Source organism: Stylophora pistillata, chromosome 12 (genome assembly GCF_964205215.1).
Source record: "Stylophora pistillata chromosome 12, jaStyPist1.2, whole genome shotgun sequence".
NCBI lineage: Eukaryota > Metazoa > Cnidaria > Anthozoa > Scleractinia > Pocilloporidae > Stylophora > Stylophora pistillata.
The window spans coordinates 2,045,012-2,115,182 of NC_142530.1; the positions used below are offsets into that span (position 1 = coordinate 2,045,012).

At 40.1% G+C, this 70,171-nt stretch overlaps 7 protein-coding genes, 3 long non-coding RNA genes and 1 other non-coding gene across 15 annotated transcripts in view; 3 read left to right on the top strand and 8 right to left on the bottom strand.

Moving 5' to 3' along the window:
* LOC111320841 (aspartyl aminopeptidase) overlaps window positions 1-1,048 on the top strand; it is a 12,151-nt gene extending 11,103 nt beyond the window's left edge. For both annotated transcript variants that reach the window (XM_022923546.2, XM_088740900.1), the window contains one exon: window positions 1-1,048. This exon is cut by the window's left edge and continues 806 nt beyond it. The gene's annotated coding sequence lies outside the window, so the exon portion shown is untranslated.
* LOC148718364 (uncharacterized) lies at window positions 812-7,513 on the top strand. The gene is made up of 4 exons (XR_015993949.1): window positions 812-931; window positions 3,787-3,856; window positions 4,516-4,757; window positions 5,771-7,513. It is a non-coding gene; the product is annotated as an uncharacterized LOC148718364 (long non-coding RNA).
* Window positions 7,514-16,228: 8,715 nt separating this feature from the next.
* On the bottom strand, window positions 16,229-17,836 carry LOC148718365 (uncharacterized). Its single transcript, XM_088741476.1, has 2 exons — window positions 17,609-17,836; window positions 16,229-17,509 (listed from the first exon to the last, which is right to left on the bottom strand). The coding sequence occupies exons 1-2, from the start codon at window positions 17,717-17,719 to the stop codon at window positions 16,445-16,447; spliced, it is 1,176 nt and encodes a 391-aa protein (XP_088597602.1). The 5' UTR covers window positions 17,720-17,836; the 3' UTR covers window positions 16,229-16,444.
* A 12,627-nt stretch (window positions 17,837-30,463) lies between these two features.
* LOC148718366 (uncharacterized) lies at window positions 30,464-33,961 on the bottom strand. The gene is made up of 2 exons (XM_088741532.1): window positions 33,414-33,961; window positions 30,464-32,602 (listed from the first exon to the last, which is right to left on the bottom strand). Exons 1-2 carry the CDS (start codon window positions 33,959-33,961, stop codon window positions 32,548-32,550), a joined length of 603 nt encoding a protein of 200 aa, XP_088597658.1. The 3' UTR covers window positions 30,464-32,547.
* A 3,734-nt stretch (window positions 33,962-37,695) lies between these two features.
* LOC148718367 (uncharacterized) lies at window positions 37,696-41,773 on the top strand. Of its 2 annotated transcripts, XR_015993967.1 has the most exons (3): window positions 37,697-39,471; window positions 40,379-40,483; window positions 41,083-41,773. It is a non-coding gene; the product is annotated as an uncharacterized LOC148718367 (long non-coding RNA). The 2 variants fall into 2 exon arrangements; XR_015993966.1 differs by having other exon boundaries at window positions 37,696-39,471; window positions 40,379-41,773.
* A 2,793-nt stretch (window positions 41,774-44,566) lies between these two features.
* LOC148718368 (glutamate-gated chloride channel-like) lies at window positions 44,567-48,098 on the bottom strand. Of its 3 annotated transcripts, none has more exons than XM_088739906.1 (4): window positions 47,876-48,098; window positions 46,390-46,521; window positions 45,499-45,818; window positions 44,567-45,157 (listed from the first exon to the last, which is right to left on the bottom strand). In XM_088739906.1, the coding sequence occupies exons 1-3, from the start codon at window positions 48,085-48,087 to the stop codon at window positions 45,815-45,817; spliced, it is 348 nt and encodes a 115-aa protein (XP_088596032.1). In that variant the 5' UTR covers window positions 48,088-48,098; the 3' UTR covers window positions 44,567-45,157; window positions 45,499-45,814. The 3 variants fall into 3 exon arrangements, with proteins under 3 accessions (XP_088596032.1, XP_088596031.1, XP_088596030.1); XM_088739905.1 differs by having other exon boundaries at window positions 47,876-48,089; XM_088739904.1 differs by lacking the exon at window positions 47,876-48,098 and adding an exon at window positions 46,932-47,120.
* A 1,124-nt stretch (window positions 48,099-49,222) lies between these two features.
* Window positions 49,223-53,638, bottom strand: LOC148718369 (uncharacterized). The gene has a single exon (XM_088741533.1). The coding sequence runs from the start codon at window positions 53,636-53,638 to the stop codon at window positions 49,223-49,225; it is 4,416 nt and encodes a 1,471-aa protein (XP_088597659.1).
* A 5,771-nt stretch (window positions 53,639-59,409) lies between these two features.
* On the bottom strand, window positions 59,410-59,480 carry Trnag-gcc (transfer RNA glycine (anticodon GCC)). The gene has a single exon. It is a non-coding gene; the product is annotated as a tRNA-Gly (tRNA).
* Window positions 59,481-59,681: 201 nt separating this feature from the next.
* Window positions 59,682-62,587, bottom strand: LOC148718370 (uncharacterized). The gene is made up of 4 exons (XR_015993604.1): window positions 62,168-62,587; window positions 61,673-61,797; window positions 60,686-60,780; window positions 59,682-60,110 (listed from the first exon to the last, which is right to left on the bottom strand). It is a non-coding gene; the product is annotated as an uncharacterized LOC148718370 (long non-coding RNA).
* A 4,901-nt stretch (window positions 62,588-67,488) lies between these two features.
* On the bottom strand, window positions 67,489-68,067 carry LOC148718371 (uncharacterized). The gene has a single exon (XM_088741534.1). It carries the CDS (start codon window positions 68,065-68,067, stop codon window positions 67,489-67,491), a length of 579 nt encoding a protein of 192 aa, XP_088597660.1.
* Window positions 68,068-68,108: 41 nt separating this feature from the next.
* LOC148718372 (uncharacterized) overlaps window positions 68,109-70,171 on the bottom strand; it is a 2,185-nt gene continuing 122 nt past the window's right edge. Inside the window, exons 1-2 of the mRNA XM_088741535.1 lie at window positions 68,177-70,171; window positions 68,109-68,130 (exon numbers count right to left, since the gene is read on the bottom strand). The exon at window positions 68,177-70,171 is cut by the window's right edge and continues 122 nt beyond it. Of these exons, the coding sequence (XP_088597661.1) occupies window positions 68,109-68,130; window positions 68,177-70,171 (2,017 nt within the window). The remainder of the gene's footprint in view (window positions 68,131-68,176) is intronic.

Below are 70,171 nucleotides of genomic sequence, written 5' to 3' on the forward strand. Positions count from 1 at the left end.
AGCGTTTCAACTCAGCAAAATATCGTCATGATGATCGACTGCTTTGCGTTTGATGGTTAGCAGTCTAACAGAAACATCATAACAACGAAACAATCCAATTAAGCCGGGCATGCCGAGCATTTTTTTAATTCGAACGGACACACTGCAGAGCACTAAAGGGAGCGAAGTAAGAAGTGTGGGTAAAGAAAGTAACTTATTTAGGTTGATTGTTTAATCTTTTTATAATACCGCGCTATTCTGCATTAAAAAAAAAAAAGTAAGAATCTCAAGGGACTTGATATTCCATGGACCATGGACCCAGTCCAAAGACTCAGCCTACCCCGAGTCTCCTACGGCTAAGTGGTAAAGCACTTGAAGTACTGTTTGGGGCTGCATCGGTGGGAGTAACGAAATAATTTGGATATATCAACAACGTTGAAATGGCATTAACACCAGCTTGAAATACTGGTCGGAAGTTGGAAGGTTCGACTCCTTCAGGAAGCACTCAGAGTTCCATTTCTCCGAGTTTCTCAACCTTGTCACTGAAATATTTTAGCGTCGCTCAAAATAATTTGGTAATACTTAAACACCTCTTTCTTGCTGGGACAAGAACAGTAACACTAGCTTTCAACATTGAAAAGGAATCAAAAACATGGTATGGGAACGTAACTGCAGTTGAAAAAGAGATGTGGATCAAAATAGCTTCTGGAGTGCTTACAGTACAGATGAAACGCAAAATTAAAGCGATATTTTAGATGGCTGAGTTGTTCAACACAATATTTGTTATTCTTACTTTTCTTTCATGAGAGGAGGCTTCCACAACGCAAGAACCACCACATATTTACAAGGACCCGAGTGACTGGGTCTCATCATCACCCGAAAGCGAAAGCTTTGAGAGGGAAAATTCCCTTCTGTTGTTCCGATGGCAACTGATCAATATCCAGCTACTTGGGTATGGATGAACGAGTTTTTGACCAAAATATAGTGGGCCCAAGAGCGGTTGTGAAAATATCTTTTGTTTTTGTGCATTTTTAATTTACATGGGTCAAATAAAAATGCTAAACATTAACTTGTTTATAAAAATACAAAAATAGAGCTAAAACCTAACACTTATTTCTGTATATGTGCACGATCCTTCGCAGTAAAGCACTATTTAAGCAATAGTGAAAATCAGACCTGAAAAAAATTCAGGCCTGTACGGGATTCGAACCACTGACCTCTGCGATACTAGTGCAGCGCTCTACCAATTGAGCTAACAAGCCAACTGGGAGCAGGCCATCAAATTAATTCGACATAAACCCGTAGATGATAAATCAAACAACAAACATATGTATGAAATACATATATATGAACTGCAGTTATGAAACGTATATGTGCACGATCCTTCGCAGTAAAGCACTATTTAAGCAATAGTGAAAATCAGACCTGAAAAAAAAAAAAAAAAAAAAATTCAGGCCTGTACGGGATTCGAACCACTGACCTCTGCGATACTAGTGCAGCGCTCTAGGTCAGTGGTTCGAATCCCGTAAAGGCCTGAATTTTTTTCAGGTCTGATTTTCACTATTGCTTAAATAGTGCTTTACTGCGAAGGATCGTGCACATATACGTTTCATAACCGCAGTTTATATATATGTATTTCATACATATGTTTGTTGTTTGATTTATCATCTACGGGTTTATGTCGAATTAATTTGATGGCCTGCTCCCAGTTGGCTTGTTAGCTCAATTGGTAGAGCGCTGCACTAGTATCGCAGAGGTCAATAGTTCGAATCCCGTAAAGGCCTGAATTTTTTTCAGGTCTGATTTTCACTATTGCTTAAATAGTACTTTACTGCGAAGGATCGTGCACATATACGTTTCATAACCGCAGTTCATATATATGTATTTCATACATATGTTTGTTGTTTGATTTATCATCTACGGGTTTATGTCGAATTAATTTGATGGCCTGCTCCCAGTTGGCTTGTTAGCTCAATTGGTAGAGCGCTGCACTAGTATCGCAGAGGTCAGTGGTTCGAATCCCGTACAGGCCTGAATTTTTTTCAGGTCTGATTTTCACTATTGCTTAAATAGTGCTTTACTGCGAAGGATCGTGCACATATACGTTTCATAACCGCAGTTCATATGTATTTCATACATATGTTTGTTGTTTGACTTATTTCTGTGTTGTGCGGAAATGCGGAAATATTCTTCACTTTGTTCTCTAAACATTTCCTAAGGTGCTGACAAGGAGAATTTTTCAACACTCAAGAGTTCCTTTAGTTTGTGATCATTTCTGTTATTCTCAGAATCTTAATGGTTTATTCACCATTGATACTGTGAGGAGATACTAGATGTCAATCGCTCTTAGAGGTTAAAAAGTTGAGGCATTTTTAAAAGGTACACAGCTAGTCTTAGTGTTTCATTTATTTTGTAACAACACCTCAGCGATATAGTATCCTGTGAGGCGGCTACAAAAAAAAAAAAAACAGGCCAAAATACAGCCCGATATGAAACCAAGACTCTTGGAGTTTTCAAAACCACTCAACGTTGTTCATAAATAAATATTATAAAGTCTTACGTCTTAGACTGTACTCTTACCTATGGTAGCTCCGATATCAGAATCAAATGTGTCATCAGTGAGCTTTAGAAGCAGGTTGTGATTAGAAGTAGATAGCATTCAAATAAAGAAGTTCACGACAACGACACTGATTGTGCGGTTGAGATCGACAGCGAATTGTCACACGAAAGACTACGGCAAAACAACTCGAGGATAAATCGGTTTACCTACACTAAGTGTAGCCGCACCCTGTAGCCATAATGTCCTGTTGAGTGAGCGTAACGATAGAATACGAACGACCTCTAAGCCTACAACAAAATCTGCCGGGTTTTACCCGATATTCCTCACTCTTGGCTTTTGTTTGTTTTAGAACATATTCGTTCGTTCAACGGTCAGTGAAGCTTTCTTCGGATTGCTCCCATCGTTACTCGGAATTAGCACGTGATCACACTGTTTCCCGGTGCTACTTATTGTCTGTTTCGAAGTACTACAGAAGAGGATAAACATCTCACCATCATTTCAAGGTGGCACGTGAAAAAACAAAGCTCTGCTTTGCACAGAAATGTCTTAAGAAGTGCGATCGGCGCATCATGAAAGCTTAAAGGAAAAATGATTTCTGTGAAGAGCGGAACATTTTACGGTTTGAATCAACAAATTTTTCCCGGTGGATCCGAAGATATCATTTTTTCAGTTCTCATAGTAATTTCACAGTGGTGTCTCCGGTACGTAATTGAAAAAAAGGACTTTTGCTCGCAGAAATATCTCAATAGGTTTGATTTGCACATCGTGGAAACTTTGAAGGAAAATTTTATTCATTCGAAGAGATAGCATGTTACCATTTCAATCGGCGACCGATACTCAGAGGAGCCGCTAAATTTGCAAGGCGAGCAAGGTTCGAATGCGATTGGGTGACCCTATTCGATGGAATAGTGGAACGGTGGAATGGCGAAATATCCTACAACGCGGAATGTCTTGCTATATGAAAAAAAGGTCTCACAAACATGGAATTGCGATGAAATAAAAGAGTGCTTTATAATCAAGAGGAAGAATAAAAATTGAAATTAAAAGAAGCCTAGTTTAATCATTATGGAAGCCCAGAGTATAGACCCATCGAGGAACGACGAGGCTCTTGAGCTGGCCCCAAGAAGATATCCTTTCTATTACTATTACTCAAGTATACTTTGAATTGGATCAACCAATAATCCCCTAGTTCATATTTTTCTTTATTCTCATGGCTTGTCTGCTTGATATTGTATTGATATTGAAAGGAGAATTTCTGTCTTGGTCACTCATGGGAGTTAAAGAGTTTAAAAGAAGGAAACAGCCTGAGTGGAGTGGGTAAGTTTTCTGGATCAATCACAGAGTTAAGTCAAGCAAAACCATTGCAATCTTAAATTGCTTCGGACATTTAATTGAAATCGTTCTTAAACACAAATTCGACAAACTGAGAGGTCCCCTGAAGTCTGTCGTGGTGACGTTTCTCCACCTTCGACCTTTATATCAAACTGGAAATCAAACTGGCCGAATATTACTTTAGATAGACATGCATCCCTCAAAGAATATGCCTTCAATCAGCCCCGTTTTCTGGGGTCCTCCAGGAAAGAAGAAAGAGGATTGTGGGAAAGAGATTTGCCAATGAAAAAGTTCTTTGATGAGAAGGGGAGGGAAAAGGAATTGAGTAGTCACGGCGTCAGAATTATGTGTGGGGCGTAGGGATCTATAGGAGGTTTACAACGGGCATCTTTCATGAGCGAGAAAATGAAAAAGGAGAGACTTGGCATGGCATAAGCACCTCATGGGAGGGGGTACTCCATATACAGCCCATATAAAGGGCTCTGCTTATAAGAAGTGGGGGTACCTTCTCTACAGCACGAAATGCTCTTCCGTTTTCTACACAAAATTCCGGAGGAATTGAAACCAAGGACTCGGCTTAGTGTCCCAGAGGAGAGTAAGCACTGACAATGGTATCCATTATTTCTTATTTTCTTTCTTTCCAGGCTCGTCTCAAATCTTCGAACCGGAGGCAACTGACACGCGTAGTTTGGGAGCGCGAAGTGTGACGTGTAGAGAGAAAGCGAAATGAAGTCTCCTCCCTCCTCCTTACCTTTGCCCCTCTCTCCCCACTTAAGTACCGCGCACATTTTGGAACAACTGGTGACGAGTCAGCCCTTGTTTGGTTCTAGCGTGCAAAGTCCATTTTCAGTGTAATCTTTACTTCGGCTAAATCCGTCTTCATCAAGTACAATAAGAAATTGCATTAGTTGAAATTTTTACAAAGTTAAATTTGTATGACCGGAAATACGTTGGAGCTAACTTGGTAAACAATATAGAAACAAAGAAAAAGTGGGATACTATTACATGAAATAAAGTGGCAATTAGCTCTTGTGTTTCTTCTTCTGCGTTGACCCCCAGCTTGGATTATCGGACCTATTGCAAATGGAAAAATAAAGTAGACTCTCTTACACCAGCAGTATAACCTTAAACGGTTTTTTATTAGGACTTAACTTTCTACAGCTATCTTCCTTTTTTAACGAGGGATGGGTGGTAAGAACTCTTATATTGTCTTTTGACGTCGCTATGACGATGAGTTGTCACGCCAATGAAAGAAAATACCTAAAAATTGAATTAACGTTAACTTTCAAAGACGTTTTTTGTGGTAAGATAGGAACTCCAGGTCACTAAACCGTTTATAACGTAGGTTATTGTCACTAGTCGCAATCCGAACATAGTTACATCCAAATTCTGTTTTTGATCAATAGCAAGAAGCTCTTGCGTTACTAATAACTCAGATTACGGTGCACAGGCCCCGAGTGATTGTTAGCAGCTGCGACCTTAGTGTGTCCAGGTCCAAGCTTTTTCAGACGAATGGCCAGTGCACGATCATGGTAATCTTTTGCCTGACTCACGTTACCCGGCTTTTTGTGTACACAACCCAGGTTACCGTAAGAAGCTGCGACGTTAACATATTCAGATCCACGCTTTTTCAGACAAATGGCTAGTGCACGACCATGATAATCTTTGTCTGACTCCCGTCACCCAGCTTTTTTAGTACAGAACCCAGGTTACCGTAAGAAGCTGCGACGTCAATATGCTCAGATTAAAGCATTTTCAAACGAATGGCCAGTGCACGATCACAATATTCTTTTACCTGACTCGGGTCACCCACCTTTTTTGTATAGAACCCAGCAGTGAGCACCTCTGTATCTTGAAATGACTCATCTCTTTGTCTTGAATTTCTTTATCCACACTTAGGATGAAGTCTTTAATGATATTAAGACTTACTGATTGAGGTGCACACAGACACAGGAAATAAAAGACGAGATGTACAATTTTGTAGATGCCATGGCTGTTTCTACTACCAATGTTGTTGCTTTGTTCGTGGATTTTGGATAGCTTGGGTTGACTTCAGCAAGAAAGGTCTCCATGGCCGCTGATTTCTTTGGCTTGCTGCAAGTTTTTAAAGAGATTCTTTCCAGCTAAATTTCGATGTCTGTCCAGCTTCTCTTACATAAGTGGCAGCACTTGCTAATTAAGGGGGGAGGCTGGTAGTCCAACGCCTGAGCAACTTTCATGTTCATCCCTTTGTCCTGAGAGATTCTCCAATAAACAACTGACATCATCAAGATACATTCCTGGGCTAAGGCTGTGAATACAATCCGAGAAAAGAATGGCTTAGAACAGTATTTTACAATCCTAATCAGCTCCGTTTCCACCGATCATGGTTTCAAGGAGATGCGCATTTCTTTTTGGATTTCGGGCTGATTCCTCGTTTTTTAAAATCCACTCCATTTCTAGCTTTATCTTTCCATTCTCCCGACGGTGTCGCAAAGTAGCGATTATCCCATTCTTGTTTAAAGATAATTCGCAGACCCTCGGTTAAGAAATCAGTGACAACGTAACAAATCCTGTAGTAGTTGAGCTGTTCTTTGTTGTATTCCACTTCGGTTGTGGTATTTAGCGAAAGCTACCATTAAAAGGATCATAACAAGAAAGAAAGCTTTCTTATTACCCAGTCAAAACCTATCTACCTCAGTCTTTATATGGCTTGTGGTTGACACTCGTAGGCGTTGCGTAAGGTTTTGCTAGCGCCGTGTTGCCAATGACAATCTGTACGATATCATCACATGGTGGGGACTGGTGAAAAGTAGATAGTAAATTACATACCTGCTGGCTGCAAGTTGCATAGGTTTCATATTTCTCCTTTGCACTACAGAAGACTCAGAATGTGTTCAGACCGTTTGAAGAACAGAACAAATCTCTAAAGCCCGAAAACACGTATCTCTCTTTATTCACTACGCCGTATTAGTTTTCACTTTCCTCTTCTAGAGAGCTTTATCTGCTGCGAAGTTTTATTGTCTTATACTATTTATCTAATTTCTCAGGTTAACACTTGTAGAGTTAGTAAATAATTCACTTTTCGGCTTATGGAAATGGAGGGGGGCATTAGAGCCCATTGGAAACCGCAAAACCGTAGAAAAAATCATCCAAAACCGAAAAACCGAAATAAAAATCGATCAAAACCGAAAACCGCATCCAAAACTGTCAAAACCGATACATTTTCACATCCCAGTTATGAAAACCCTGATCGATCCGATACATTGGTGACAAGTCGAGCATACAGAGTAAACTACACTAATCTCATTACAGTATTTATGAATGCCACGGACTTGGCATTCGTACCTTCTAGTATCTGCTTAAATTATAGGCTTTATTTCAGCTGCTCCCTCGAGGTCCAATAAGAGTGAAGCGCCTTGAAACGCTCTTTTTTCCTTTTTCGTAACTTCCCCGCCATGGAACAGACGCTCATGGTAATTAATCATGACCTTCCTCACCGATCGCGAATTTCCAATTTATCATAAGTGTAGATATCGCGTATTCTAAGTGTATAAGGACTGTAAGTCTTCTTTAAGTCTGTATCGTCCTAAACGAGCCATATATTATATAAATATAACAGGGGCGTAGGGTGAGATTTCGAAGGTGTATGCACAGCGCGGAAATTGGGAGCGTCGAAGGCGCCCCAAACTAGGAGGTCTGGAGGCACGCCCCCCCAGAAAATTTTGAAATTTAGGGACTCGAAAATGCCATTTCGGACTATTTCCGCGAACTTTTTTTTTATAAATAAATGCCACGGAAAATGCAGTAGTTAGTTGTTTATTTTACCCATCTCTAGAGTTTTAAAGCTAAAAGGGTTGTTGGCTTCCTAAAATATCTAGAGAGTTAACAAGTCTAGGAAGCCAAAGACAGTTTCTTGTCGTTTATGGATTAATGAAAAAGGCACTGGAAAAACAAACACGCGCTGGTATGATTCGAAATTTAAAATCGGCCCTATTTTATGGTAACCGTGACAAATGCTATAAGGGAATAAAAAAAAATTCTTTCCAGATCTCAGGTGTACGCACGGGCGTACGTGCGTATATGGACGCTACGCCCCTGTTTAGGATATAGCGACTAAGCTATTGTAATGTAAATAATTACATTGGTACGATTGACTTACCAAACACTGTTTTTATGTTTGTGCAAGCTTCTCTCTTCCTATTTTACTTTGCATCTAAACTAGTTTTTCTTTGTACAATTCTCGCCGCCTTTCCCCTCTTAGTAAAAAAAACGCGACACAATCCACAATTAATTTGAGTATATCAACAAAATTGAAATGGTAAATTGGTCACTGTTACGATTATAAAAGCTGACGTTTCGAGCGTTAGCCCTTTGTCGGGGCGAATAGAGGAATTGTGGGTTGTGTATGCTTTTAAAGGCAGAAAAAGGTGCTACGTGATTGGCGGGAACATGGCAACGAGAAAAACACAAATAAATTAGTGGAATGAAAAGCGTTCGTCGATGCCTATGGAGTGAGGATGAGCGAGAGAAAGCAACCGAGCAACCGAGAAAGATGGTCCTCATTTTTCTCAGTTGATATCCTGAGCAAACTAAATTCCCGGAATTGATGATATCGCAATGTCACTTTCGATGTGTACATGTCGATCAAAAGTGTACTGGTTGAAACGCTCAAGAGAGAAGACAATCGCCAGCATCTCTTTCTCTATTTGAGCATACTGGGTTTCTGTATCGGTAAGGGAACGACTTGCGTACTCTATAGGCTTGCCGTTCTGAAATATTGCTGCGTCGAGGCCACTTTGGCTCCCATCACACTGTATGGTGACGTCTAGGGAAGGTTCGTAGTAACGTAGAACAGGCGCTTCTGTTACTAGCCGCTGCACGTTTGCGAACTCCTGGTCTTGTTCCGAGGACCGGTTCCATGGACGTCCATCTGAGTCAGGCGATGAATCGGTTCCATGACTTCAGACAGTTTCGGAAGGAACTTGGCTAGATAATTGACAAATCTGTTGAGGCGCTGAACGCCCTCCACATCTTGTGGCTTCGGCAATTTTTTGATCGCCTCTACTTTGGCAGGATCAGGCTTCAGGCCCTTGTTCGTCAGGAGATGCCCCCATCAAATTTACCTCGCTCATCCTCAGCTTCATCTTGTCTGGGCTAAGGACAATGCCGCAATCCTTGCACCTGTAAAGGAGATCTCGTAGACTCCTGTCGTGGTTTGCAGTGGCTTCTTCGTCGGTCTCTCCAGTGCCATAAATGAGGATGTCGTCTGCGATGCACAGATTACCAGGTAGGTTTTCCAGTGCGCGAGTTAAATGCTTCTGGAAAATCTCGGACGAGGCGGAGAGACCGAGGGGCAAAGGAATCCATCTGTACCTTCCGTAGGGTGTTGCGAAGGTCGTGAGTACACTGGACTCAGGGGCAAGGACACAGTGCCAGTATCCCGACTTGAGGTCAACTGTCGAGAATACTTATACTTTTGAGAGCTCCGGGGGTATGTTCTCAAGTACAGGAAGCTGATACCTTTCTAGTCATTGGAGTTATAAGCAAGAGTAAGAGCTGAGTTGTTCGTGTAACGCAGTTTACCTCTGTGGCGGGGCAAACAAGGAGGTGAAGGTTTGGTTGTGTGGTGAAAGTAAACTCGAAACAGTTCAGTCGTTTATAAACATAGCAGTACTGTCATGTTTCTGATTTAAAAGCGGCAAGTTTTCAGTAGCACGTTGCAAACTAGTCCACAGGTAGAGCTTCTCAATTCATCCAGCTTTTTATCATCGGGAAACTATAAAGCTAAACAACACCACTATTTTTATCAATAAGGTGGTGCCTCCAATGCAGAAACGGTTATCGTGGCCATAGACTTGAATATGATTGATTTTTTTACTCTAGGTGTGTACAGTAATTGTTCTCAATTAAGGCCTGGCATTTGGGAAAGAGGTCTATTGTTATCATCGTTACTACTTTTATTATTTCTATGACTACTGAGTGCAGAACAGGAAATCATCTTGGACTCAAACAAAGCTTTGCGTTGCTTTTCCTATCATATTAGTATTTATATCATACAATACAATACAAATGCCTTTACTTAATGTGGTCAAATGTTCTTAGCTAATTAGCTACTTTTAGCTACTTTTTTTTGGCATGTCTACTTTACAGACATGCCACAAAAAATAAATAGATAAACTGGAAATAATAAAAAGAGAAGATTTCTTATAAAAACCTGTTTAAAAATATATTCATAGAATTGAAAAATGATTTAAAGTAAACTCGAAACAGTTCAGTCGTTTATAAACGGAGCAGTACTGTCATGTTTCTGATTTAAAAGCGGCAAGTTTTCTAGCATGCTGCAAACTGGTCCAGAGGTAGAGCTTCTCAATTCATCCAGCTTTTTACCATCGGGAAACTATAAAGCTAAACAACACCACTATTTTTATCACTAAGGTGCTGCCTCCAATGCAGAACCGGTTAACATAGACGAGGAAATGGAGAAATTTGAGTTAGGTTTGTACGGTAATTGTTTTCAATAAGGACTGGCATTTAGGAAAGAGGTCTATTGTTATCATCGCTACTACTTTTATTATTTCTATCAATTCTGAGTGCAGAACAGGAAATTATCTTTGACTCGAACAAAGCGAGTTGCTATTTCTATTATATTAGTATTTATATCATACAATACAATACGAATCCCCTTAACTAAACGTGGTCAAACGTTCTTAGCTAATTGAATACTTTACAGACATGCCACGAAAAATAGATAGGTAAACTGGAAATAATAATAGAAAGAGAAGATTTCTCATAAAAACCTGTTTAAAAATATATTCATACAATTGAAAAATTATTAAAACTAAGAGTAGATCGCGATTGAAATGTAAAATTTGAGAAATCCAACATAGACATTATGTAACATAGCTTTGTTCCTAATTATACAGATCAAATGGATACATCTGTTGATGACCAACAAGCTTCCTTGTTAGGTTAGTATTTAGAGAAGGCACACGATACTCTGACGTACCACAGGATTCTAGGCAAGTATCAAATAACGACTTCCAGGACTTGTATCACATTTTAAAATCAATTTTCAAAAGAAAATTAAAGAACGGTTATACAGTAAAAACCCGTTTGTAAGAACTTAGTTTTTTTCATGTCTGGCAAAATAGGTTCTTATGTTTTGGAGTAGTTACTGACAACTTAGGAAAAACAGGTTCTTAATAGGTTCTTAAAAAATCTTTAATGAAAATGCTGTTAAATAATTATTAAAGTAAATAATTATACTACTTGACTGGGAGCTATAAATATAGTGGGGAAACTGTATTGTGACATGTTTTATGGAAGTATCAAATGTAGAGAAAACATCTATTTTATAGTTACAGACGTATTTTACAACAACATTGTTTCATTATCCAGAATGATTCTTCATATAAGAACCATGCAGGTTGTGCTGGGTAAACAGGTTCTTATATTTTTGGGTATTAAAATCCAAAATTTCTGCCAAAATGGTTCTTAATTACTACGTTCTTACACGCGGGTTTTTACTGTATTACTCTTTTAAAACTCAAAACGTGGTCAACGTAATGGTTTTACACCTATCTGTAAAACCGAATTGAAGAGTCATGGCTCTAATGGGATTTACCTTAAGCCGTCACGACACCATGCGCATATTTTACATAAATTTCAGTCGGTTCTTCCAATCGCTGCCTCTCGCCCTTGGCTTTGAAACAAAAATTTGGGCTGCAATGCCTCAAGCGTGTTGAGAGGCATGCCTGTTTTTTTGGTCAAGACACCCAACGAAGTTTAATTTTATTTCTGTTGAAAGAATTAAGGTAATGCTCTCTTTGACCTAAGAATGCCAAATATGTATATGAGAACGATCCTTCGCAGTAAAGCACTATTTGAGCAATAGTGAAAATCAGACCTGAAAAAAATTTCAGGCCTGTACGGGATTCGAACCACTGACCTCTGCGATACTAGTGCAGCGCTCTACCAATTGAGCTAACAAGCCAACTGGGAGCAGGCCATCAAATTAATTCGATATAAACCCGTAGATGATAAATCAAACAACAATAAACATATGAAACATATGTGTGAACTGCGGTTATGAGACGTATATGAGAACGATCCTTCGCAGTAAAGCACTATTTGAGCAATGCAGTAAATGGTTTGAACCCGGGGGTAACATGTGAAGGTGTAGTCTGATCGTCCGGGTGAGTGTAGTCCTGAGAAGGACTGTTGTCGGTGGCAGTGACTGACGTTTCGACAACCTGTGCGGAAGTCATCATCAGAGTCAAGTGAGTGATTGTTGTCAGTAGAATGTTCTTATTCCAGTTCGTGTGAAATGATCGGTTGGTTTTGCCGTGATGTTATTGGCTGTAAGACTCAAGCGACGTAAGTCGTTCGTGATTGGTCTGTTTCGGTCTGTCGGTAAAGCTAGGTTGTTCTTTTTCGGTCGTTTGTGATGTTTATGTCGTGAATGAGTCGTTTGTATGGGGCGGGTAGTTGTTGACATCTGTTTAGGGGAGTCTGTTCTAAGTTAGTAAACCAGCTTTCCAGAGTCAGTCGTTGAAAATAATCAGTGCTGTAGGTTAGGCATTGCGCAGAGTCCCAGTCAATGTTGTGGTTGGTAAGTCGATGGTGTTCAGCAATGTGATTGCTGACATCACCTTTCCTCGTCGCCCGTCTGTGTTCAGTCAGTCTTGTTGTGAGGTTTCTGCCAGTCTCACCGATGTAGGAGGCTTGGCAGTCGGAACAATTGATCTTATAAATCGTTCCCTGTCTGTTCCTCGGTTCGTCTTTGTCTTTAACGTTGGTTAGTAACTGACGTAGTGTGGTGATGGGTTTGTGGGCGACGCGGATATTGAAGGGTAGTAAGATGCGCGAGATGTTTTCAGACATACCTTTTATGTACGGTATGGTTGCTGTAGTCGTAGGGGTTGCGGTGTCGTTTGTTTCGGTAGTGGTAGTGGGTCGGTGAGTGTTTCGTCGGATGAAGTCGTTGTTGTAGTTGTTCTTCGTAAAAACACGGTGAAGGTATTTGTTCTCGTCGGATAAGCTGTCTGTCGAGTCACATACTAGTTGTGCGCGTCGTGTTAGAGTTCTGATAGTTGTGGCTTTGTGTGATGTAGGGTTGTAGGATGACTCGTCTAGTAATCTGTCGGTGTGTGTCGGTTTCCTGTAAACTGTCGTTCGTAATGAGTTGTCGTTGTGGCTTACCAGGCAGTCTAGAAAAGGAAGTTTGCCATTTTCTTCGACTTCTCTGGTAAACTGTATGTCAGTGCAACGGTAAACACTACAAACAGTTACACGGCACTGCCATGGGGTCTCCAGTTTCTGTTGTTATAGCAGAAATTGTGATGCAGAACATCGAGGAACGCGCCCTTTCGACTTGCCGACAAACGATACCGCTTTGGTTACGTTACGTTGACGACACATTCACCGCCGTTCGACACGACGAAATTGACGCATTCCACAACCACCTTAACGAACAAAACACTGACATACAGTTTACCAGAGAAGTCGAAGAAAATGGCAAACTTCCTTTTCTAGACTGCCTGGTAAGCCACAACGACAACTCATTACGAACGACAGTTTACAGGAAACCGACACACACCGACAGATTACTAGACGAGTCATCCTACAACCCTACATCACACAAAGCCACAACTATCAGAACTCTAACACGACGCGCACAACTAGTATGTGACTCGACAGACAGCTTATCCGACGAGAACAAATACCTTCACCGTGTTTTTACGAAGAACAACTACAACAACGACTTCATCCGACGAAACACTCACCGACCCACTACCACTACCGAAACAAACGACACCGCAACCCCTACGACTACAGCAACCATACCGTACATAAAAGGTATGTCTGAAAACATCTCGCGCATCTTACTACCCTTCAATATCCGCGTCGCCCACAAACCCATCACCACACTACGTCAGTTACTAACCAACGTTAAAGACAAAGACGAACCGAGGAACAGACAGGGAACGATTTATAAGATCAATTGTTCCGACTGCCAAGCCTCCTACATCGGTGAGACTGGCAGAAACCTCACAACAAGACTGACTGAACACAGACGGGCGACGAGGAAAGGTGATGTCAGCAATCACATTGCTGAACACCATCGACTTACCAACCACAACATTGACTGGGACTCTGCGCAATGCCTAACCTACAGCACTGATTATTTTCAACGACTGACTCTGGAAAGCTGGTTTACTAACTTAGAACAGACTCCCCTAAACAGATGTCAACAACTACCCGCCCCATACAAACGACTCATTCACGACATAAACATCACAAACGACCGAAAAAGAACAACCTAGCTTTACCGACAGACCGAAACAGACCAATCACGAACGACTTACGTCGCTTGAGTCTTACAGCCAATAACATCACGGCAAAACCAACCGATCATTTCACACGAACTGGAATAAGAACATTCTACCATAGTTAATTGAGGGGACTGGTTATGAAGCTCGGCGAAGAACAAAGGACTATGTCTTTGTTTACGTTTTTAAAGGTCACGTGACAATGACCGTGCACACATTTTCAAGATGGCGTCGCTTGCCTGTGCGCGTGTTCTCGAACGGTGAAAGCTTAAAGTTAATTTAGAGCGTATTGGAAAAGATTTATTGGTCACACAGGTGTTGAACAGTTAGAGAAGTAGTTTGTGTTTGTGTATTGCGAAATGCCTGGCGATAACTGTGCGGTTTTCGGCTGTGGCTCGTGTAGAAGGACGAAAGGAATCGGGATTTGGAAGCTGCCTTTCCCGAGAAACGACGAGTACAAGAAGTGGAGACTGGAGTGGCTAAATGAGATAAAGAAGACTCGTGAAGTTGATAGCGATTTCCAGAAACAGATTGATGGTGACAGAGTTTATACATGCGAGAAGCACTTCGCTCCTGAGGACATAGAGATATGTAAGTAATGCCAAATGATAAACAAGCTGATCGTAACATGACAACATAGTGGGGTAGCTTGTTGTTCTTTTGGGCTTCATTCTAATAATCTTTCTTACTTTTCCAGTTCAAACGGCGAAAATGACAAAGAAGAAACCAATGTTTGGGGCTCTACCTGTTCGGAACATGCCAAAGAGAAGCCACGAAACGGACAAGACGACTCGAAGGCCGCCAAAAGTTGTAGTGACTGTCGAGGAGAATGGGTTGAAGCTTTTACCCAAGATCACCTACGAGCACATCAAACTCAGCTCCTACTCTTGCATGCGAGTCAATTTGGCTGCTCAGGTTCTAAGCGCAACAGTGATGACGGCCTACAGCACCCCTGATACAGCGGCGACTGCAAGATTGTGTAAGATGATGGATCAATTCTTCGATTGCCTTAATGTTCGCAGTACTACCGAGCATCTGAGAAAGAGAAAGCCACTCCTTGCACCATACACATCCATTGATGACCCAAGATTTCTGTGGCTTGAGGGAGATTTCCTTGATTATCTAAGTGCCTGGAAGGAGAGCACAAAAGACAGACCGGGGAACTTCACACAGAATGCAAGAAGCAGGATGTTCTTATCATGGCAGACGCACGAAGGCCTTAAGATAACCACCCATTCAGTTGTTGAAGCAACAAGGTTTCTGTTGAACGAAGGCATGGACTTTGTGCTAACTGAAAGGTTCTGCCAGGATCCTGCAGAGGAGTATTTTGGCAACCAAAGAAAGCTGGGCAGAAGGAGTGACAATCCTGATATCAGAATGTTTGGCTACAATGATAACACAATCAGGATGCAGCGAGAAATTTCATGCCAGTCTGGGAATACACGCGGTCGAAAAGATAAGAACAGAGCATGGGATAACATTTCTAATGACCCTCTACCCAAAAGGGGTAAACAGTAATTATGTAGTTTTTCTAAAACCATGCAAGATATCATTACTATTGACACAAAATGCTTTACAAATATATAAATATGTATAGGTAATCGCATGATTTTGAGTGCAATTTTGAATAACTACGCGCAAGTAAATTTTTAACTAACAAAATTGCACGAGCGAGTGCAATTTGTAGACTTTGAAAAATTTACGAGTGCTTATTTATTCCAAATTGCACGAAAAAAACATGCGATTACTTGTTAATAATATACATACAAAAATTTAATTTCAACTTTCTGCACTCAATTTCAACTTTCTGCACTGTTTGGGATTATTTGACATGCTCTAAGCCAATTAGCATGCAGACATTTTTGCAGGTATATTATTAAGCCTGAAACAATAATTTTGCCTCAAAAATATTGCATTTTCATACTTGCATTAGCATTCAGTCTTAATTTGCAGTATTCAGTGGTTTGTTTAACTTGAATGGTCAATGCCTCTTTGTAATTGTTAAAGAAACAAGCATGCCAGTTGCATTATATGGTAGCAGTAATAACTGTTAAATATATATATATATTATTGAAGATTCAGAATAAAATATCCAAAGCTTGAAACCTGTGTTTGTCATATTAAATTATTTTGGTGCTTGATCAGTCCATAGTTATTGACTATGTTATACATCATGATAGGGTATTTACATTCAACACATGCCGTGTAAGATAACAGCAACTTTAACAATTCAATATTATTCAAAAATTTTAAAACTGATCTAAGGTTGTCTTTCTTTTCCACAATCGTTACTGGCTCTCGTGATTTCCTTGCGAAGTGCTTTAGCCTTAACTTGCTTTGCTTTCATTTTATGTTTCTGTATCACATCTTTGGCAAAAGAAAAGGAACGTACTCTCACAAATAAGCTAACAATATTTTGTAATACGTCCTTGCCAACATTCTTACAGATGACCAGTTCAGAATCAGACACCAATGTGTTGTATGCTGAAACTGTTGCAACATCATTAATAGACTTCATTATGATACTGTTGATGTCAATACTCTGTAAGCCAGACTTTGCTGTGGCAGCCCTAAAATAGTTTTCTGTTCTTAAAAATATTGTTTGAGCACTTTTTGTGATACTCCACAAACCCCCACGATTCAAACAGTTAATGAGTTTCTGAGTGTCTTTAACATTTTCAGCCTCATCTTTACATTTCCCAGCCTTCAGTAAAGAAATCGCTTGTTCACTTTCTGCTGATTTAGAGATCTTTGAATTGACATGCTTGTTATGTAACTTATGAAGCACATAACCTCCAAGGTATTGCAGCCCAGCCATTTCTTGCTCTAATAATGGAACATTTGTAGCTTCTAAATTAGGAGTACTCGTAGCAGCCTTCTCTTTACTGTATGATAACATACGATCAGCAACTTTGGTAGATAGCAGTGTAGCTGCATTTCGTGACAATCCCTCGAAATACTTCATGGCATTCAGTGGCACAGCTGAGTAGAACTTTGTGTAGAACTTTTCAGCATCTCCATTTTTAACTAAACCTTCATAAGTCTTTCGGAGTTCACAGAATTCCAATGTTTGTTCCCCAAGTTTTACAAAAACATACGATCTAAGCTCGTCCCTTAAGCCTTTTGGGAAAACCTTGTTATCAGCGAGTTTGAGCTTCACTTCGTCGACCATATTTGCCAAGATTTCAGCCGTAAAAGTCTCGCTTTTTTCTTCATCCTGTCTCGCAGAGTCTTCTTGGTGCTTTAGGGATGTGTGCCTTTTCAGACCTCCCTTGCTCTTGTACGTTTTCTTGCAAAGGTCGCAGATTAGTCGGCTGTTTTGGACCTATTCACGAAAGCACATATATTTCGAGATTAGAACTGACCCGCTTTATAAGTCCAAAGTTGCCCTTATAAAGAATTATCAAACACTGTTATATCTTACCTCATTTACTGCTTCACTAAATTGCTCTTGCACAACTTCTTCAGCCTCTAGTATATCAATAATGGCATCGAAATCGTCTCCGAATAAAAAGAGATCGTTCACGTCCGCCATGTTGTTTTGGAATGTGCACGGTCAATGTCACGTGACGGGCTAAAGCAACATAAACTCAGGCGCCTTTGTTCTCTCCTTTGTTCTTCGCCGAGCTTCATAACCAGTCCCCTCAATTAACTATGATTCTACTGACAACAATCACTCACTTGACTCTGATGATGACTTCCGCACAGGTTGTCGAAACGTCAGTCACTGCCACCGACAACAGTCCTTCTCAGGACTACACTCACCCGGACGATCAGACTACACCTTCACATGTTACCCCCGGGTTCAAACCATTTACTGCATTGCTCAAATAGTCAAGGACGCATCCAAACCGGTCGCAAGACACTTGATCTCCCTAATCGTTCTTAGCGGCATATTGCAGTCTTTCAACTTTCCCCTTCTGCCCTTCTAGGAAGTTTGGAGAGCTTATTTTCTTATGAATCGTAATTTTTTCCCTTTCCTGTAGATGTGCTTTGCATGATGTGCTGCGAGCGGAAGAGAGACGTTGTCTTTCTTCACGAAGACCTGTCCATTCGACACAGCTGTTGCTGTTCTGAATGTGCCGCAAGATTGAACAGCTGTCCCATCTGTCGAGGTGAAATAATTCACTGGATTCCACATTCTGAACATAACAGCAACAGTGATCTTTTTAGTTCCTCAGTACCGTTCAAGTTTATTTTAGTTAAGAATTTTTAGATTTTTAAATTAAATTTTTTAATTAGGAGTCAAATGATCTTTTTAGTTCTTCTCAGTGAACTTTATCTTAGTTAAGAATTTTTAAAGTTTTAAATATTTTAATTTTTTAATAATTTTTTTAACATAGGCCAGTGTTATGGAGAGCGTTGCGTTACATAATCACTAAAAATAGACCTCAACGCTGAGTCAGCTGACTCATTGAGAACTTTTAATGGAACTCTCTAGAACCCCTAGTCAGTGTTGAGATTATGTCAAGTTTAAGCCGTATTGATTTGTTTGTTTATGCTTAATCGTAAGATTAGTCAGGCATCCCTAGCTAGCATAGCCGCGGAGGCTGCGAACGAAAGAAAAAACTTTATGGGATGAGGGGAAAAAAAGCACATGGCGAGAGACTTGGAAAACTTGGAGGAGTCGGAATAAAATTGTTCAGTTTATTCAATTGAAAGTGAGTCGTGAGTATATTGTCAGAAGAAGCATTTCCGACATCATATTTTCGTTATGATGTAATAGTAGTGTAATGATACTAAAGTAGTCGTACTACAGATCTCTAGAATATTCTAGAACAGTTTGTGAGAGGTATATACGGAGTTGCGATAAGTTAAAGTGAGGCGCCTTTTTTTTCAGGGAGTTAGTGTTGTCGTAAAAATGTACAATGATTTTTAAGAGCCTTAAAGGCAATGTTCCGATTTACATCAGAGACTTGCTCAAGACGAACAGTTCTGTACACAATAGATCTACTAGACATGGCAATTTAAATTTAATGTGTCCCAAATACCTAAGAAATAACGATGGTGGCAAGGCATTCAGTGTTGACGCAGTTAAGTTATGGAACAGCCTTCCCCATGATATAAAAAATAAGCCTAGTGTAAAACTATTCAAAACAGCTGTGAAAAAGCATCTTATAAGCTCATATAAAAACCTGGACAACTTTGAAACAATATTAAGCAATAATACATTATCTAATTTTATTTTTTTACAAATTAGTTTTATCTTTCTCAATATTTTTAATCTATCTTGCTATTTCTATTATAGAATTTTGTAATTATTTATATAATTATTTATTTATCAGTTTTTTGTAATGTTGTATAATCTAGTTAGAGGGCCACAGGTTTGTCAGCTATACAGCTGTTACGTGTCCCCCTCTATAAATAAAGTCCTTACTTACTTACTTACTTGCTAAAAAGCCCAGAGGAGCTAGTGTTATTACAGAGCCGAACTACAGAGAGTTTTTGAAGTTATTTACCGTCATTAGAATCGTCAGTCGCGTGGAAGGCTACGTTGAGAAAGGTATTGTGGACGTCGACAAGTTACAAGGATCATTATAGAGAACTGTGAGTTGTGCAGTAGTGCACTGAGATTATAGTTTTTATAGAGGACTCTAAGTTGAGAGGATAGTTATCGTATTGGTTGTTGGAATCGCTCCGTAGTCATTACGTCAGTTAATAAAGTAGTTGAGTTCGTACGAGTTGTATCTATCTTTCGGTTTAGAAAATGCCGTAACACTAGTGAGCAGCACTTCTGCGAACAGCAGTTGTAAAGCTGTTTTTTTTTATTTTCCGACGCGTTTCGTCTAACTGTCGTAGACTTCTTCAGGGAGGTTTACAAGTATAACTAAACGCCTGTATTTATAACCCAAAGTTACGGGGGCCGTTGACCATAGAGCCTTGGCCGGACTTACGAACAGGAACAGGCGAGGTTGCGAAATTAGTGTAGTTCGAGTAATGGCGGACGAAATTTAGTGGGTTTTAATCAAAATGTTTTTGGACTTTTCTTATCGCGATAGATCTGAATTTTATTTTTTCTTTTCGTTTAGGATCTAAAGTTAAATTGTCAGCATGAAAGATTTGTTTTGAATAACATAAATTTTCGTCTCAGTAGCACTTTAACGATAGGATTAGGAAGTAACAGAATTTAATCAATAGAATCAAGAGCCATAGAATGTAATCATTACAATGAAATAATTATGTGAAATGAGACCTATGACAGATTTTATTTTAATTAAGTTTATACCATATTGTAGGTAAAGAATTTTAGTGAATTGGATAATGATAATAAACTGTTGTTTTATTGTACTAGAAAAAAAATTATTATTATTATTATTATAATGCAGTAAAAACGTCTGTATGCCATATACTGACGATAAAAGCAACATGGGGCGCCGCAACGTAGCCCATGAGCTAATCAGTGAATAAAATAGAAACAAAATCTAACATTATAACTAAAAACTAACATCATCGTTATAATTAACAACTATTCCACTCGCGCTTGTTGGATATTAGATGATAGATAGCTAACGAGGCGCGTAGCGCCGAGTTGGCTATAATAATCTCAAATCCAACAAGTGCGAGTGGAATAATTGTTTTATTAAGAACGCCCCCAAGAAATTATTATTTTGTAGGAAGGAACCGAATTTTTAGCTCCTTTTTGATTTTAAGCTGACGCATACGCTTGCCATATTTGTAGATTTTGGTAAATTGGTTCATATACCATAATGGCAAAGCCAATAAAAAGTCTTGAAGTGCATTATCCGATGTTTAATAAAACCTATTATTATTATGGCAGTTATACACATCTGGATGCCAGATTAGAAAGAAAAAAAAAAAAAAACCACTAAAGCTCGGAAGCGAACTGTAGCTAGCTCTGAGTATAAATTTACTGTAGCGTTTACGGCGACCAAAATCTAAATTCTCAAGTTCAAGGGCGTGTCGCTCCAAAACGCGGTTAACGAGGTGTTTGGGACTATTTTACTGATCGAAATGACAACCCAAAGTTGACTGTTTGCACGAATCTTTATTCTTGAAAGGCAATCGACCACGAACCACAATCAATGACGAAAATAACGATTATTCTGACAGTCAATCAATCTATCGAACGATCGATCGTAAACTGAAACAACAATACAACGAAGTTCTATCAATCTAACGAAAAGCCGCGGAATACATGATCAAAGAATCGCATGTTAAATACTGGGCTCTAAGGTCTATAACTAGATTAACAATACAAGTGAAACAGAACAAAAGTTTGGAAACAAATTAAAAGAGTTTTGATGACTGATAACCAGCCCATTGTTCTATCTAAATGATGGGCGTTCACTGACTCGCAAATTGGCACGAATTTGGCCTTTAAATCTTAGATCTATACAGATCATTGCAATATTTGTTTGTATATTGTCGCCCAACACTGAAAAGACTGGAGAGGGAAAAACAAAGTTACAAAGGTACTCACATATCGGTCCCGCTTGTGCCAGAGGTCGAGAAAACGAAAGGGCGAAAGTTTACCAAGGCTATTCAAAACTTACGAAGAACTGATTAAAGGGACGCTAAAATTGCCTTTTATATGCGCGTGGTGACGCTGAAAGGTCCGATTACAAAACCAATAGAAATACAGAAAAACAGATCAGCATTGTACTATGTGGCTATCTAAGATCATTCTGAAATTAGTGAACTAATCAATAATCAATCAAAAAATGAGCCTTCTGGCTAATGTCCTTAACATTTACAGAGAATTTACTATTTAAAATATCATACATAAGTCAACTTCAAATTCTATAAATAGTTAGAAGAAAGTCGTTAAATATATAAATAAACAAATCCCTAAAAGTTCCTAATGTTGCGGGTACATTGTTCAGCTCAAGACTTTGAAAGATGTCGCAGCGTTTGAGCTGCTACTCTGCACGGACTTCTGCATCCTTCTCAAGCATTCTCTACTTCGTTCTGCTCCTAGCAAATCCCTAACAGTTCTCTACAGCTCATTGGAGTAGCCCCCCCCAAAACATCGATTATAACGTTCACTTGGTTGATCTTGTATCCCGGGTATTGTTGCTTCAACTCAAAACGTAGTGGGGCGTACTTGAGAGTTTTCTCCTCTTTCCCAGGGGGAACTCTCATCTCTTAGAGGGTAACGATCTGATTTTCCTTGTCCACAATCTTCGCATCTATTCGGTTCGCGTGTTCTTCTGTGTGATCCGCATAAACCGGGACATCCCAGTAAACTGTCGCTTGTTCGTTCTCATAAAAGGGCTTTGGCTGTATTAGAGAGTACCAAAGGGGTATCACTTCAATTAGTTGGTAGTTTTTCAAAAACTCATGAAAGAGTATTTTGAGTGCTGCGTTGTGTCTCGCCAAATACTTTGTTTGTGCAAGAACACTACACCCTGACAACACATGGGCAACAGACTCCTGGGCCTTTCCACATATCCTGCTTCTCAGATCGGGGTCATCGGTTGTCTTGGTTTTCCTTGAGTTTACAGCTTAGTTGGAAGTAACTGCTCGTATAGCTCCATTATCCATGCTATCGTGTACGTCGGTGCCGGCAGAAGAATTTGGGAAAATTGATTGCTTGTTTCCAGTTTCACACAAGCTAAGGGAAATGAAGGACAAATTGCAAGAATTGGGTGCAGAGGATGACACTGACCCAATCTGGGAGGAGTACTTTCAGTATGTGATGGAAAGAAATAGCTTGTCACACCCCACGTCTGTTCTGGAGGCAGGAAATCTATTTCAGAAACTTGTCCAGTTTGCAAACGGTTGAGAAGTGTTTCGGGAAGCATGTGCATTAATGATATAAGGATTTTAAGTTTCATAACAAACATAAATATTACAGTCGTTACAACCTTTAGCTCTTATGAGGACAACAAGAAACGTTTGCGCAAAATGTTACTAAGATAAGTACTTTGAAGACTTTTAATTTTATAGGGTTCGAAATTAACACTCGCAAACTTGCAAAATGCCAGTGATTTTGATAAGCTGCGAGTGAGAAAAATGTCCACTAGCCACAGGCAGCCCAAGCTCACTACAAGAAAAGCGGACGTGACTCTTACCGTGTTACGCAACGTTTTATATTTATAAAGGTTTGTATGGGGTGTTATCGGTTTGCCTTAAAAGAGAGAAAAAAATGTCTTGTTTTGAAATGAAATGGGCTTACCTTATTGCTTTGTTGTTTTCTTTGTCGATTCCGAGCGTCTCAGGCCATTTTGAAGCGTTTTCGGCGAGTTAGCGCTATGTTGGTGTTCAACTGCTAAAAGAAAGACTTTCTTTTAGCAGACTTTCTTTAGTCTTTCTTTTAGCAGTTGAACACCAACATAGCGCTAACTCGCCGAAGACGCTTCAAAATGGCCTGAGACGCTCGGAATCAACAAATAAAACAACAAAGCAATAAGGTAAGCCCATTTTATTTCAAAACAAGACATTTTTTTCTCTCCTTTAAGGCAAACCGATAACATCCCATACAAACCTTTATCACTATAAAACGTTGCGCAACACGTTAAGAGTCACGTCCACTTTTCTAGTAGTGAGCTTGGGCTGCCTGTGCACTAGCAAACGTTTGCGAGTTAGAATCATCCATGTCTCCCAAACATTTGTAAAGAATCATCAGTTTGCTAGTGGAAGAAATCTTACCAGCCAAACTATGTGAGTGAACTGAAAAGTTAACCTTGAGCCCTGAATTACCACTTGTAATCCAAACTAAAGCCCTCACCGTTTGTATTTTTTCATTTTCCAACAGCCTTTAACACATAATTCCCATGACAATGTAGGGATAGACTCACAGACAAGGCATGCCAGATATAGTGTATGTTGAACTTTCTAGGTGTTTCTTCCAAGTGCCTCAGAGTAATTGGCAGTCATATAAATCTTCTCCATAACATGTCAATACAAAGTTAAGTACGTGGCCCCTGAGATCAAGTGTTGATCTGTTACAAAGTATGGTTCTTGGTAAGTGTGCAAAGATTGGAAAGGAAAGTTGATATTTTAATGTTAGCAATGAAAGAGGTAATCGTTCCTGTTACAGTCAATCTAGTGTTAGTAATCAAATAACTGGAATTAAGAACATAAGGTATCAAATAAATGGTAAAAATGCCAATTAAAATTGGTAGGGACATTGATTGTTGTGAGATGAAATCATGTTATATCTCTCAAGATTAAAAGTTTTTCAGTAAGTTCTCTGAGTTATAAACAACTTTATTTGTACATCCTGCGGTGCCAATACATCTTACTGCGTGTAATTACAAGAACATAAACATTGACACTAAGTCTGAGATGAGGGTGTTAGCACAAGACGTTCCATGATTTTTCCACATTAACATTTCAAACTTACTGGAGAGGAAATTTGAATGATAGTACAACTGTTAACCTAACATTTTATGATGAACATACACAGTAACTTTAGGAGATGAATCAAACTTATACAGTGTATAATAAATGACATTAATTTTAAATCTTGTAAAGCAAGGTAGTCAAAACTAGGCCTACAGCTTGGAGCCCATCAAATCAGTAAAATGTCAACATTAAACAACAGTATTGTCATATGACTCCTAAATTACATGAAGACACATGTAACTGAAAATTATGAAATACTGTACAAGGATTTGCTCCACTTCAGCAAAAAGCAGCCTGCTTTTCATTATACTTATGGTAAGCCAAACCCATAAGCCTCAAAAAGGTCTTCCATGAGCTTCTGGGCAAACTCATTACTATTACAGGTATACCTCTTGTTCACTGGAATGGTGATTGAAACAGCACATGTATTTCCACTAATTCTTTTTTCAGTGGATACACTGTCATGATCGAACTCTAATTTCCCTGAAAAATTGGGGAAGCGAGACCCACTTCCACTGCAACACATCACTCAAGGTGTTACTGCCAAAAGGAGTGTCTTTTTGTGGCTGCTTATAGCAACGATCTCAAATGCTCGATCAGAGGAAGAGGTTTGAACTAATGAAGAACCAACAAATATAAAAGCTTACAAAATGCAGAAATATAAAAACTGAAAGGCTGCTAAAGCGTACGCAATGAACATAATAACTAGGCACTTACATTGTATCGGCGCTGTAGGCCGCAAAAAAGGCAACTCTAAACCAGATGTTCTCTAGGGGGAAATCCACGATGAAACTAAAAAGCTAGAATATTAACAATATGTAAATTATACCGAACGCGGGAAAAAAAAGACAAAACGTATTCCCAAAGGAATGCTAATGAACTGAAATGAAATGCAAAGAATGCTAAATTCTACACAAGGTGAGAAACCTGAGTTCTAATTTGCCATGTTTAAAACCATCAGTCTCATCAGTACTGGGAATAGATGGCTGGGGAAAAGGGATAACATTGCATTTCAGTTTTCCCCTCCTGACACTCCTCAGGAAACTGTGCCAGTTGTAGACAATTTCTTTTTCTCTCTCATGAAGTTCAAACCCTGGAGAGGAAAAACAAGGAACAAAGCAACTTTTCACATCCTCGACCAAAACTTCTACATGCATTAAATGTTTAATGCCATCACTTGGATATTTAGACAAAAACTCCAAAACCCCAAATGAAGCTAGACCCTTTTTAAAGCTATAAATTTCCTCAGCTACACAACTTAATACAACATGTTCGACGGAGGCATTCAAAAGCTCATTCTTGTCCTCAAACGTTAGAGTTGCTTTTGTGTAACTCATATCAAAGCGTTCAGTGGTCAAAACTTGAGTGTATTTCGACAGCTTTTCGAGTAATCTCTTCCTTATCAGCAGAAGATTTAACTTTGACGAAGTCAAAAGGTTCGACGCGGAATTTCCGTTGTCTCCTTCGCAGCCGCTCGGGCCGGAGTCACGCAATGCTCCCCGTCGCCACGCGTGGGGAAGGGGAGCGTTGCGTGACTCCGGCCCGAGCGGCTGCGGAGACTACGGAAATTCCGCGTCGAACCTTACAAACACCATCGGCCACAGAAGCAATACCGACTTTAACTTCCACTTCTACGATCTTTGCAGACATCGCAACTTTGTCAGATGGGTTTTTCTTCTTTCGCTTTTTTGGCGGTCTGAACCCTTCCTAGCGTTCTTCCTCTCGCCGGGCATAGAATTCGTCAAACGACAGAGTACGTTCCGAATTCTCCTCGGCAAAGCGTGAAGTTGAAACGGAACTACCACTAAGATCTGCCGATGTTGCTGGCGTAGGATTCGTCGAGTTAGAGCTTGCTGTTGTTCCTGTTGAACTAATAACATGGGAAAGTTCTTCTCGAACCCGCCGCTGCTTGAATTTCTTTCCTGAGAAACGACGCCATATCGGCAGCAAACCCCGCGAAAACTTTACTAGGTCTCGGTCCTTCACGTTTACCTGCGCGCGTAAGACCTTTCATTTTGTTTGCAGTGTGCAGAAGTTTTGTTTGCAGCGTGCAGAAGTTATGTTTGCAGCGTGCGGAAGTTATGTTTGCAGTGTGCAGAAAATTTGTTTTGTTTGCAGTGTGCTGTGAATTTTGCTTGTAGTGCACAAAATTTTAGTTTGCAGCGTAGTAATTTGTCTTATCTACAGTGTACACATTTCTTTTCTTTGCAGTGCGTATGATTTTTTTTTTGCAGTCAAAAAAATTTATTTTGTATGTAGTGTGCGAGGTTTTCCTTTTCTTCTTAGTGCAAAGTAATTTGTATGCAATAAAATATTTTATTTACAGTAGTTTTGTTTCAAATAAAATGCCTTATTTGCCATAATTTTGATAATTTTTTTAAGTTGAAGTTATGTCCCTTGTGGGCCACCGTATGATCTGGTGTCAATAATCAATATTGGAAATCAGTTGTATTCAAGTTTGTCTCAGTTAGCCAGACAATCATTTTTAATGCAGACAGAATTACCCACACTTTAAATGTGTTTGAGACTGACTATGAACTTCAATACAGTGAAATTAAAGTTACACTGGCACTATTCATCAAGAAGCTACAATAGAAGGATATCAGTACTGTACCTCCTTAGATAGAGCCATTTTCACTTATAGCCAAAAATTTCAACTATTTTGTCTTGACAATGGTATGTACTGCAGTTGCTACCTATTGTAAAGGCAATGTGGGCTTGAAATTATTCGATTCTCATGCAAGGGATATTTATGGTAGAAGCCATTCTCAAGGTACATGTGTGCTGCTTGAAGAATCATCACTGAATAGCTTAGTACATTATTTTCAGAGTATACATAACGATATAATCGAGTTGAAAGGGGTTAAAATTGATAAAGTTCAAAATAGTGCCCATTTTCTGTCATGCCTGTGAAACCAGAAAGTTCAATGTGAATCGTGCTGTGGCTGTCTATTCACTCTGCTACACCGTAATAAAATCATGTAGTTATTGGAATTCAAACACCTTATCTAATATTATACAGTATGGCAAAAGATTATGGAAATGCATCTTTGAACAAGTATTTACTGTCAGATGATTTGCCAAAAACTGATGTTGGTGGAATTGAAGCAAGTTTAGATCTTAAAAGTGATTACAGTGAAGGAATATATATTGTCTGATTCAGTTGACAGCAAATCAATTCTCAAAAACCTTGTAAGAAATAATATTTGAATGCACAGGGTTTTTGATGTGGTTTTCAGATTTTTGTATGACATTTATTTTGAAACCCACAAAAAGGTCAAAATATGTGTATTTCCTCTTGGTATGTAATGAAAGTCGAATGGCCTTAATTGAATATACTAAAACTGTAAATAGCACTGCTTCTCTTGTTGTGGCCATCAGCAGTATTCAATATTCAGAGGTTTTTCTGTTAAAAACAAAATGAACTATTGAACAGTAATATTGCCTCAATCTACTGATTTCTGACAACTCTCCTTAGGTGAACATTTGGCAACAAACTTTGACTTGGTACCAATAATAGATAAAAATTCCAATCTCCTTGCAGTTAAAGACATGTACATTACCTACTCAGGGTTTGTAAAAGCCTTGAAAGTCCTTGAAGATGCTTGAAATTAAAAATTAAAAACTCAAGGCCTTGAAAGTACTTAAATTTGAGGACTAAGGCTTGATTTTTGCAATGCTTTTTCTTTAGCAGTTTTCAAGTTGAAAATTACAGTACTTTCATGGAAAACCTAGGAAATAATATTAAATGATTTTAAAATTGCTTATGCAAACCTTTCCAAAAGTGGTCCTTCAATTTTCTAAAACTTGGCTTTTAAAGTCATTGAAAAGTCCTTGAATTTCAACCTTTGGCATCTACAGGAACTTACTCCTACATGGTAATATATTATTTTTATTGTTGTCTAGTACCATAACAACATTCATTACACTCCAGCAGACAAAAATAAACACAAGTAGACTTATTCGTGATCGGCAATGATGAAATTGCGTGATGACAGTAACAATAGCAATATGGCAGTCCCCCAAAGATAACTCCACACGTGCAATATTGAAAGCCCGAGTTCACGCAGATAATTGCGTCTAGTTTATTTATTTAGCTTTGCCTACCTAGAATACAATTTGTAAAAAAAAAAAAAAAAAAAATTATTAGGCAGGGAGACAACTACAGCCTAACTAATTATAGCGATCCCTCGTTAATTATTTATGTAAACAATACAAGAACTAATCAGAGAATGTTTAGAAATACATTTGATAATAAAAATTAACGGTAAAAAACTACGACGTTTCGAAGTCTGCATGACCTCATTATCAAGTAAAATGTTAAAACTGATGTAAGATTGTAGCTCAGAGATTATATACAAATAAAATGTGATAACTTCATTAGAATAATGAGCGTTCATTGTTATTGGTGTTTATCATGTCAGATCGTGCAGTATATGTTTAAATAAATACTTTTGCACGTATTGAGTCAGACTGCGTGTTTAGCTTTGGTTTTTGTTCGCGAATGAATAGCATTTCGTGAATTAGGCAGTCCATTTTTCCGCGGCATTTCTTGAGAACGGAAAACATTTCCTCTAGGCTAGTGGACGCTACACTGTGGGCTTCTTTCAGATGCTTGCCAATGACAGAGGCTTTATGTTCTTCTATGCGTTGATGAAGATGGCGTGTGGTATAACCGATATAATCCGCATCGCACGAATCACATTTAAAAGTGTAAACAACGCATTGGTGGTTAATTAAAGCGGGCTTCTCTTCTTGTATCTTGAGCTTTCCCTCGATCTTACGACTCGTGAAAACTGGTTGTAGGTCAGTTCCGATTTTCCGGCCAAGATCTTTCAGCTGATGTCTTACTGTGTCGGCCGATTTTTGGTCTTTAAATGGTAAAGTTATTCTGACAGGTTTTTGTGTAGCCGCGTCAAGTTCAGTTGGGGTTTCGTGACGGCTTTGGATCGTAGAACTCGTGTACCAGGCGATAGCTGAGTTGATGAGTTTCACTAGGTACTTAAGCTTAGTAAACATCCGCTTGAGATGCTGGCATTCCTTCGTAAAAGATTCTTTCGTTGATGACAGGCGGTAAGCTCGGTTCAGCATTGTATTCAGCAGGGATCTTTTGTAACGCTGATCGACATGGCTCTGGTAATGTAAGAGCAGTCCAGTGTATCAGTTGGTTTATGATATACGCTTGTTGTCAGGTGGCAACCGTTTTTCTCAATCATCATACCGAGGAATGGAAGCTTGTTGTTTTCAGCAATTTCCATTGTGAACTGTATGGCAGGATGGCATTCGTTCAATGTTGAAAGGAAGGCTGTTGCGGCTTGAATATTTGGCATCGTGGCTAATGTGTCGTCGACGTACCTTTTGTAGAAACTTGGTAAGTCGGCGACACATTAGCCACGATGCCAAATATTCAAGCCGCAACAGCCTTCCTTTCAACATTGAACGAATGCCATCCTGCCATACAGTTCACAATGGAAATTGCTGAAAACAACAAGCTTCCATTCCTCGGTATGATGATTGAGAAAAACGGTTGCCACCTGACAACAAGCGTATATCATAAACCAACTGATACACTGGACTGCTCTTACATTACCAGAGCCATGTCGATCAGCGTTACAAAAGATCCCTGCTGAATACAATGCTGAACCGAGCTTACCGCCTGTCATCAACGAAAGAATCTTTTACGAAGGAATGCCAGCATCTCAAGCGGATGTTTACTAAGCTTAAGTACCTAGTGAAACTCATCAACTCAGCTATCGCCTGGTACACGAGTTCTACGATCCAAAGCCGTCACGAAACCCCAACTGAACTTGACGCGGCTACACAAAAACCTGTCAGAATAACTTTACCATTTAAAGACCAAAAATCGGCCGACACAGTAAGACATCAGCTGAAAGATCTTGGCCGGAAAATCGGAACTGACCTACAACCAGTTTTCACGAGTCGTAAGATCGAGGGAAAGCTCAAGATACAAGAAGAGAAGCCCGCTTTAATTAACCACCAATGCGTTGTTTACACTTTTAAATGTGATTCGTGCGATGCGGATTATATCGGTTATACCACACGCCATCTTCATCAACGCATAGAAGAACATAAAGCCTCTGTCATTGGCAAGCATCTGAAAGAAGCCCACAGTGTAGCGTCCACTAGCCTAGAGGAAATGTTTTCCGTTCTCAAGAAATGCCGCGGAAAAATGGACTGCCTAATTCACGAAATGCTATTCATTCGCGAACAAAAACCAAAGCTAAACACGCAGTCTGACTCAATACGTGCAAAAGTATTTATTTAAACATATACTGCACGATCTGACATGATAAACACCAATAACAATGAACGCTCATTATTCTAATGAAGTTATCACATTTTATTTGTATATAATCTCTGAGCTACAATCTTACATCAGTTTTAACATTTTACTTGATAATGAGGTCATGCAGACTTCGAAACGTCGTAGTTTTTTACCGTTAATTTTTATTATCAAATGTAATACAAGAACTAAATCTACTAATATATAAGCAGAGAACTTAGGAGGAAACAAAAAGGAAGTCCAAATTGCTAAAAGCAGCACGTTGGCAGGCATAGGAGAGACCTTGCTGTATTGCACCTGGGACAAATTGTTCTCCTGGTTCTAATGTCATCCAATACCAGACTAAAGGAAATACATTAGAGTAGGGTCACTAGACACGGCTAGACACTCCAGAAAAGGTATGCCAAGGCCTTCCGAGCCATTTTTCTATTAAGGGAGTATATAACAATTTCATTTAGAGAGGAAAACACGAAAATATGATCTATAAACTAGTTACCCTCCGTGCTAACACCCACCGTAATCATAACTTAACTAAGAATATTTATCATTGTAGCCACGAGAGTTATTTTTTTTTCTTATTTTTTTTTTCTTATCAGTTCTGTCGTTCGTCTTTGTTAATTGTAATTAGTGTAAATAGTTCTCGTCTCGATAGTTCAGTTCTGTATTTATTAGTTTGTATTTTTTCGTGCTGTCAAAATGTAAATTAAGTTTGTCAGCGTTGTTTCATGTAATCGCCTTTGAGTATTGTGTAGCCTTGTTTAGTCTATTGTTTTAGCCTTTTATCCGCTATATAACATCGTAGTTGTGATTTTCATTCAGTCGTTGTTATTCCGGAGTGCCGTACAGATCTTGTAAGTAGTTACGCTTTCGTTTGTATTTTCCTGTAGTTTCTCGTATTCCTTTCGTTGTATTTAGTTTCGTTGGGTTTAAGTTCGCATTGTTAATTCTGTATTTTTTCTGTGTGTGTGTTATGTACAAGTGAATCGTCGAGATTAAAAAAGGTACGTATTTCAAACTGTAACGGAGTGTCAGTTACAATCATGAACAGTTAAATTCCCTCAGTGTGGTACTAAATGGTAGAAAAAAAATTTCTTTCGTCTCTCCCTCTTGGGAAGTATAAACCTAAGGGTTCCTTTTAAGCTTCTCTATACTCCTGAGAAGTGTATTCCTAATTTGCATAAATTTTTTAATTCTTTACCCTGTAAAAGTCATCTGTCACGTTTAGAAGTCTATAAAAGCAGTCCAACCGTTAAAATGGCAATTTGTAAAAAAATTCTTAACTTTCAGTGTAACCTGTACTGTATGGTCAAACTGTACTGACAAACTGTTACAGTACTGTATTGTCTTACTTACAGCGGAAAAGTGTTACAAATCTTCCGAGCGCATATAGAGAAAGCTCTCTCACCTTATGTTTTAGTTTTATAGTTTGGCTGCCTCAGCAGGTCTTGAAGGTTCATGCAGTGCAGAAACCTAGTCGCTTAACTAAAACAGGGTAGAGGAAAGACAAGATGCAAATTTTTCGAAACTTCACCCAACAATGCAAAGCGCACTCAATTATTTACCAAACTTACTTCTAAAACCAATGGTTGATGCCTAAATTGACTAGAACTGACTAGTTTGAGACTAGTTAAGAAAAACCCTATTATATATACATAATGTGATCTCTTATTTTACTTCGACAGAGTGGGCAATAATCCAACTTTGAGGCACACTCGGAACAACAGACATTGTGTGCTACTGTCGAGTCATCATGAATGAAAACGACCTCTCTTTTCTTGTCCCAGCACACAATGCATTCTTTTTCTAGTGAAAGGTAAAAAAAACAAATATGATTAATAAGAAAATAACTAAACGACAAACAAGATTAAGTACTTATATAACAACAGTATTGTAACTAAGTTTAGCTCTGCCTGTATTGGTATTTAGCAGATGCCAAAACTGTGGATAATACTTCGGGCTTGCTTGGATTGTCTACTTAAAATCGCAATATCCTTTGCTATTCACCTCCATGCAACAGGTGCATGCAGGCTTTGTGCCAAAAATTAATGTAGATATTGCAGGAATAACTTAGGTAAAAAATATTTTTGTGCTATATTATCTCACTGTTTTAGTATAATTATACAAAAACAACTTTTCACTTCAGTGTTGGTGGCCAATGGCGGATATTTACCTTCAAGCAAGGAACTCCCCCTTTCTATTCACAGTATATCATTTGATTTACAGTACTATCTAATTTAATTTTAATTTAGTTTAATTTTAATTTAATTTAATTTAATTTAGTCCATTTTCACTGCATTAAGTTTTGCAGTGGGGAAGGACTAGAAAGGAACATAGGAACCATTCGTGCTAGTCCACCCTCCCACCCATCCCACCCCAGGGGAGGACATCCATCACACAGTAATCTCGTGTGTGGGAAATTAACGTCTCCTACCCCAACCCTGCAGGAGACGGGACCTCCATTTATTCGTCCCTATCCGAGAAGACTAGAATATCTAACCATTTCTTGAGACCACACAAACTTTTCTGAATTTAAGTTTACCTTTTTATATTACCAATGGAAAAAGTTAAAATAACTTCTGGCTATGGATTAGCAAAATGAGAATGTCTTACTCACACTTCACATGGATTTCTACAGCTTTTACAAACCCTGTTCCCACCAGTGTGAACATGGATTAGCGATGTATCAACCACTCGAAGTTCATGAATATGGATTGGATGCCTCTTAGGCTTGTTACAGCTGCGACAAACATCAAAGTCCCGACAGGTTAGGCAGTGGTATGAGAATGTTTCACTTAATGCGTCACTTGTCTTTTTACAAACATTGCAGGACCAAATTCCTCCATCCAGCACTCGGCTGGTGTCCATGTAATGCAACAGATGCTGATGGATCAAGTTACTTCCAGGATGTTGCATGTACATACAAGAATAGCACAGGTCAAAAGAACACATTCTACAGTGGAAGGGAAATGGACCCATTATACCACTTTCAGAATTGCAATGGTCACATTTCCACCGTCCTCCACATGCCCTGTACACTTCCAAAGGATTAACTTGCTCCAAGAGATGTTTGTGAAGTGTGGTGAACATCTTTCCACGTTTTTTAATATAATGACTTTGATGCTTAATACCTACAAAGAACAATCTGCCATCAACATCTGTCATTCTTGTAGAGAAATATGATGTATTATATATAACATACAAAATAATCATGATGGTTAATCATGACTTATTCAAATCTGTAGAATTGACCACAGGGGGTGCTTGTGAAGTAAGGAAGGCCTTTTACACCTTTCTTGTTTTTCATAGTTCTATAACCTGTCTGCGGGTGATGAAGAAAAAGAGTCAACTGATCACCCATAACATTCAAATGCTTATGGTTAGATTTGAAATGTGCATCCCTCAAAGCCTACGAACGTCGCCTGGGTCACAATTTTGTTGTTTTGTTGATCCAGTTTGTGTCTAATAATTAAGGTTAACAGGAACGAATTACCAGCATCCAATTAAGTGGGGTTTAACTATTTGTATGGCACAAATTAAGATGACTGTGCAGCTGTATATGTGATCGAATACCTTTATCATGCAAAACAAAGCAATGGAAACTGATTATACCTTAAACTAACCATCGAGATATCAAAAAAGTGAATGAATATTCGGGTTTATCATTTTTACAAATTAATTCACAGAATTATTGACTTAACCTTCCTCACAATGTTAAATAAACTTTTATTCACCAAAGTGGAGATGAATAGTGGTGGATAATTACTAAGCTGGTAAGCAGTCAAGTAAATATCCACCACTTTCACTAACACGAAGGTGAATAATTGTTTTATCATATATTTTATTTTATACCCCAGAGAAACCAAAAACTTAGTAACTATTTCTTTCAATGTACCAAGAAATGGTCAGATATTAGACTATAAAGGTGGGATTTTGTCTCTTCAGCTGCTAAAAGGAGAATGGTACTTGCTAAGTCACTACAGCCATTTGTATCAATTTGTGAGAAAAGTTTAAGAGGAAAGCTATTTGCTTTTTGAATCCTGTAGAACAAGATAAAAACATTGCTTTCGCTCCGTGCAACGAAGAAGTAGAGCCACATGCAACCGAGGAAGAGGCTGTCGCTTTTGAGGGAAACATTTAAACCTGGCTAGTGAAGAAATGAGGGAGCTAGAGCTTCAAAAGCGGATTACTGGTGACCCAGAAGTTCATAATACAAATTTTAGCACATATGTTCTTAGTCAAGCTTTTGTAGTAGGATGAAAATATCTCTTGAAAGGCCATATTCATTGGGTTAAGGTGTCTTCGACCAGTACTCTTCCAGCCAGTTTACCCTTGTTCTTATTTCGCTGGAAGTTCAAAATCTTCTCCCTTTGTCATGCAATGCCTTTTAAGCCGTTATGCAACGCTTTTCCTAGCGAAACTGTGGCATACCATGGTTTCGAAGAAATTCAATAGCCTGTTTATTTCTATGAATTGTGTTTTACTTACTACACATTACAATGGACTCGTGTTTGTGCAGCTTTTCATCTTCGGAAAAAAAATCAGAATGCTGATAAACTTTTACAAAGGACTAGTTTTTGTTATTTTCATGGAACAAAAGTATTTTGTCCACACTATTACTGTGACCCCCAGAAACTGTGAACTCCAGAAATACGTATACTTATGTAATTTCCTTGCAATTCAAACCAACTAAACAGCAGCAGTTGGGAGTTTGCACACTCCTGAATTTTGTGTTGAACTATACACAACTGTCCTGTGAGAATCAAATCAAAGTGTTTGTAGCTTTGTTAGTTTCACAGTAATAAGTATTTGAGCAGTGTGGTCATATAGTTTACATGGTTGCATGGCCTGCTGCAAATCTGTAGTTCAACACCTTCTCTAACCTCAGATTGGCCAGGTGGTCTCCCTTCTACAAATTATTTGTAGTTAAATGTGCTCCCAGAAATTTAGATCAGAGGAAATAAATCTTAACAAAGGTTAAATTAATTTTACTAGAGGGTAATCATGTTTCTAAACATTTAGTGAAGCAGGGCAATTCTAATATTACTATTGACTGATCCATTTGTTTATTTATTTGAACACTTTTTTATCCACTGCATTATGGGGTTACCACTCAGTGATGGATGGAGGTAGTGACAAAACTTCAGAAGGAATACTATCAAGGTCAACATTATAAACAAATCACAGTCTTCTTTTGCTTCTTGTTTCACAATGGTGTCCTTTGAATCCAGGCTGATAAGCACAAACATAACTGTTCACTCAGTCAGCACAAGTACCACTGTTTACACAGGGATTATTGGAACACTCATTGATATCATTAAAGCTTTTGTATGGCTTGCTCTTCTGACCCCTTGTCAAGCATTATTTCTTTACACTTTTCTCCAGAATGTTTGGAAAAATTTGTGTAAATCCTTGGTAGACTTCGGAACTTAGGGAAGCAGTTCTAACAGACAACTTAAAATGGTTTGGTTGCAATCAAGTTAACTGATAAAAGATAAACAACATTTGCTCATGATTCTCCCTTCCAACATCATCAAGAATTCTTACCTCATTGACTGTAATAATCACCTCCATTGTATCAAAATAAAAATAAGTCAATTCCTCGTTATTTCTTAATAAACTTCTCTAGGACCGCACTAATTAACAAATGGTTCAGTGGTCACCAAATACACTGTATGTCTAGCTAAATCTGCAAGGATCTCTGATTATTATAAAGACCTTTTTAGAATATTTCAGAATAATGCCTGTTTCAGAGCCTTACAAAAAGTAAAATAAAAAACTGAAATGTTCCAACCAATCATGGTGACAATATTTCAGTTTTAAAATGTCTTATTATGCATAAAAAAACCCCTTTTTAGGGAGGTACAGAAAATGTGTATACAACCCATTTGGCAAACTTCCAAACATTCACCATGGATACTGTATCTACAAAGAATAAACTGATTTGCAGGAGGCAAATAAAAATTGTAAACTTTTAAGCAGAAAACAGTTGTAAGAGTCATGCAAACCAGAAATCACATCTAGGGTCAGTCTCATATTTTCAGGATGGAACACAGCTGTGAAAAACAACAACTTTCTATTACTTTTTCAAGAGCATAAACAAAAACAGTGCAACGAATTCATACAGGCAAGCAAGGCTTCAATATAGTTGACAAACTTGATGAAAGTTACAAACATTTATTGGCTTGCAAAAAGTAATTTAAAACATTTGCTTAACCATGAACTAAAATTTCAGAATAATTCCAGAGACAAAGAATCATTTTCTTAATTCCCTTTTTTTCTAAATAAATGGTCTGAAGGAATTAGCCCAACCATACTTTTTTGGCCATGAAAATTTCATTTTCAGTGTGCGATAGTCATAAGATATCTTTTAAACTGAAACATTAAATATTTCAAGGATTATTAATAATTCTTTCAGTCTGTCTGCTCCCTCTGATGCATGCATGTAACTGTAAATCAGTGATGCAATTAGATCAGCTGCCTTTTATGAAGTTGAAAAGAAGTTGTCCCATCCAAATTATTTTCTGCCAAGAACCGCAATATCATGGACTTTGACTAGTGAGTACTGAGAATAATTATAGTCTAGCGTGTTTACGTATAATAAATTGATAATTTAATCGTAAGATGGAAAATTCTTCACTTTTTCTGAAAGCAGTTTTATTATGGAGGAGGTGGGGTGTAAAAACGTGCTGTAACGACTGGATAATATTAAAATAAAATAGAATATAGCTGACTTCGTTTTTGTTTTAAACCGCGAACACTTATTGACACTGAAGCTTCCTTGAAATGTTAATAGAATAGTATTATATGCGAGTAACGAGCAAAATTATTGTTCAGACGTAAGCGAGAATACGATTCAACCTCAGTTTTCTAAACACTACTTCAAGTTAGATAATTACCCTTACCAAATCTACATATATGTGACATATATGTGACATAGGTTCAATTGTTGCACATATATGTCACATATATGTGCATATATGTGACATATAGTTAAAATGCTACAGTCATTTCTACATATATGTCACATATGTCTGCATATATGTGACATATATGAAAATTGGCGAGGATGAAAACATATATGTAACATGTATGCAAGTTTGCACATATATGTAGCATTTATGTTTGCTCATATTTATCGATATAGCCTTGCATGGACTGATACAGTAAATTGAGGAGTCCCTAATTCCATTGTAGGGTTCAAATATTACATGATGCAGTGCTGTTTTCATTTTTATTACACTGTATGAATAATAAACTTAAAATGGAAAAGTGCTTATATCAATCTCTATAAGCACATTGATATACTCATGCATGCAGATCTGATTGTGAACTATTAAATATTTAACATTTTGCCAATCCTACTTAAATGATAACGTCAGCTTTTATAATCGTAACAGTGGCCAATTTACCATTTCAACTTTGTTGATATATTCAAATTATTTCATTGCCCCTACTGACGCAGCCCCAAACAGTTTCTTTTAGAAACTATCAGCCTCTACTTAAACGATAGCTTGCATGTATCCTGCTTGAACCTTTCTCTCAAATGAATTAATGCAATCCAAGTTTTTGGTGAAGCTAGGCTGGGTTATTTATGCTGTCATCATAACAAAATTGCTTAAATTATTTGATAAAAAGGGAGATTCTTCTGAACTACAAATACCAAAGAGAAATACCTGAATTTCGGTGCCACTAATTCTTTAAATACATGTAGCTAAAACAGGCAAACCATATAGCAAGGATAAGCTCTGATGGTGTGGGTCTCATGGCTTGTGTACAGCTCTACCTTATGGCCCATGCATGTATCAAGTCTGCAAAGTACTTTTTAAGAGCATTCAATGAGCTGACACACTTAATTGTTAAGTAATCCAGGAATACAGTGCAAATTAATCGAAGCAATTACACCTAAAAGACAATTTCCATTTAGATTGCGAGCAACCACCAAAGTAAGGATCAAAAGAACGCTCTCAGACAGTTTAAGTAGTGAACCTGGGTACACAAAGGGATCCTTAAAAATTTCTGTTTGATTGGAGATGTCGCCACCAACTGATTTCTCTTCATCATCTGAAAAGCTTTCACGATAGCTTCTTCCATCACCTTCAGAGACACCGCTCCAATTCATGTCCAAAATATCATCGCTGTTGTCTTCAGGCGAAGACATTCCTTGATGGTCCGGAGATGAAGGCAATGACATATCTGACATAGTCTCCGACATACTCAAGTCCGCATTAATTGTCATCACGGTCATCTGAATACTCTGATTTGCGATTTCCTAGCGAAACATTCCCACTTTCCTCGGGAGTTTGCTCATCTTCATCTGAGGTAAGTTGTACCGTTTTATCCTGCTGTCGATAAAAGTGCTTTTGGATTTTTGAAGGGATACTTCTCTTCGATGAATGTTGTGGCCATCTCGCCTTCTTAACGTTCCACCATTTTACATGGCATGTAAAGCGCATGCCCTCTCATCACGAAAGACCACAATGCCTGAGGGCACGCATCACGTGGTAATATTCATGTGACTAGACAAGAGCGTCGACAAGAGCGGGAGTTTTTGAGTCGCAAGTGCCGAAGCATTGTTTCATCGGATAAATTTCGCTAGTGTTCTCCCATTTTGGACAACTTTTCTCATAATGAGAGAAACAAAGGCGCGCCTTCTCGCTTCGCTAACGGCTTTGGTAAGTCATGCAAAATTAACTGCGTTATATGGATAGTTGTCTTAGCTGCGAATAAATGCTTTCCGCTGTACCTTGGTTCCAGAGGAATTTTGTTTGAAAGCTAGGCCGATTGCGGATTCAACTTTGCCATAAAGATTCGCTACCTTCGGCATGTTTTGAGAGCGTGAAATTTCGGGTCATCCTCGGTGTAAAAACCTGATGAGGTTTTCTTTGTGTCATGAGGAATTGTTTTGCTGTACGCTTTTGTTTTTAATGTTTTGTTGTCTTTGTTTTACGTCACTCGTGAGCTTTACAGGTTTTTACACCAAGGATGAGCCGAAATTTCCGTTTGTTTTCATTGATGTCAATACAGAGGCCACTAAATAACAAAGGACAGTACAGTGTTTGCTTTTCCATGCTGCAATAGATCTTTTCGCGGTAAAAGGAGGGCAGCATGGTCGAGTGGTCAGCGTGTCAGACTTGCAATCTGTCGCTCCTGGGTTCAAGTCCCGCATTGGCGACTACTTGGATTAGCCCCGAATTTCAAATCCTCGGCCATGCTTGAAATATAGCTAACTGGTTTGCCTTCGGCCAGTTGGGATTCTTAACAACGTTATTTTCAATTTGAATTATTTGTTTAAGTTGTTTCGTGGAAAACCTGTAAACTAGCTTCTAGCTAAGTGTTTCTCCACGTTACACTGTTTATTATTATAAAACTGTTTATTAAAATCCGCCATTTTGGAAACGGGGCAAACAGAGCGAGAAGTGTTTGTACGCAATGTCAAAAAACGTCTGTAATATAAAAATCTGGACAAGACTTCCGTATTATATCCCCATACTTGATTATGCATTCAATTCTTGGATATAGGAAAGCAGAGGAAAAACAACGTATTTCCTTTGGGACTACAGCTTTGTTTTTGATTGGTAGGGGGTTATACGAAAATCTTTCCAAAATCTGCACAAACGTTGAATGGTGAGGGTAATATGGAGGCCCAAGCATTTCTCTATTTAAAATTGAGGGGGATATATAAAGGTAAGCTGAAAAGTGGGTGATCGTGTTTTTAATTTTCCTTACATCTGTCTGTAAACCCCGCAAATTTTTCAAGGTCAGGGAAGAGTTACTGGGGAATTTTGCAAAAAGTCAAGGAAAATCTTAGTTCTCGTCAAAGTCAGTGAAAAGGAGGGGAATGTTGATTTGAGGGTTCCACAGAGATTTGTGAAGTAGTCGATCAAGTGTAGCAAATCGGATAGAAAGCTTAAAAGCGATGGAGAAGTGTATCATAGAACAATAGAACTATGCTATTCCGAGAAATTTCGTAAATCGTTCCCTGCATGTCTTTAGCCTTAGCCATTTTATATTTGAGTTGTGCACCCCAAGGAAATAAAACAAACCATCAAACCCTGCTTAACTCTGTGCTAATAATATTTTGTGCACTGTGCTTTCGATAATTTGGTAATTAATTTAATTCAAGGTCAGTGAAAAATGTTTTGAGGTCAGTGAAAAGTCAGAGAAAAGTCAGGGAATTTTTTGGGTTCCAATGAGTGGCAACCTTTTGTTAGTATTACTATATTTAAGATATATCACAAACTAATCTATGATTCTAAGTATATATCTTGCTTCTCATTTGACAGCATTTGTATAGTCCCAATTCAAGAACTCAAAAGTGGCCCTTGTGCAAAAAACCATCCAGGACACGTGCACAGGATGCCACAGAGGAATTTCAAAAAGGAAAGAATGTTGACACTATATCGTTAGCATGCACTTGCATTTTATGACCCTTAATCTTGTCCAATACATTCCATTGAAGTTCATGCACTCATCAGTAACCTATATGGGCAATAGACTTATCATTTTCTCAGTTGAATGCCTGGTTTATTGTTTGATGGGTTCTGAGTTAATGTTTTTGAATGTTGTATATTTGTGGGACCATCCATTGAGGGAGATTGTTATCTGCTTTTTTTTTATCTATAATGCCCTTGAAAATAGAAAAAAACTTGATTGTGGCAATTGATGTGCTTTAACTCAAGAGAAGTTTCTCCAACTGACCTGTAATTTACCAAGTACATGTCACTGGTGTACATGTTGTGGTTCAGTTTTATCCTAGGTTCAATTTTTATTTTCGTTTGTATTAATTAAACTCTATCATTATTGCATATAGCCATATATCCAACAACAAATGGAAATAAAATTTGCTTGTAGGATAAAACTGAAATACATCACTTTGATGCGGTACGTTGTAATTCAGGCCATTTTATTGATGTAAACACTCATTCACTTTGTTTAAGGAGGAATACAAAATATATGCTTTGTTTGCCACAACCATATATGTCTATGAGCATTTTCTTGCTTTACACTTGGGTACAGCTTTTCATTTGCATATACAGGCTGTTGATGTTTTATATAACTGTTTAATATGAAAAAAGATTGGCTCATAAAATTTAGAAGAACTGCAGAAATGTAATGGTCAAGAGGCCAACTCCAATGTAGCTTTGTTGGTTTATTAGCTCGACGTTTGGACCGTCTCAGTCTTCCTCAGGAGCATACTAATTACAATAAGATTAGTATGTGATTAGTATGTGATTAGTATGTAATTAGTATGCTCCTGAGGAAGACCGAGACGGTCAAAACGTTGGGCTAATAAACCAATAAAGCTACATTGGAGTTGGCCTCTTGACCATTACATTTCTGCTTTTATTTACGTTATTTCAAGAGCCCACGATCGCTTCAGTGATCCTCCAGGCAGCGCGTTTGAGACTGATCAGCATTGTTTGTGGGACCCCTTACAAGCTTCTACTTATATATATATATATGTATATATATGTATATATATATATATATATATATATATATATATAATTATTTAAGAAAATAAAAATTAAAACTTTGCACGAAGTTTTAGTGCGAAGTTTTAATTTTTATTTTCTTAAATAATTGTTTACAAAGCTCCATGATTCAAGGATAAGGTTTTTTACGTTTATATATATATATATATATGAGTTCTATTTTCTTTACATATTAACAGGTTTCGCAAAGCCATGCCTTACAGAAATATATGATTTTGTGATCTCAATTAAGGATTGTGGTTATTCTTTATTGACTGCAATTGTTTTTGGCTAGCTATTATCAACTATAATACATCTATGCCTTTAGGTTTACCTGCATATGCATGCCCTCACCAAATCTACATATATGTGACATACATGTTACACATGTGTGCCACATATATGTGGCATATATGTGCAACGATTGAACTTATGTAACATATATGTCACATATATGTAGATTTGGTAAGGGTGCATTTGTGGTTCCCAGGTTCCACATATATGTCACATATATGTTACATATATATGTCACATATATGTGATATATATGCAACATGAGTGCCAAATTCCTACATATGCCACATTTATGTTACACATATGTGGCATATATTTGACATATATGCCACATATATGTGGCATATATGGCACATATATGTGGCATACATATGTAACATATATATGTCACATATATGTAGATTTGGTAAGGGTAAAATTAAACCTTTCTTTACGTTTTCCCAACCGAATAACTAGTGAATAGTAGTTCCAGCAGTATTACTTCGGTTGGCTAGGAGTGAATTGAGCATTTCTCTGGAAGCTAATAGTCAAACTTGAATCACCAGTTGAAATACTTTAAAAGCTCACCTCGCCTTTCACCAACGCGAATGTTGCACTTTTTTTCAACACTTTCTTTCTGGGGAGTGTGGAGCGAAGATTCTACAGCGTTTTCACTGCAGCAGGGATAGTAATTCCTTGGTACGTGTTGGTAGGAATTCAGGGAAAATTCGAAGCGCTGAGGAGGTAACTAGCCTTGGGAAACCGCCTGAAATACAGAAATACAGTCAATGTAGAGGGAAGGGTGGGACGCTATTGTATACAGTACCAGCAGTACATACCCAGACCTTCCAAGGCCAAGCCATTTCAGTCACAGTTTATCTAGATACGAGATTACTACCAGCCAGACGCACGGGTGCATTACATTACATTCTTCAGATTGACAAAACGACCAGTGCTTTTCCTCTGAACACAAAAGCTGTTTTGCTAACTTAGAAGTGGGCAGTCAGTCTTTCGAATATTATGTTAATATGACTCATTTTAGGTGTAAACCACTTCGAAGCTTGCCTTCTTGGCTATCGATATATTTCCATTTTTTCCTTTTTTAACCCAGTTTTTTTTAGCCTGAATTACAAGCAATTACCAAAAAGGGTTTGTTGAATACGCCAACTTTCAACCAGCAAACTGGAAAAGTTAAATAAGGGCCTATCTTTATTTACTTATTTATTTTCCACTACAATTAAACAATATATGCAGTAATATAAGATTCTAGGGAAAAAAAACCATAATTTAAAAATCAATATGTTATAACAGGGACGTAAAAAAAGGTTTACTTTAACACGAATGATTCTACTCTCTTAGCTTACGCTCCAGGAACTCTGAGACAAAGAGACTGAGACGTGCATGCGAGAAAGCAGATACTCTAAGGGTACGCGCACGTGGATTTTTCTACGCGCGTGGAGGCTTAACTCATTCGCGCAGGCTACATTAATCAGTATCTGCGCCGAAATCTTATTTGGGTCAATAAGTCTTTATCTCACCACACTGGAGAGCATTTCACTGAACTTTTGCTTTAAAAAGCGAAGTAGGTCATAGTCAAAATGATTTCATTCAGCTTAGTGACCTACAATCGGCGACAAATTTGTTGAGACATTAATCTTTTCACTTCCCCCCCTCCCCATTCCTTCAATTTTAACTCTTTTGCCCTCGTTAAGTTAACCTACTGACCGCCTTCCCCCATAAAACAATTTTGTATCGTGACTCCATGAATTTTTAGCCAAAGTTGAATTGGGAAGGGGATCTGTTAATAATTTGGAGAAAAAAGATTAAGATTAAAAGATTTAGTGATAGAAACAGGACTGCTATTCTACACAAATAGAACTCTTCAAACATGATGTGTTAACTAATTTTGACGCTGATTGTAGCTATTACGCATTTATACAATTATAGGAATCATTTACTAATCCTTATTGGCTAATTTCATGTTGATTTGATAAAAACCTAATCCTTTCGAAGAAGCCCGAGGACGTTCCGAAAATATCCAACGATTTCCTAAAAAGTTACGACAGAACGACCTCTCCAGTGCTTTCGTTTCTGAAATCAGATGTTTCCGGAGATGTACGATCACAGACAAAGCCCGATCTTTTCTTGGGTTTTGTCGAACCCGGCTCTTTCCTTTACACTTTCCTTTTATTGTCATGGCTGTAATAATACAAGACATCTCTTCAGGCGTGAAAAATTGGTCGACAAGTGTAAGTTGGTATAAGAGAAGCATTTTCTATGTGCTCACCAAGCCTTTACTTCCAAGAAGTGAGAACTTGCTCTCTACTCATACAAAATAAACCAAGGCAATCCAATAGGCTAAATTGAAAATTGTGAAAGCAATGACGAAAGCTATTCTCGCGATTATTTCTACGTCTTTGGAATTGATTTCTTTGCTGTCTGGTGGCGATGAATCATCCTTTGGAGACTCTTTGCGGGGCGAGTGAGTCTTTGCTTCTTCCATCGAATACAGCCCACCTCTATAACACGAGTAATCACTACTCAAATTGCCGTAAGATTCATGCAGATGATTCTTTTGTAGAAATGGTGCCTTAAGCATTAAAAAACTCCTCTGGAAATATCAGAGAAAAAAAATTTCAATGCAAAGTTTAATTTCGGTAATAATACGCTATTAATGTTGAAGTTTGGAGAGCATGAAAGATTTATATGAGTTCTCTTCAACCCACTAGATGCTTCAAATCTCAGTGAATGCACACCTGACGCAGGATGCGATTCAGTTTTACAACATATTGACGCGGTACTGCTAGAAGTTCCCTATGTTGCGATTTATTGCGCACATTCACGCCATCAACGCTCACAGTAGTAAAACGAAGTACGCATCATTTGCGAAGTTGAATTTGATTGCGTGAATTTATTAGCTAAGTTATGAAACTATTAATGCCTTTTCGATACCTTTGCCCTTTCCTTGTGTATCAAGATAATGTACTCCAATATGGTACACAGAACGAAGAGGAAACTTGTCATGAGATAAACGTCGATAGCTTTCACATACGAAACTCTCGGCATAGTGGAGTTGACAGAGCCCTATATGGTAGCGACTGTCAAAAGTGTTGTTATGCACAACCCCACCCGGGCGGGGGTGGCTTTGCTGTCGACAAACAAGGACATCCAGGCCACAAAGACCACTGCTATACAGGGAATGTATATCTGTATCAAATAAAAACCCATCCTTCTTTTGAATGTAAACGTCGCCTGAAGAACTGAGTATTCACCTGGTTGGAAATTAGAAAAGAATTCGTAAAAAGTGAGAAACGTAAATAATAAGGGTTGCCTCCTTCTGTGATTGGTGTAAAAATCTAGCCCCACCTTCTTGACCAATCAGATTAAGAGCTGAAAACAAACTCGTGAGGCATTTGCGTTTTCCCGGGCCTCAGGCATTTTGCCTGTTTTTCAAGTTTTCGTTGAGTTCTCATAAGTTCTTTGTGATATCTTACTTTGGCCGTTGTGTTTTCTTTGGAGTTATTTTAACAAAACCAAGTCGGAATGCGCCCTGAAAACTTTGACTCTTTTCACAAAGCACCGCTAAATCTCGTCTTACTGGCTTATTATTCCCCCAATAATGACTATATCCTGGCATTTCTTTTGCGTGAAGCTGGGTTGTATAACTCCCCTGTTTCATTTTGGTCACGAGATGAGATGTATGTAGGATAATGTACTACAACATATTTACTTTTTGATTTCTCCTTAATAAGTTACAAACGAAGGTTTGAAAGGAGATAAACGTCGGCGACAAACGCGCATGTGCATCGGAACGGCTTCGATACACCTGATCACTTGACTCACCAGCAACGTACTGAACTCGGTGTACAGCGGTAGACATGTTCGTCATGTAAAACTGCGCCATTTCCTTGTCCAATACGATCACGCCTGGGTCGGACTTCCAGGTGAAAATCAAATGGTTCGTAGGGTAGGCATCTGTGAAAATGTATTTAATTAGGAGAAAATTATTATATTACGGATAGACGTCCAGGTTCGTGACCTAATCCGTGTTTCATTTCAGACAGCTTGGAGCTCGTAAGCGTACTCCTGAAAAATTTCAGCCGATTTGAGCGGAAATATAGTTGTGCTTTCGATCGCCACAGTCTATGATACATTTCATAAATATTTAAGCGAGGTAACATTGAAGAAAAAGGGAAAACAAGGGAAAAAACATAATTCTAAATCAAACCATCCGTTTCGCGTAATTTCAGGTTTTCTCTCCAACTTGGTTCGGTGGGAAAGGTTGGAAAAATTTAGCCCATCGCGTGGTCCTTCCGTTCAAACTTACTCCTATTTTCAGGTCAGTTATGCACATTGGGTAATTGTAAAAACTGTGCAGCCCTTACAGCTCACAATACTCAGGGAGCAAGTTTGTTCATCCATGGGAAACGTGCGGAAATTCATGTGGCACCTTGCTGTCAGAGTTGCTCTGTTAATTAAAGTGGAAAAAAAGGTCTCAGCTGTCATCTTAGCCATATTTCCCGGTTGTATGGTAAGAGTGGAATCGCGCTCTAGTAGTTTTAAGTCAACATCGTTCTCAGGGCCTTTTCCCTTGGCTGGGGATGGGCCCCACCTCCATCTAAGGGAAAAGGCCCTCGGAACGAGGTTGGTTTTGATTAAAAACAACTTATTTAATTGAACTGATAAACAAGAGAATGCTAAAGATGGCAGAGAGGTCACCATTTTTGCCCAGTGCAAAAAATCTGCTTCGTACGGCCACGGCTGCATTTTTAAAGGGTCATGATCATATTGGCTTGTCCCAGTTATGTAGCATGGGGCCATTAGAAGTATTACTTCTCACCCCTGATAGGATAGGGTGCCAGTCCATCGCAGGTTCTCGCAGGTATTTCTCCCTGACAGTTTGCCTGTACCCATCAATGACCATTCTCTCCCGGGTGGAGACTGTGGCACTGTGAGAGTAAAGTGTCTCCTCTCCAAAAACACAACATAACGACCTTGCTTAGTTTCGAACCAGGACCTCTCGGCCTGGAGTCCAGCGCATCAACCGTTAATTCAACGCGTCCTTTTTTTCCTATTCTTTTTTCATCAATTCACTTTGCATGATCGAGATGTGGAGGCGCAAAGGGCATCGATTCTGGAACTGGAAAGACCCAAGAGGGGACTTAATAACTCTACTTATCATTACGGCGTAACCTGATTTCACAATCACAATTCCAAACAAATTCAGACCTAATTCAGGTAGAGCTCTCTGGATAACTGCGTGAACCCTCACTCTTGAAGAGACATTTTCATGTAAGATAGACAGGATATATCGGGGTCATAAACTAACCTAGCTCCCCAGTTTACCTCTTCCATTGCAGAGATATCCACCTTGTGATTTGTAGTAAGGACATTGTGCATATAAGATTTAGTAGCGTCCACAAACATTGTGTCTGGGACCCAGATGTAGTCAGCTGGGTGTTTCGTTCCCATTGTAAGGGTTATCATAGCTGTCATGTTATGACTAAGCCTCCTGTCTTCCCAACGTTGGCGAAAGAACATGTCCAGTCCAAATTCCTGCAAATAGAGCATCACATTGGAGCAGACTTCGTATTGGAAGTGGACATCGATCTAAATTGCATTAGTTTTTCTCTACTGTGCGAAGGTGATTGGCTGTGAAAACTCGTGCTTCCCTCTCAGCCAATCAGACGCCAAGGAAAGGCCCGCAGCAGTGACTTGGTCACGCACTTTTTCCCGAGCTTTGCTTTTGCTTGAGTTCTAACTGATTCCTTGTAGTATTTTCCTACGGTAGTCGTGACCAATGATTACCTTTGTTTTTAGTTCCACGACATTCAATTAAAATTAAATTACTTAACTTTGATGAATATACTTTAAACAGCCTTATCTTAAACACGAAGGCGCGCTATAAAAGGAGCCTTAGGTCCCACTGGACCATTTGTCAATCAACCGTCGTGTGATGTAGAACTCTTAGAGTCAAGTTAGCTTGAGCTACAGCTACTCCAAAGCAGTGAACAGCGGGCGCTGTTTAGTTGAACTTAGTCCGTGACGTTTTTCCTCTGTTCTTGTTTTTCTTGTTGCGTTACGTTTCGGTACATATACACGAAGTACAGTTTAGTCACATGTTTTTTGGACTGTAGCTACTAACACGTGTTCTTATCGACGAGCTCTTGCGGCTGGAAACTCTTCCTTTTTTTGTTTGGTTCGCACAAAATGCGAGTAGGATTTCGATTTAACGCTTGTTTTTAGGTATTCATTTGTTTATTCGTCCTTTTGTTTGTTTTCTTTCCCAGTTTTTCACTGTTAGGTAACCGATTTAGTTATTATGCAATACAGGACGCCATATTGGATGAGAACTCGTGTGTCTTTATTGAGTAGTCCAGAGTGCATCGCGCACCCTAACATCTCCCTTCCTTCTTTTTTTTTTTTTTTTTTTGAAACTATAACTGAACAAAACAGTCAGTGACGGGTCGGCGAAAAAAAAAAGTCTCCGCCACAGCTAGGGGGAAACAACAATGCCCCCAAATGAAGAGTGTCTTTACGCACATCGAGCAACGAAGGGGGAAGGAAAAAAAGAAAAAAGAAAAGATAGAGGGAAAAAAAAACAAGGTTAAACTGAACGGTAATAAAATGAATCTCCAACAGCAACAGTGTCATTGATGATTAGTCGGGGAGGTAGTTATAAGTTCAAGCGGATAGGGGGTTTGCAAACACGGCCCGAACGAGTTTTTGTGACAGGTTTGTTTGTGTGGCTCTCCTCGGCGATGGGGCTTGGGCGATGGCATAAGCTTGGTTCGTCGGTGATAGGTGCTAATGGTATTGGAATAGGGTGGTCGGGTGCTTCCACTTCAGCAGTCGGCACTGGCATGGCACTTGAGGTAGGTGGTTGCATTGTGGGTGAAAGAGGTGGTGGGTGGGCTGGTTGAGTAATGTGTGAGACGGGTGGTTGGCATGGTGGGGATTCTGCCGCCGGCGTAGGACTAGGAGGTAGCTTATCTAACCACGACCTTGGGACTAGAGCACCAGGAGGTGGTGGCGCCGCAGGGCGCAGGTGTGCTCGGTTCCGTCTGGTTAACCCTGCGGGTGTTTCCACAATGTAGGAGCGTGGGGCCGGAATGGCGGTCACCAGACCGTAGAGCCAAGGGCCAGACTTGTGATGGGGGGACGGTTTGGCGTAGACAAAGTCACCGATATTTAATGAAGGTAGAGGGTTACTAGCAGTTATGTCATAATGTTGTTTAGCCCTAGTTCGCTTAGCCGCGATGGCTCCCTGGACTATGTCAGTAGTATGGTCGCTGGGTAGTAAGAGCTCCGTAGATATAGGTAGGAGTCCGCGGATGCGGCGTCCCATACTCCTTTGTGCTGGACTCAAGAGATGGCCCTCTTGGGGGGTGTTTCTGTATACAAGAAGGGCTTCATGCAGGCCGGTTTTTCCAGACTTTTTCAGGATGCGTTTTACGATTTTTACTGATGCCTCTGATTTTCCATTCCCCTTGGGCCAGTAAGGTGAGCTTGTGACATGGTTTGTCTGGTATCTGTGGCAGAGCCGCTCAAAATCGGATGCAATAAATTGTGGTCCATTATCAGTTAAAATCGTTTCTGGAACACCATGTCGAGCAAAATGTGCTTCAGTTTTGGCCACAATAGTGGTAGATAAGGTGTTTTCCAGTTCATCAACCTCGATGAAGTCTGAATAGTGATCGGTTGTGACGAGGTAGGTGCTCGACTCAAACGCACAAAGATCTTGACTGATAAACTGCCAAGGGTACTCTGGTATAGGCTGGGACTTCATGGGTTCCTTGGCATTCTGTAATTGGAACTGTGCGCATTTCCCACATGAACGGCATGTTTCGCGAATATCAGACTTCATGCCTGGCCAGAAGACAGTGTCCTTACAGAGACGGATGTTTGATTCCGCTCCAAAGTGGGCAGCGTGAGCCTTTTGTAGGATGGCGTTTCTTTTTGCCAGCGGGATAAGTACTTGCGTTCCTTTGTAGATGACCCCATCTTGATGGGTTAGTTCTTCCCTGAAGTTCCAATAGGGGTGTAAGCTGTGGGTAAGTTCCGATTTTCTTGAAGGCCAGCCTGTGGTTATGACCCTGATCAGGTGACAGAGGGTGGGGTCATTCGCAGTTGCAGATATGATGTCATTCAGAGTCTCAGAAGTGACCCTGGGGTTTTTGATGTCGCTGTCGATGTTAAGTCTGAAGATCTCAAAATTGGTCTGTTTTGAGTCGTTGATGGTGGGGAGAGGGGCCCTCGAGAGAGTGTCCGCCAGCATGAGTGACGTGCCTTTCTTGTATGTGGCTTTGATTTTGTACCGTTGTAGCCGCATCAGCATTTTCTGGAGGCGGCGAGGTGCTGAGTGTAGAGGCTTCTTGAATATTGTTTCTAAGGGTTGGTGGTCTGTGTGGACGTTCACTTCGCGGCCGTAAATCCAGAGGTCCCACTTGTCACAGGCCGACACTATAGCAAGGCATTCTTTTTCAATTTGAGCCCAGAGTTCTTCATTGGGGCGAAGGGTGCAGGATGTGTCAGCGACTGGTTGAAGGTCTCCGGAATCATTAGGCTGGAGGAGGGCTCCTCCAAGCCCTCCTTGTGAGGCATCCACTTGGAGGGTGACTGGCCTGTTGTTGTCAAAGTAAGCGAGGCATGGGGCACTGGTAATGAGACGCTTTGCTTGGGCAAAAGCTTCCTGGTGTATGTCTGACCAGATGAAGTCACGATCCTGCTTTGTGAGGTCAAACAGGGGCTTGATCACGGGAGACAAGTTAGGGCAGAAAGTATTCAAGTAGTTCACCATGCCACAGAATCGCATCACTCCCTGCTTATCTGTAGGGGCCGGCATAGCAGAGATGGCCTTGACTTTGTTGGGGTCTGGTGTCACACCCAGGTTGGATATCACATGGCCCATAAAGGTGATCTGTGATAGTTTAAACTGAATTTTTTGCGGGTTGAACTTCAGGTGCTTGTCTCGAGCGCGCTTCATTAGGGCAAGAACATTGAGATCATGATTTCTGTTTGCTTCCTCAACTGTGTCGCCTTGGCCCACGACGAGGATGTCATCAGCTATGCAATACACATCGTGCAGACCCTCAAGGGCCTCATGCATTCGTAACTGAAATTCCTCTAGGGCACAACTAACGCCATAAGGGAGGCGGAGCCAACAGTATCGACCCCAGGGGGTGTGCATGGTGGTGAGCAGACTGGATTCATCTGTGAGCGCAACTTGAGTGAAGCCATCGAGGGCATCGAATATGGAGAATGTTTTATGCTTTTTCCTTGATAAGCGTGGAAGTATTTCCTGTATAGTAGGAATCTGGTAGCGCGGAATTATGATGGCTTTATTCAGCGTTTGGCTGGGATCTAAGCATAAGCGTATTTTGGTGGTGCCATCGGGGCGGGTCTTTTCTCTGACCGTCATGTTACTACACCAGTTTGTTGGTTGGTCCACCTTCTTGAGTTTTCCACATTTCACCATGGCGTCAAGTTGTGCTTTCACTTTTTCGAGTTTCGCCACCGGTACTCGATGGATGCCTGCATGGCAGGGTGTGACTTTAGGGTCCAAAGTCAGATGGACTGGCTGACCCACATTTCCCAGACCCTCAAAGTTGTCTTTGTATGATGTAACCAATTGGGTCTGCTGGAGGTGGCCTGGGTGCAAGTCGGTTGTAGTTGCTGACTGGGGAGGTGTTGTCTGATCTGTGGAGGCCAGATGAATGCGGGGTAGTTTGATGTCTGACGTTGGGGAGGAGAACACTCTGTCTTTGTGAAATTTCAGTAGACCGAGACGTTTGCTGTCTCTACCACTTATGAGGGCGGGTTTGCCTGGGATGCATGCCGAGTCTATTACTTGAAATTCTAGTGTTTCGAAGTGGGAGACGCCCTCGCAGGCTAGACTGACTTTGCCCAATGGGCGAATAGGTTCTCCAGAGTAAGGAAATATCTTGACATGCGAGGGGCGTAGCGGGGCAGTTGCCGATATCTTCCTGAAAACTGATGATGGTAAGGTGTTACAGGATGCGGCAGAGTCTACTTGCATTAGCACTTTTATGTTCTTTTCAGGGCTAACGGAGACTGGGAGCCAGGTGAAGTATTTGTCGTCCTCCATGTCGTCACAAAGAGCAAAAGCTGAGAAAGAGTGGACGACGTAGTCATCATCATCATCAAGATACGTTGCAGATGCATCGTTCCCTTGAGAGAAGTGGTGAACAGTGTCTGAGCGCCGAGGGGGAGGGTGCTTGGCTTGTTTTCTTTGTTTCTTTTCAAAATCCAACTTGAACTTGTCTTTGGGGGATCTGCAGACCTTGGCAAGATGGTCCTCAGTCATATAACAATTGGTGCAGTAGGTACCTGGTTTGGTCGCTGGACAGTCCTTGCGGGGATGTCTAAGGCCTCCGCACCAACCACAGTTTCCACGACGGGGTGGTGTCGGTTTCGTTGCCAATTGATTGACTTGCTCTTCGAGGTTCGGGTTGGTAGAGTGCATAATGGCTAGGTTGGTGTTGTGAGCTGCTTCCCAGGACTTTGCACGAGCAAGTTGTTCATCGAATGTGTAGGGTGTTTTCCCGTCTTCCTTGTAGTGATGAAGGAGTAGTTCTCTAAGGTCTTTGTTGTGGACTCCTGTGCATAAGCGGTCGCGCATGAGCTCCTGGAGGGGGTCTGTCATCTCGGAATATTTGGATTTTTGGGCAATGCTTCTGATTCGGGTTTCAAAATCTGTGACGGATTCGTTAGGTTTTTGTGTGCAATTGAAGAAAGCTAGTCGTTGGGGCATGACGTTGTCTTGACCGACAAAATGACCCTCTAAACGCTGCTGATATGTCCATGGTTGTTTTTTCTCTTCTGTTGTCATTTTCGGAAGGATTGTGGTATCAAAAATTTCCAAGACATCATCCGGGAGGGCGAGAAAGAAAGCCGCTATTTCGGATTGAGCCTTTTCTGGGACCCAGTGCTCTGGAGTCGTTGGGCTTTTGCTGGCGTCCCTCCATTTTCGCTGTAGCAGGCACCAGGCATTGAATTTCCTGCGCCAAATTCTTACACTGGCTGCTTTGTCTTCGCGGAACGAAAGGTTTGGTGGCTTGCCTTCGGCCATATTTGGTTCTTACGAGGTCGTTTCTCGGTCAGAGGTCGTCGAGAGTGTACGTCTGAATTGAAACCTCGTAGATTCCGTCGCTTGAAGGAGTTAAGGCAAGGGATGGGGCGTAAAGGCAATCCCACTCCTGACACCAAGTTATTATGCAATACAGGACGCCATATTGGATGAGAACTCGTGTGTCTTTATTGAGTAGTCCAGAGTGCATCGCGCACCCTAACAATTTCTCGTGACATGTTCATACTATCAATTGTGATGGTCGAAAATTAAAGGAATATTACGGATAACGCGTCGAAGTTTTGTGCTATCCCCAACATAGTGAAAAAATTTTCTGTCCTACCAAGAGTAATTCGTCGAAGACAGTCCCTCTACCCGAATTTATTGAGGAATGATCGCTTCGAGTGTAATTGATGGTATAGGTGGAGTGGATCACAGGATTGTGGATCGAGGAATAGACCAAGTTGATTCAGGTTTGGAGATAAATCAAATGGACCCTGGAATGAGTCTGTCGTTAAAGCCAACCAAGATTTTCCCCTGGACATTGGAGTCACAGCCTTTTCACTGCCGTCTGCTGATCTTAATCCACCATCAGCACTAGAAGCATTTGGATACTCGCTACGCCAGGATCCCATGCGCGAAAATAAGGAAGACCGGCTACCAGTTACCAACTCCCGTCTCTCTTGCCAAAAAGACCTAAACTCCTTTGAGTGCAAGCCTAAGACTGTTCCAGTTACTAAAGAAGAGGAGAATACCCCTAAAGACCATGTAGCAGCTATGTGGAAGGTGCAACTCCTAAATGGTATTGTCCCGACTCAATTTAGTGGTAATCCAGCTGAATTTCCCTTCTTTAGGGAGCAGACCCGCACACATCTTGAAAGTGAGCTGCTGAATGATGCCCAAAGAGTTGAGTACTTACCGAAATTCTTGAAAGGTGATGCGCTCAAAGTAATCCAAAGAAACCGAGGCTGCTCCTATGATGATCTCATGAAGACTTTAGAGGAGCGTTTTGGTCAACCCATCCAGGTGTCTCAGGCCTGCATTGAGGACCTCGTTTCTGGCCCTAGGCTCACCTATGGTGACAGTGTGAGTCTGCAAAACTTTGCTGAGGAGTTGAACACCGCATCAAAAATCCTGAGGGGTGATGTTGAGCGAGAAGCTAGTGCAGCTACTAATCTGAGAAGGATTGTAAACAGACTCCCAAATGACCTGATCACAAAATGGCAGACTCAAAACTATGAGATGGTCAGCAGAGGTAGAACTGCCCGATTGCAGGACATCGCAGACTTCGTCAAAAGGCAGGCCTCAATCCGAAACGACCCGGTATTTGGATCCCAGCGGCAAAGACGAGAAAACAAAGAGGAAAACAGGAATGCCCCGAGAAGCAAAGGGGCACTACTGCTGCCTGCAAAGAATACCACAATCTCATCCACACAAGTCGAGAATCAATTCAGAAAAAAACCCTTAGCCACCTGCTCCATCTGTAAGTCTGGATCTCATCGTTTGCAGCACTGCCCGATCATTTCGCAGTGCGATCGCGTGGCTGTGAGGCGTCAGTACGCAGCATCGTATGGATTTTACTTTAATTGCGGCTGTCCCAAACCTAATCACAGCGGTTCCGCCTGCCCAGAGCCCCCAGCTTCTACCAAGTGTACTGGTCATCATCTAACATTACTGCATAAGGAGAATGACAGTGGCCGTCACTTCAGGACAAGAGATCAGAAAGGAGATGTTGCGAATAATAATGCCAACCAACAAGTGCCTCCTGCTGCTACACCTCCCCTACAACCACAGGGTTCAAGACAAAAAATAGAACCTCCAGAGGGCAACAAACATCAGTCCTCAGTAAGTTCAAATGGCATAAGGACCGAAAGGGCTCAAGTCTTGCTAAACGTGCTACCAGTAACTGTCACCACAGAGAATGGTGCTTCCCTTTCTACCTATGCGTTTTTGGACAACGGCTGTACTGACACTCTCATTGATAGTGAACTTGCTGATCAGCTTAATCTGGAAGGACCTTTAGAACAAATTAGTATCAAGACGATAAGGAACAAAGAGGAACTGATAGAAAGTAAATGTGTGTCATTCACCCTAAGTCCTGTGGAAGGGTGTGGCCGTGATATAGATGTCAATGAAGCCTATGTCCTCCCAGATCTCAATCAGTCGGAACAAATTTTGCCAGAGAAAGTGGATTTTAAGGACTATCCCCACTTGCAAGATCTGACCTTTCCAGAGGTTGACATGAAACGAGTATCAATAATTGTGGGCAACAATGTACCCGCAGCACACTTGCAAAATGAAGTCAGGTTTCCACCAGACGAAAATGGCCTCCATGGTTATCGATCTCCACTCGGTTGGAGTATCGCAGGGCCCCTAAACAGTAGCCGGAGAAAGCAAGCGTCTGTTAACTTTCTGTCAGTCGGCACTCAGCATGAAGACCCAATTGAACATTTCTGGAAGATCGAAGACTACGGAGCAACGAGGACAGGCGACAAACCACTGTCTATTGAAGATCAGCTAGGCTTTGAAATTAAAACTGTAACTCGCCCCGAGACAAAGCGTGGGATCCTATCCACCGTCTGTTCTCTGTATGACCCCCTTGGCTTTGCTGCACCTGTAGCCCGCACGGCAAGAGCGCTGATACAAGATGTATGGAAGGCTAAGCTAGATTGGGATCAACCACTTAATGAACACTTCGTATGTAGATGGAGATCTTGGACGACACAGCTGCAGTCCTTGTCAGAATTGCGCATCCCGCGTTGTTACTTTCCCCCCAGATTTGATGCGCTGAGGTGTAAACTACAGCTACACATCTTCTCCGATGCTTCGGAAGTTGGGTATGGAGCAGCTGCATACTTGAGAATTCAGGATCCTGACGGCCCCGTCCACTGTTCATTCGTGATGGGCAAGGCAAGAAATGCTCCCATTAAGTTCACGAGCATCCCAAGACTTGAACTACAAGCAGCTGTCCTGGCTACACGCCTAAGTAAGATGCTGAGAGAAGAGTTAGATTTGTGCATTCGAGAAACCAAGTACTGGACCGACAGTGAAATAGTGCTCCACTACTTAAGAAATGAGAAGCGCCGATTCCAAACCTATGTCGCCAATCGCGTAGAAGAAATCAGAGAAAACTCAAAACCCAATGACTGGAATCATGTACCGGGTACCTTAAATCCAGCTGATGATGTCTCACGTGGGCTGAACCCCTCACAGCTGAGCTCAAATCACCGTTGGTTACGAGGGCCGGAATTCCTCTGGCAGTCAGAATCTGTCTGGCCCAATGCAGAGCTTAAGGAGGTTCCAGATGAAGTATTGGAGCTGAAAAAGGTCACCCACGCTAACCTTACCGACATAAGCACCGATCTCCGTACCAAACAACCAGAACCGCTTTCTGAGAACTCTTCAGCTGTTATATCCCAGTGTATCATCCATCGGATACTAAGTGGCTGCTCCGATTGGAATCGACTCAGACGTCAAGTGGCTTGGCTTACTCGCTTCATTCACTTTCTTTGCAATCGGGAGACTGTTCAGAAGGGCCACCTTGCCTTAGAGGACTATAATGCTGCTGCCGTAGTCATCGCAAGACTTGTCCAACGTTCAGCGTATTCCCAAGAAGTTAAAGACCTGAAGGCCAGAGGTGAAGTTAAGTCATCCAGTAACGTTGTCAGCCTGAATCCACTGCTTGATGACCGCGGTATTCTGAGAGTCAAAGGGCGCGTGACATTACCGCCAGTCGCTGACGCTGCTAGGAACCAGGTGATTCTGCCACGAAATCACCCAGTAACAGCCATGATTGTCCGCCATATCCACGAATCGATCGGCCACCTTGGCCGCGAGCACCTGATAGCAAAGGTACGCGAGAAGTATTGGATCCCTCAGGTTAGAGTTTTGGCTCGATCCATCCTCGCACGATGTATCCTGTGCAAGAGGTTAAAAGCGAAGCCGATGACTCAGCAAATGGCTCCTCTCCCGAAAAGTCGTATGATGGCCTATCAACCTCCATTTTCGTACTCAGGCATGGACCTATTTGGACCCCTATATGTAAAGCACTGAAGAGGAACAGCTAAACGCTGGTGCTGTCTGTTTACCTGCTTAAATACTCGTGCGGTCCACCTTGAATTGGTTCAGTCGATGAGTACGGACGACTTCTACTGTGTCTACGAAGATTCATAAATCGTCGCGGTGAAGTGCTTGAACTAAGATGCGACCGAGGCTCAAATTTCGTCGGAGCTGAAAGGGAACTCAGAGAAGCGCTTAAGTCGTGGAACCAACAACAGATTGATCGGGAATTGCTGCAGAGAGGTTGCAAATGGGTCTTTCAGCCCCCTACCGCTTCTAGCATGTCAGGGATCTGGGAGCGGATGGTGCGCAGTACCAAGACCGTTCTAAAGGCAATAGTCAGGACTCAAGTAGTGACAGAACCAGTTCTTGAAACTCTCTTCACGGAAGTCGAACGAGTGCTGAATGGCCGAGCACTCACTGCCAACTCAGATGACCCAAACGACTTGCAGCCGCTCACTCCTGCGCATTTTCTGATGCAAAGAAAGTCCATCTGCCTACCTCCAGGCGCGTTCGAAAAGGCTGATAACTACCGGAGGAAATGGAAGCAAGTCCAATTCCTGGCAGACCTGTTTTGGAAGCGATGGCTACGGGAATACCTGCCAACCCTGCAAATTCGAGGAAAATGGCGCAAAGCCCTGCCCAATTTAAAACCAAATGCTCTGGTCTTATTGGTTGATGAAAACGCACCAAGAGGGCATTGGAGTCTTGGACGGGTCTTGGAGACCTACCCTGGGACCCTTCAGTCCGTGACGTTTTTCCTCTGTTCTTGTTTTTCTTGTTGCGTTACGTTTCGGTACATATACACGAGGTACAGTTTAGTCACATGTTTTTTGGACTGTAGCTACTAACACGTGTTCTTATCGACGAGCTCTTGCGGCTGGAAACTCTTCCTTTTTTTGTTTGGTTCGCACAAAATGTGAGTAGGATTTCGATTTAACGCTTGTTTCCAGGTATTCATTTGTTTATTCGTCCTTTTGTTTGTTTTCTTTCCCAGTTTTTCACCGTTAGGTAACCGATTTCTCTTGATATGTTCATACTATCAATTGTGATGGTCGAAAATTAAAGGAATATTACGGATAACGCGTCGAAGTTTTGTGCTATCCCCAACAGGCGCATTCCTCAAAATTGTTTTATGTCTTCATCACAACACAAGAATTTTTGAGATTTGTATTTTCTTTCTCCAATGGAAACTGTCTTTATTTGTGGTGGTAAATTTGAGCTCGAAGTAGGTGGTTCATACGTTACCTTATGCCACCATGCTGGTGGAAGTAAACAATAGATATCTCATTAGCTCCTTTTGTTCCTCTACCAGCATTTAAATTTGACCCGTACACGTCAACAGTGAGGGACAAATGAGCCCAGGTCTTCCCAGGGAAGACTTCCTTATATAGCGTGCCTTCGAGTTTAAGTTTTAAGGGAAGCGCCTACGGCTAGAGTAACAGTGAGGTCTCGAAGCTTTGTTGTGGTTTGTTACCAATCTATGTAAACAGTGAAAAAACCTGTTTGGAAAACTTGGAAAAAGCTGGACAGCGGTTGTTTAATATGTAATATGACAGGTCTTTTATTATGACCTACAAAGGTTTTCTGGAAAGGTGTGTAGCTCCGAACTCCTCGGCATTGATCATTCAACGGCCGAAATTACAAACTTTTCGGAAAACAGAAGCCTAATTCTCGACCGCAGTAAAGCTTTCTGACTAAAATTTCAAAACTTATGCACTGGCCGGGAATTGAGCCCAGGCCTCCCGCGTGGCAGGTGAGAATTTTACCACTGAACCACCAGTGCTAGACGGATGTGTCGAGAGAAATTTAAAATCATATAGATTTTTAATTTTTTTGGTCCGTGCTTTTGGACTTTGAAACTGTTCACTCATCAATAAGCTCGTAGACACATCTGGCGTTTAAAAAAAATATTATTAAAATTGTATTCACATAGCGAATTCTTAAAGAAACCCTACGTCTCCTGTAACACCTTCCCACATGGCCATCTCTTATCTTTTTCCTGTTTTTTATTTTTAATTTTTATTTATCATTACCTCTCTTCAAACTTTTACTACGAAGAAATAGGGTTTTGTGGCTTGTATGTGGCCAGAGTTATCACACCTCAAATTTGAGGTCGATTTTCAAAACGTGAGATTACCCTTGAAAAAAAAAAAAAATAGAAAAGCGGTCAGTGCCTCCCTTTGCTTAATTTATACTTCTTGATGGAGAATAATTCTCCTTTGAAATACCCTCAAAAATTAATCTGAGAATTCTAAGAGGTAAAAATATACTGAAAAGACAGGTAGATGTTCTGGTACTATAGTAAATCGCTTCATACCAGAAAATGTTACTGACTGCATACTTACCATGTCCACTTCTCTGATGTTTCCAAAGGATGCCACTGAGAAATCAACATGGATTTCGACGGGGTGACCTGCAGTAAAACAACAAAGGCTTATTAGGTTGTAACTGAGTCATGGTCATTTGCGTGTCTTCATTACCGGTGTCTACTCTTTCGAAAGATATGTAAAACCATGTTTACGCGAGCGGAAAAAGACTGTTTGAACCTTTCCTCGGCACTGCCTTGTCTGAACCGTTTGTGAGTGACATAGATGTTGGTATTTTTCAAATCTAATCTTCCGTTTGAATAAGACGATCAGGGTTACATTTTGCTGTAGGCTTTGAAATTCTGTTATCTTTTAAAAGGGAATTTCTTTAGTTTCTCTTTGCGTTGACCGAGTACGGGCATTTCTTCCTCTTCTATATGAAATTCTAATTTGTTGCAGATTGTTGGTACTACCTGTGAAACGTTTAGACTATCTTATGAAGATCACAACTAAGTAACCACCAATATAGCTTGAATCTAACGACCTCTTCACTCAGATTTGGAGTCTACCGACTATTGTATTAGGCCAGGGTACTTGGCTCTTAATGGAATGTAGGCAAAGCAGGCTTAGATTGATTAACAGAAACTGAACAAGTAGAACACGGCTAAAGACACACGTTTACCTATGTAATTTGGCCTGATTCGAGAATCGTAATTCATCAGTAGATGTCGTAGGTCTTTCGTTAACTGCTGGTCAGTAGAAGCAAAAGATTCAGTCCTGTATAAAAATCATTGACAAGATTAGCGAAAACGGCGAGATATGTATTTGATCACGTTGCACCCAGTGAGCTCATTGAAATTAACAAATAGTGAAGCCTTGACTGTGTGTTGTTCTGTTGTAAAGCGCGCAGAAAACGGCTAGAGCACTAAAGAAGTGTAGGGAGAAACACGAGACGTAGTCAAGTATTTGTCCCTCAGTTTCCTGAGTCCACTTCCAAATTGGCAGATGGCGAGCCGGATTGCTCAGGCCCAGCTCCGCGTTATGTAATCTGATAGAGCATGCTCTTTCAACCAATGTCAGCGCTCGTTATATCCGAACTTTATCATAGTACCTTGCAGAGAATCGCCGGATTACCGAATTACCGAGTGTTCCTTTACAGTGAAGCAAAATACCAGAACTCTTCACCCCCTCCTGTCTATTCCATTGTCTACCTTCCCTCCCCTCCCCTCCCTTCCGACTTAAAGAAAAACTTCCTCATTTTAACAGCTCGAGTGACCATGGTTGGTCGGACGAGCCACCAAAAATACTGAGATCCTTTGGAAGGCACTCTAAAACAACGTTTTTTATTTTCGATCGTCTTGCAACTCACAATACTTCATCGAATCGGAGGAAATTTAGCACACGAAATCGAATGCGAATGAGCTGTTTTTATAAGTCCTTGATACAATGTAAATATGCCGGTTTTGAAAATAATTCTTCAGTGTTCTCACAACGAAATTGAAGTCATTGTGTACGTGTTCGTTTCTAAGGTTACACTTTTCAGTCTTTTCAATAATGGTTATAAATGGCAAGTATTAATTCTTAATCTTGATAGTAATTGCTCATAGTTCAGTGAGGATGTTTGTAATTCACAGGACGATCTTTGATTGTCAAAATAAGTTTTGCTTGCCTTTGAAAACCGTAGGACCTTCCGCAATGGCTAAATGGGCTATTATCACTAATAGACCAAAGTTGAATTCTCCTGTGGTAGGAAGTCCCATGATCGCCGTAGATCTTTCGCTTTGAAAGACTATACTAGAGGTAAAAAAAAATAAACTTAGATTAAAAGTTGAATGAATGAAGAAAAGTGAGATCCTGGGTCGAGGCAAATAAATTGAAGACAATAAAAAGAATTCATTCAAAGCCTTCCACTGTCTACAAAACGTATTCGGACAGATAAGCGTGCGGGCACCTGAGAATGCAGGTACAATAATAAATTTTTTGCGAAGTTAAGTTTTGGAGTAGAGACAATATTTTTTCTGCCCCTGTGCAAATGGCAAAAAGCCTCTTTTTTTGACGAAAGCGGTTGAAAAACTCCCAAATTCATGCCTTTAGAATAAATTTTCAATAGTTATTATTTTACGTCATTAAATTACGTGTCCTTTTCATTAAATTTTAGATTTACCTTTTAAATGAACTTAGTTTCACTCTGTCTGACACTCTTTGATAGTCCTTCAGCGACCCTCTGCTGACAAGTGCTTCAAAACTTTGATATTTTCTATTGCCTTTATGTGCGTTTTGGCTGCGGCATCTGTTGATAGCATGAGTACAGGATAAAAAATATTAATCAGTTCCTTTTCACCTTACATTAAATATTGAAGACTTTTGCACAGGGATGGTGGAGAATAAGGGCGCATTATGTCTTCTGTAACAAAGATGATCGAAAGTGAGGAGACTTTATCGAGTGAAATCGGTCACGCTCTCAAAGATCACTCCTTGGCAAGATAAAATTGGTATCTTCATGAAAGAAATTTTTGGCGTTATACTTCTCCCATAAAGTCCGACGAAATAGCTTTTAGCGTACAGATCTTCGGTTAAAGAACAGTGTGAATAAAATTCTTGAAACCTAAGGAAGTTGTCATTCTGAAACGATTTCGAGTTGAATTTGTTATAAGCTGGCGAGTATTGTTATTGGGTTACGGGGCAATAATAAAATAATAAGTACTTTGAAAATATGTCTATATGTGTGATATTTATCGTAGCTAATAGGCGGCGGTGGATAAAAACGGGAGTGCCTCAGAATTTATAGATGATTTTCGTGCTGATAGGGAACAATATTACCTACTGCACGCACCGCCTCATTCAATGCTCGCACAACCAACTTACCACGCTTGTAAGTGTCCAAGATTTGCTAAGAATCTTATAAGAATGTAGCTTTTTTCATCTCAGCTACTTTCTGCACCAATTTACGAACTGGTATTTCCTAAATTTTTTTTCAGTCTAATTTTTCTCGAAAACTCGATAGGTTTTGTGTTTTAATTTGTCTTGCGATTTATTCCATTTACTTCACCTAATCAACTTTTTAGGTACACCTGAAATAAACTGTTTTTGACGTATGCAAGGGGCAGGTTTTTTAATCAAAGTTCAAATGAAAGCAATCTTAGACTGCTGCACAATCAGGCATGTTATGCCACAAATGCAGATCCATGAAAATGAATGTGTTCTTGCACAAGAAGTGTATAGAAACTGAATATAAATTTGCCAAACAGTTGTTAAAACTACATACACTGACTTACAGAAAACGAACTTAAATCAAGAAGTCCTAATTTTTTTAAGTCCTCGAAACTCTTTGTATGCTGTGTTTTGGGTGTAAGGCTAGTTTGTGTAACATAATAATACCCATGTTTTAAATTGTAAGTGCTCCTGGAAACAATATAAAAAGCTACTCGTATAAATTCTCCAAATTGAATTCATGTATAGCCTGGTATATGAATTTCGCAAGAAATTTTCAATTAAGGCATTTGACGCCAGAAAAACCAATTACAAAAAAAATAAAATAAGAGACCTTAGATTTCTTTTCCATAACACTGTTTGACTTAAAAAAAAGCCGGCAAATCAACTGCTTTGAGGCCAAGTCTCGAGGGTTTTTGAATATCAAGTTGGGAGTGGTTTCAGAGGTTTCGTTTGGTCACGAGCATCGTGGATCGGTCAATGTTGTTCTGTCTGAAAAGTGTTGATAAACGAGAATGTCACTCCCTTCCTCTAGGCTGAAAACATGTCTTTTTCGAAGATGACCAACTAGTGGTTTTCATTCTTCGTTTGGTTTTTTCTGTTGGAAATGGGGGAATTCTTAAAAATACTGCGCCGCGGGCTCTCCAAATCTAGGCTCTATTTCAGAGCCAAACATATCATTTCCACACCTGTTCTTGAAAGTCCACCTCCCATTTCAGTTGTTGCTTTTAAAAGTCGTTTTGGGGTTACCTGTTTATGAGGCAGTAATCTTTATTGCAGCGCATTTTAGCTTAGCATCAGAACTCAAGTAAAGAGTTAGTAAAATTTACTCAAATTTCTGAACTGGAATGATATTTGTTAACTTTTCTGTCTCTAATATTTCTTTGGAGAAAGACAAATAGGATCATCATACGCAATTTAGACCACGATGGTCAAAATCTACGTCAATTCCAAGCCAAAAATGGCTCAAAATCCACACCCCCCAGGACAGAACATACTCATCTAGCTTAAGTAGAATAGAATATCTGCGCAAACTTTTTATTTCATACATTTTAAAGCCAATAATTTGACTGAAGAATAGCTTTTGATAGAAAAGGCTCATGCGACGATTATCGAAGTTCCATGGATTATATTCGCGGACTTTTACAATTGCTAACCCTCAGCAACACCAACTTGAATGGTCAACGCGCCAGTAAACGTACTACACAAATAAAACCTGGGTCAGTCCGAGTCCTTAAGATGAACAAATCAAAGACCAAACCAAAATCATTGTCAGTTAGTTTTTAGAATGACAGTTCCTTGCACGTGTACGTAATTCTCTTCTTTTTTGTTTGAATGTAAAGCTAAAAACATGTCAAGCTGTTAATATGGTAAAGAAGGTTTCAGCTAAATCGAATAAAGTAGATAATAAATTGAGGACAGTCATCAGCAGTAATTACATCTCTATTTTCCTATTGGTTCCTACCCTGTAGTTATTAACTTAGGCCGTGAAAAGAAATGCGCCAATAGGGTTAAACATTATGGAACAATAGCCAAAGTGTTTGAGTCAAGCAGCTAAATCGTAGTGATGAATTTTTTTTAATGCTTGTAGTATTTGAGTCATGCAGTTAAATCATAATGTTATTCTTTTAAGTTTTTTTGATAAAATTTGCGTTATTTGCATCATAATCTTAAACCACATGAGTGACGTAGGCAAATTTAATAACAGATGTAGCCATATTGTTTTTTACCATTTAATTTTGCTAAAAAATTTGAACGGCGAAATCTAGTTTCCAATATTGTGGTTCACTTTAAGTTGCTTTGCTCTTTAAGGTATTAAGATAAAATCAGAGTAACACTCAAAAGCCAGGTTGTTTTGTCTAAGAGCTCGTTTATTTTTTATCGAGTCCTGATTGAAATAGACCCATTGAGAAAGTTTTGCTTAATTGAATATTTCAATTTCTTACAAATTTCTTTCATTAGATCGCTCAACAGATGTGTGCTGCTCGAAATGTTTTCTGATAATTTCGAATATTTAAGAAGCTGAATTTTGCTATTTTACGTTTGCAGTGGTCATAAAAAATCTTGGAAAAAGTAAACTAAAAAAGATTGAAACATTTATTTCTTTGGCTGGATGGAAATGAGCATATTTTGATAATAGGTGATGTTGAAGTAATGGAATGACCCAAGTTATAGGTGAGAATTTCGTCATGAAACTTGCGAATGTATTGTAACTAGAAACAAGGATCATATAAATTTTACCACTTAAATGAATCTGGTTTTCTAATTAACAACGCGGTTTGTTTTTAAGTTGGATCATGCGAACTTCGTCATAAAAAAAAAAATCAAAATACTGCATGATCTCGATTTAAATGCATTTTGAGAAAACAAAAATAAAAAATAACTAGAGAAAACTTGGATATCATCTTAGCTCAGGCTTTGAAGAATCTTTAAAAAGGGCTACTGCTAAAAACTATGAACCTGTATCTCTTTTTGCTAATTGAGAGCAGACTCGAACTGTGTTGTCAATCAAAGAAACAATCTGATTTTTCAAAAGCGTGACAATGACCAATTGCAAGTGGCTTGCGTTACCGCATGAGGGAATTGTGCGAACTGGCGCTGAAGAACATGTAAGCACTTACTCTTCTTTCTGAGAAATATCTTAAAAAAGCAAATGAGACCTTCTATTCGTGTTAATATAGCCCCATCTAGACACCCGGGGAGTTGTAAGAATTCTCAAGAATTTCTGCAAGCTCTCGACTGCCTACACAAGTCTGCTTTACTTCTCGAGTCCCCCCCCCCCCCCATCCCCCCCTCCACTCGTGCCTTTACTGCTCTCAAAGGGGTGACGTTAAATTTTTCCGATTATAGCGGTTAATATTAAAAATTAAAATAGTGATTCGGAGACTTTTAAAATTAACAGATTATTCGTTTGAAACAGTACCATAGCTTTTAATATTGCAGACAGCATTAGCAGAGTTTTGCAGAGCTGGTTCATTTAGTTCTGAGCATAGTGTTGTGAGGTGAATTGAAAGCTGTTGTTTTGAGACTTTTCTAGTTAAGCCTTTTGTTTTGTTAATCCTTGCCTGTTGCGCCTACGTGTTGTTTTGGTAGATTTATGTATTTTTTTTGGCTCAGCTCACGGATTTCCTTGTTACCGTGTTAGACATTTAGACAATTAGACAGTTTCACAGACGATCGTATTTGCGTTGGTAAAGCTGACCTTGAGTTCTACCCACACTGAAGTTCCTGTTTGTGTGCGCAATTCTTGTGCGCAGCTGTTAACGTTTAATTGGTTCCTCGGTGCTCGCCAAGTACTTCGGTGAGGGCCAACCAGTTTCCTCCTTTTTGCAAATAAACGGATACACTGTGGAAACTCTCACGGTCAGCTAACCCAAACACGTCTACGGTTTTCCTACTTAAACACGAAGGCGCGCTATAAAAGGAGCCTTAGGTCCCACTGGACCATTTGTCAATCAACCGTCGTGTGATGTAGAACTCTTAGAGTCAAGTCAGCTTGAGCTACAGCTACTCCAAAGCAGTGAACAGCGGGCGCATTCCTGAAAATTGTTTTATGTCTTCATCACAATGCAAGAATTTTTGAGATTTGTATTTCCTTTCTGGCGGTAAATTTGAGATCGAAGTAGGTGGTTTGCACATTACCTCATGCCACCACACTGGTGGAAGTAAACAATAGATATCTCATAAACTTCTTTTGTTCGTCTACCAGCATTTAAATTTGACCCGCACACGTCAACGGTGAGTGAAAAATGAGCCTTGGTCTTCCCAGGGAAGACTTCCTTATATAGTGCGCCTTCGTGTTTAAAGCGTTAGTACCTCTCGCATGATAGTTGGATGCGTAGAGCATTAGATGCACAGAGTATCAGATGCATAAAGCGTTGCTGTAGTAGCTCTCCAGAAGAGAATAAAAGAAGAAAAGTACATAGTCTTGGCACCTTTCGTTAATTCGTCCGAACGAGAAGTAAAACTCCCCGACAAATTTGATGGAGGACCCGTCTTAGTAGTAGGGGTAGGGCGGGTTCTGACGCATTTTCGATAACATTAACGTGAATTCTCGTTAATTTAGTACTCGCGGGGTATTTTGTCGTTAATTTAGCGTGGTTTCACGTTAGCATATCATATCGAACCTCAATGTGTACTTAGTATTTGGTTCTAACTCACTCTCAATAAATTAATGTAGTTTTTACGTTAATTTTCATGTGAGGTTTGGTTTGGTTTGGTTTGGTTTGGTTTTGGTTTTGGTTCACATTAAAATTACCGTACGTTCACGATAATTTATTCAGACCGGTAATGCCCTATTGCATATGTGTTTACTCCGTCCGGTAGAATGATTCTCTTATCATCCTCAGCGCTCAGAGCGACTTTGTTGATCTCTTCCATGAACATCGCATGCTTTCGACTACGAAGCGTGTTCATCTTCCGAAGCTGTGGCCCACCGCCAAATAGACATTTCTTATAGTCACCGAAGCTGATGGTACGTTTCACGACACTTGTCTTCACCCCCTTACACTTCTTCTCTTCTTTACCCTCAAGCATCTTGTAGGAGTAAAGCTTTTCTCTCAGACCCACGAACTCCTCAATAATCTTCCCCCCAGCCTCATCTTTCATCATCCCCACAACTTTCTTGTTCACACCGATTGGTATCCCAGAAGGGTGATCTTTCGGAAAGTTACTTATGTCAAACAAACAGTCCACGTCAGAAGAAATATCTTTGTAGAAATCATCGGTCTGAATCTCATAGCAGAGACTGTCTGTGTCCGTGAAGCAAAGCTTTGCTCTGTCTCCATACTTGGGCTTGATGTAATTGTAGTGAAAGTCGTACATGAGTGTTTTGCTGAGATCGAGTATACTCATTCCGAGATAGAGCGGTTTGTTGAAGGAAACTTGTGTTTTCCTCATCTCAATCGCGCACAGATTCTCGGAGAAGATGGTGCAGTGTTTGAAGTTAACCTTATTCGCTAACTTCTTCGCCTTCTCTTCCGAGTTTACAAGTCTCACATCCACACGTTTCCGAATGTTCTCCATCGTTTTTCCAAAGCATGAATTGTTCATTAGCTTGAAAAAGTCTTTCTCGAAGTCATTCTGAGCTAGGGCTCGTAAGTCCGTATTCAAATCGATATATCCTCTCATCCAAGGGCTCTCATCGAACCTAAGGATGCGGTGAATCTTCCCTATTTCAATCCCAAGAGATTTGTAAAGCTTCAGTGTTTCATGGTGCACGATGTATTTCTTCTTTTCACCCAACGTGCACACTAACTTGCACACTTTGTCAACTTTCATATTCTCTGGGGCGAGGGGGTAATCGTTGAAATAATCATGCAGTTCATGTTTGATAGGAGGCAAATCAACTTCGATAGCGCAGGGGAAACTCTCCCAATCAGCCTCCTCATCTTCCCAGTTGAAGTTGCCTGTAGGCAGCGGCATCCGCATAGCGGCTCCGTAGAGGTTGTTCATGTCCAAATATGTGATGAACTTTGAAGGTTGGGTGGGGTCAAACTTTTCTCCCATATAACTATTGTTCGCCAATGCATATCTCGTCGTGATCATACTAATCCCTCCACGAATGCCTTTTTCGAAGAAGTGTAGCATGTTTGGGTCACTCAACAACTCAAGCTTCAGCCCAGTCTTTTTGAGACAAGCGTCCCAAGACAAACCAGGCGCGGTGAAATACCAACAAGGGTCCAAGTCGTAATTTTCTTTACAAACCTTTCGAAAACTTTCAAACACATCGCACAACAGCAACACATCACTTCGGTTGTAAAGATCATGATAATCTCGCAACGTTTTCATTTTGAAGGTTTTCCACACTTTTTGAGCGTGAGCATAGTCTTCCTCAGAGATACCGCTACCACTGAGAACAGAGAAGAAAGCTTCAATCGGTGGAAGTTCAGTCTCATCAAGCTTATCGATAGAATCCATATATTCGTAGGGATACACCCCCTTTCTCTTCAGAAGATTAAGCTTTTCTCCACGGTAATAACTTCCTGTATTCTCAAAAGAGTCGCTGGCGAGGTTGCCCACAAGCCTGTCAAGAGAAGAAGCCATGAATTTGAAGCTATCAATGAATCGCAACTCTCTCTTGACAACAACGGCTTTTTGTTCCTCTTCATCGTAAAACTTGTCGACCACAACATCCTTCGCAAAGCTTATGTATTTTTCTTCGTTATTGGGGATGCATTTGATCTCACCTTCTGAAACACCTAAATTGCGCACAAAGAGATGCGAATCATAGTTTGCTAAGTTGTGGAAAACCACTGGAGTGAATTTAGGACGCTGAAATCTAAGGTTGCAGCTGTTATGCGCAGCTCCGCGAAACCTCCCAGTGTAGTGACAATGATCGCGAACTTTCCCTTCTAATAGCTCTTCTAGACCTTCTACTTCTTCCAGACCTTCTATCTTGAAATCTTTCCCGCATATCCAGCACGTTTTCGCGTTTTCAAAGATTTCAGCATCGCGCTCTGTGAAGTTCATCTCTTGAAGAGGGAATTCATAGATAGACTTGACCTCTTTTTCCAAAAAGTTAACAAAGATCTGGGCAATATCTTCATCTTCAGACTTGGCTGTGTATTCAAACAGTTTCGAAAATTTATCGTCAAACGTACATTTCACATAGTAGCAGAAAGACACAGGGATGTGTTGCTGTTTCTTCTCGGTGTAGCACTCATCAGGATTGGGTTGGCAGGTGTGTAAAGGTTTAATGATCGATTCAAAGTCTGCATAGATGACGAACGGCATGTCCATCTTCTTGTGGTGATTCTTAAAAGAGAGATAAGTTCCCTCTTCCGGCATTTTCTCTCGTACGGCATCGTGATCTCGACAAAGCTCATCGTGAGTGTCAAGAAGCTTCTGTGACCCGAAATAATTCAAACATCTCCGGCATAAGTATTTCTTCGCCTTCTTCTTCGACAAATCACTCGATATGAGTCGACTCAAAGACTTGATGAGACAGTAATGCGTT

What these genes read in the sequence shown, in the direction of transcription:
- LOC148718365 (XM_088741476.1), bottom strand. Translation starts at nt 17,719, where the DNA reads ATGGCGGACGTGAACGATCTCTTTTTATTCGGAGACGATTTCGATGCC. An exon ending in TTAGTGAAGCAGTAAATGAG is followed by an intron (nt 17,510 to 17,608) that starts GTAAGATATAAC and finishes TTTCGTGAATAG; the next exon opens with GTCCAAAACAGCCGACTAAT.
- LOC148718366 (XM_088741532.1), bottom strand. Translation starts at nt 33,961, where the DNA reads ATGACAGATGTTGATGGCAGATTGTTCTTTGTAGGTATTAAGCATCAA. An exon ending in TGTAGAAATCCATGTGAAGT is followed by an intron (nt 32,603 to 33,413) that starts GTGAGTAAGACA and finishes ACCTTTCACTAG; the next exon opens with AAAAAGAATGCATTGTGTGC.
- LOC148718368 (XM_088739904.1), bottom strand. Translation starts at nt 47,061, where the DNA reads ATGGCTAAGATGACAGCTGAGACCTTTTTTTCCACTTTAATTAACAGA. An exon ending in CTCCCTGAGTATTGTGAGCT is followed by an intron (nt 46,522 to 46,931) that starts GTAAGGGCTGCA and finishes ACATTTTCACAG; the next exon opens with ATGCCTACCCTACGAACCAT. An exon ending in CCGAGTTCAGTACGTTGCTG is followed by an intron (nt 45,819 to 46,389) that starts GTGAGTCAAGTG and finishes ATTTCCAACCAG; the next exon opens with GTGAATACTCAGTTCTTCAG.
- LOC148718369 (XM_088741533.1), bottom strand. Translation starts at nt 53,638, where the DNA reads ATGGCCGAAGGCAAGCCACCAAACCTTTCGTTCCGCGAAGACAAAGCA.
- LOC148718371 (XM_088741534.1), bottom strand. Translation starts at nt 68,067, where the DNA reads ATGAGTATACTCGATCTCAGCAAAACACTCATGTACGACTTTCACTAC.